Consider the following 72,089-nt stretch of genomic DNA (forward strand, 5'->3'; position numbering starts at 1 on the left):
AGTGAGAAGGAATAGAGTAGAGTAGATAAGAATTAACCTAAAATTAACCTATTTTCAGCCAACTCTACTCTACTCCCCTCCACTCCTCTTTCCTCTCTCCTCAACCTAAATAGGCCCTTAAAGAACTAGAACCCAACTCCAACAAGAGTACACTATACTACAACATTATACTACAAGTCTACAACATTACTTTCATTTAGGGAATACATTACGAGGGCGTTTGGCCTCTGCGTTTTCAGTGTGCGTCCACGTTTGAGTTTTTTTTTTTTTTTTTTTTTTTTTCCTGCCAGTGAACAGTAAAATCACATGATTTTACTGTGCAGGGGACAAAAAACACTGTTCATACACTGTTTAGCACTGTTCACAGTACTGTTCACGCACTAAAAAATATTAAAAAGGGGTAATTACAGTAAACCTACCTGAGGTTAGGCCCGTTTTCACTTTACCTATCCGTGGTTCAAAACTTATCACTTTACCCACCTGAGGTCCCTTCCGTTATCACTTTACCCACCTGAAGTCCCTTCCGTTAGAGATCTGTTACCCACCTCTCCCTTTGCCGTTAAAAGAACACATTTTTAGAGAAAAACAAACATAACATGAATCAAAAAGTTAGGGTTTGATATTAAAAACAAATGTATATGAATGTAAGAAATAAAATTCCAAACAACTACAAATCAAATTGTTTGAAATTAAAACAAGTACTACACCGGTGGTGGCTCTTTTGTACTTCAACATGATCTTCCCCTTCCACAAACTCATCAACAACCCAATCACCCAGGTCTGAGAGAGGAGAAAAACAATTATGAACCACCCATGGATACCGACCAAGGATTGACGACACCACTGTCAGACTCGAAGCCTCAATCTCCGCCATCGTCGAGCTACCCACCATAATACCGGTGGACCCAGAGTCACGATAGCCTCGTCCATGAGTAACCTCTGCATCGGAGACTGAGCCTAACGAGAAACCCACCTTAACAGAGCCGAGAACCACCGTGTTGGAGTTACTACAAGCCGCCAAGGCTTTTCCGGCCACTGGATGTCCAAGAACTCTCAACGGGATGGGTGCGAAAAGCCCCGATCATATTGCTGAGAAGCCCCTGTTCTAGGTTTGAAAATTTTTTGATCATGTGTTCTGGGTTGGGTCGCTGCTGCTGTTTGGTTGTTTGGTCGTTTGGCCGTTGGTCTTTTGGGTTGGGTCGCTGCTGCTGTTTGGTTGTTTGGCCGTTTGGGCGTTGGTGTTCTAGGTTGGGTCGTTGTTTAAAGATCATGTTGATGAGTGAAGAGTGTTCTAGGTTGGATCGTTGAAGGGGAAAAACGATTATGAACCACCCATGTGTTTTGGGTTGGGTCGTTGTTTGAAGAGTGAAGAGTGTTCATACCTCTTTTTTTATTTTGGTTTGGCCATTTATTTCACAACAGAGATTATTACACAGAACCATACCCTTGAACTCAACTCTAAAAACCCTCCAAGCTCTTTCAAAAAAATTCAAACCCTAAATTTTTGATTCGTGTTATGTTTGTTTTTCTCTAAAAATGTGTTCTTCTAACGGCAAGGGAGAGGTGGGTAACAGATCTCTAACGGAAGGGACTTTAGGTGGGTAAAGTGATAACAGAAGGGACCTCAGGTGGGTAAAGTGATAAGTTTTGAACCACGGGTAGGCAAAGTGAAAACGGGTCTAACCTTAGGTGGGTTTACTGTAATTATCCCTATTAAAAATGGGTCCCACGGTACTATTTACACATTTAAAAATTATTTTGCTACAGTGTTTTCAGTTTTCAGTTTTCAGTTTCAGCAACAATAAGTTCAATCCAAACGGACCCTACATGATAAATCCAAATACTTGTAGGAAGTAGTTGTCTAAGATATATTAACTATTAAACAAAAATGTAGTGGTCTAAGATGAACAATCTGGGATGGCTGCCTTCATAATGAAAAATCGTGTAGTCTAATTGATCACAAAGGGATGCTTCTCCTTGTGCGTTCAAAGGAAGGACACTTCACACTACCTCTCTACTGACAAAAAGAGAAATACTATTTAAAATTTGATACATAAATCAAGTTAAATTTTCTAAAATAATTGTTAAATATTTTTGAATTATGTTCTAGAGAACTACAAAAATTTAAAATTTGACACTCCAAAAAGTTATTTTATTTATTTTAATACACCACTAAAAAATTCTCAATACACTTTGATATTTCTCTTAAGACCACGTACAGTTTTGGTTTTTTTTTTTTTTTTTTTTTTTTTTACCTCATCGCATGTGCAAAATGCGTGTGATGAGATTAGTTATACTTGTAACATGTTCCTAATATAAAAAATTTAAATTGACATTGATAAAGTTGCCCAAAAATTCAACCCACCTAGGTGATTAGGTGAGAATCGACCCATTTCAATTAGTTTCACCCATGATTTGGTTAGAAGCAAGTGTCATCTATTAACTTGATATTTTTAGGTTAGATGTTGATTCCTACCCCCTCTCCCTCCAACCCGCCTCACTTGACTGATTGAACCATTCCCTTATCCAACCATAGCTTTCACAGCTCTTGCCATCATCAACAGCTCACATTGTTGGTCATAAAATCATCTTTTTATTGTTGTCGTTGTTCTTTAATTTGGTCAACCTTATTTGTGGAATTTTTACACCTGTCCAAATTGAGTCGAGTAGCGAGTTAATTGAAAATTCAATTGGTGGACACCTCTTAATTAAATTTTTTTTTTAAAAAAAAAAAAAAAAACTTTTGCGGTTTTACCTAAAAATTAGAAAATATTACTTAAAAATAAAAAATAAAAAATAAAGTTGGTCAGCAATCGTGCACAACCAAGAGAATTCAGGAACAACTTGGAGAAAACGTATAGTATAATTTCTTATTCAGCCTAGAATAACAACCCTCACAAGTCCAAACAACTATTCTTCCTCCACCGCTGCTTTCTTGTTCACACGTATCCCATTACGTCATCGGGTCGGTTTCGTCTCCTAAAAAATCACCCCTACACCCATTACTCTCTCATCCAAATATCTCTCGATAATCTCAAAATCTCGCAAATCTCTCTCTCTCAAAAAGATGCAGATCTTCGTGAAAACTCTGACCGGCAAGACCATCACCTTGGAGGTGGAGAGCTCCGACACCATCGACAACGTGAAGGCCAAGATCCAGGACAAGGAAGGCATCCCTCCCGATCAACAGCGATTGATCTTCGCCGGAAAGCAGTTGGAAGACGGCCGTACTCTCGCCGACTACAATATTCAGAAAGAGTCCACTCTTCACCTCGTTCTGCGACTCCGCGGAGGCATGCAGATCTTCGTCAAAACCCTAACCGGAAAGACGATCACGTTGGAGGTGGAGAGCTCCGACACCATCGACAACGTGAAGGCCAAGATTCAGGATAAGGAAGGGATTCCGCCGGACCAGCAGAGGCTCATCTTCGCCGGGAAGCAATTGGAGGAAGGCCGTACCCTCGCCGATTACAATATCCAGAAGGAGTCTACGCTCCACCTTGTGCTCAGGCTCCGTGGTGGCATGCAGATCTTTGTGAAAACCCTAACCGGGAAGACGATCACCTTGGAGGTGGAAAGCTCCGACACGATTGACAACGTGAAGGCCAAGATTCAGGATAAGGAAGGCATTCCACCGGACCAGCAGAGGCTAATCTTCGCCGGGAAACAATTGGAGGACGGTCGTACCCTCGCCGATTACAACATTCAGAAAGAGTCAACGCTCCATCTCGTGCTCAGGCTCCGCGGAGGTATGCAGATATTCGTGAAGACTCTGACGGGGAAGACGATTACTCTGGAGGTGGAGAGCTCCGATACGATCGATAATGTGAAGGCCAAGATTCAAGATAAGGAGGGAATTCCTCCGGATCAGCAGAGGCTGATCTTTGCAGGGAAGCAATTGGAGGATGGGCGTACTCTAGCTGATTACAACATTCAAAAGGAGTCCACTCTTCACCTTGTTCTTCGTCTTCGCGGTGGCCAGTAAATTTCTCTGAAGGTTTAATGTGTTCAAAATGTGGTTTTTTCTGAATAAGTGTAATAGTAGTTGTTTTAGCTATAACAGTTTTCTTCAAATCAAAACTCTGTTGTGGTTAAGTTTAAGTTCATTTTCGTTAATGTACTTTATATCTCTAAATAAATAAATAATAGTGCCTTTAGTTTGTTCTAATTTTGTGTTTTTCTTCTTGTTCTTGTGATATTTGCAGTAGTATTGGATTTGATAAATTAATGATATGATAGCAACCTACCTAGCTTCATATGGTGTGTGTGAGATGACTTTTATTACTTTCAATAGTTAGAGAAAACGTTCTTATATATCCAGTTGTTTGGTTGAATATGAATTGGCTACGTGGTATGACCAAGTTGTCATTAGTGTGAGAAATTGTTGTTGAGGGAAATTATGAGTGCTACTACAATCAAGTTTCAGACCAAATGTTAATCTTTTTCGTCCCTAATCTTATGTTTTAGGGTTAAAACTGAGAATTTATTTTGATTACCAGTAATGTGGTGCTCACTTTGTTCAAAGTCAATTGTTAGAATGGATACAAGTTGTCGTTCTGGTTAGGTTATTTGGATCCTATTATGAAGTGGCTTTGAAGTATGCATATTTTATTTGATGGAATTTGTACTTGGTGCCTTTAATGTCAAGAATACAATTATATGATATATATTTTCTCTATCTAGCATTTTGTCTTCCTTCCCTATTCCCTATTTGACACTTAAAACTTCAATTTCTCTGAGCTATTGCCATCTTGACAGTCATTTTGTGAGACTGCTGGTGAGTTTGATTGGTTGGTTTAGAGTTGTTGATTTGGTATGTACCTATGTATTTGGACTTTGAACTCTTTACTGTTGGGGATGAGTCTCTTATGAAACAAGATGGTAATATAGAACATAATAAAATACGAATAATTTTGTGGATGAAAAGCAAGTACCCATAGTTAAGTTTTGAAATTGAAAATATTTTCCAATCTTCCAAATCCATTAGCTTTAGATATTATATTGTTCTAGAGAATTGTTGAATTAATTTGGTCAATGTACATGTTTGGGTGGTGGCTGTAAAATTAAGAGCATGGTTGGAAACTTAGGACTGGTCAGGGAAAAAATAATTGCTTTGGTGGTAGTAGAGCTGTGCTTTGTGTTTACATTGTTAAACACAAATGACTTCCTAGTGCTAGAGGAGAATGTATGATCTTTTTGAATTATGGTTTTCATTGAAGATCTATTGTTATTGCTATAATGACAAATAATTTCCTCATATTTTTCCCCCCTGAATGATTCCAAAATTTCCTGTGTTATCTTCATTTAGTACCTTGGATTTTTGGCACTTAGGTGTTAGTCATTCCCCTCCCCCGCCCCCCATATTGTCTAAACTCTGAACACCATTGTGAACTTTGATGATACTGATATCTTCAACTATAACTTGGATGGGTGGGTAATCTTGCCAGAAAACATAAAGCTGAGCTTTTGTCATTTTTCAATTCGTGCTGCATAAATGAACAAAGATACAGAGTGTTGCCATACTTACAGAATGGCTGTTAGGCAGGCTGGTGACTCTCTCCTGGTTCCAAAGTCTTTTAAGACCTCTAAATCTCTATCTCTGCAATACCTTTTTCCTCTCTGCAGTAGCTTTTGATATTATATTGTTGTAGAGAATTGTTGAATTAATTTGTTCAATCTACATGTTTGGGTGGCTGGAAACTCACAACTGGTTGGCAAATTAGGAGCATGATTGGAAACTTACTACTGATACGGGAGAGTAATTGCTTTTGTAGTAAAGTTGTGCTTGTTGCTTACATTGTTAAATTAGCGGTTTCCTAGTGCTAGAGGAACTTTCTGATCTGTATGATTCTCAATTACTGTATAATTATTATTCCTATTTCCTACAATGACTTGTATACTCCTCCTTGTTTTTTTTTTTTTTTTGGTATGTAATGAATTTGGCTTGTCTTGATTCCCAAATTTCCTCTGTTTTGGCATTTATTGTTGTTATTGTTATTATTTTTCCACTAGGTACTCCTGTATCTTCAACTAGAACTTCAATGGGTAGGTTATTTTTCCAGAAAACTAAAGCTAAGTTTTTGTCATTTTTCAGTTTATGTCTCTGACTAGTGTTACATAAATGATCAAAAGATATAGAGAATATTGCAACACTCAGAGAAAATCTTAACTATAGAACAATGCACCATGCCCTAGACCATTTAGAAGAACAGAAACAAAATTACATTTGAGGTGATTTTTAAGGTGATTTTTCTCCCGGTACCTTCAGAGAAAGGACAATACCTCTCAAATGATAGATCCATTTTGACAACAAAGCTTCTGGTTGGACTTGGCCTTTTTTGCATTTTGTTACGCTTTTGGTATTTATGTATCAGTGATAGGAATTTGTTTCTTTTACCTTCAAATTCTTAGGATCTCAAGAAGTTTTATGTATGCTAATTAGAGAGCCCTGAGTAGTCACATTCATTACCTTTGAATTCCTTAGCATCTCAAGAAGCTAGAGAATTCTTTGTTTGTTGCTATGAACTGGAATAAACCAGGTTTTTCCATTGGTGTATGTTAACAGATTTTAGGTTTTAGGTGTAAGCTACCAAGGAAGCACTGTCTATCACATTGCCTAAGAGGTAACAATGGGGGTGCTTACTAGTAATGTTTGGTGTGGATCTATATGGTGTTTGTTGTTTTGGTTTGAAGTAGTTTAATTGATTTTAAATATACAGGGCTTCATAATTCTCTGGCTCACCTAGTTTATATACAGAGAAATACATGTCCATTTTCTCAGACATGTTATCTTCTGAGGATTACTATATCAATACATGAGCTTGCCTGGCTGGTTGTAGAAATATAGAAAACAAAAATGATCCCTATCATCGGTCAGTAAAAACCACAAGCGAAACAAAATTCTGTTAAGTGTTGTCAAACTGGATCTTATAAGCTACACAATTGAGATTACAAACTGGATTGCTTTTCCAACCACTTGAAAAGGTCCAAGTGACCAACCAATGGTCTCATAAAATATTGTGGTTTTCATCAATTTGCCCCTCAATTTATACACCCAAATGCTTAATTTTCAGATTCATTCCCCATCTAAATCACTCAATCCTTAGGTGTTAATCTCCGTCTAAATCACTCACTCAATCTGCTAAAACAAGTTCCTCGCTTTCTAAATTTTTTTTTTGTTTTTTGATAGGGCTTTCTAATTTGAAATATATGAAAAGCTGAAATTTGAACATTAAAACATAATTTGTATTTTTGAGACAAAAATGCGGAGCATTTTTTCACAAATACTTGAGCTTTTGCTGTGACTAATATTTTTGCATTCAAAAAACAAAGAAAGAAATAAACTAACACCCAAATTTTCCATGATGAAAATTGGACAAATTGGTTAAACTCAAATTAATCGGAGTGAAAACAATGTTTTTACAATCGATAAGAAAATAGAAATTGATAGTTTTATTAAGAGTTAAAACTTTGAAACACTATAAAGCCCTTGGAGGGAGCCACCTGCCCAATTCTAACTTGGACCAATCTCGCCCCAAGTTCCTTTGCACCGAATTGATGGATCCTTGCATGGATTCTATGGTGTACCGGTTGTTCCTCTTCTTGGCTTTTCCGAATAGATTTTGAATTGATTTTGGTTATTATTTTCTTGGAAAGAGGTTGATCTCTTCTAGTACATACTCGTGTTTTTCTCACTTTATGCCACGCTATAAATAAATATGTTCCAAGACCATGTTCGTTGCCATTGAGGCTCTCTTGCTCACCATAACCAGCAATCTTGTGTTCAATTTTAAGGCTATTTTCCATCCATGCCTTCTCGTCTGAAAACTGAATCAAGATAATGATAAACCAATGTCATTTCACAAAGGTCTTGATATTATAGCTAGATTTTAAAAGGAGAAGAAAACCAATCCAGATATAGATTTAAGAAATTCACAACACTCAAGCTAATCTACTTTACTCAAATTACACTTTTTCCTCCCAAAAGATGAGTTGAGGATCCACTATGTGCATGTATAACTTACTAAGAAAAAATAAAATTACATCATTTAAATATAATAAATGAAATGTTCGAATGTCACATGGATTCATAACCATATAGTGTTTTACAATGCACACACAAAGCAAGAACCAAATCACTTATGAATGAAAGGAGAAAAAGCTCATCAATTTTAGAAACATAAATTGGTGCTATTGCTTTAAAAAATTTGAAGAGAGATGCACACAAGACCCTCCAAGTTCATTGAAATTCCAGTTTGGCGATTGCCGAAAATTATACCAACCCACACTTCAGTTTTCATATATTTGAAAAATCAATCAATCGATCCATATTTTCTAGTGACATGTACATGAAAACCTGAAAACTGACTGACCTCATACTACAAGTGATCCAAACATCTTTTGCTCCAAAAACCCATTAAATCACTAGATACCACCAATCATCACTTTAGTTGCTGCAAGATATATTCCCCATAATGCAGCTCCAAATTAAAGACTTTCAGGATTACCTCCACATAATATTTCTGAAACTCCTGGCAGTTAATTGGGTTATACATAGATTTATGTGCAAAGGATCAACAAGAGATAAATGGCCCATACTAACAGCATTTGAAAAGACAAGCTAGTAAAAATAATATGGAAGATGATGAAAAAATGGGTAATTAAAGAGGTTCAGTTACACCGTCCACATCATCTAAAGAAACATTACAAAAAATTTGAGAGCTATCTAGATGCAATGAATTACACAATAACCTGAAATCCCAATTATAAAGCACGTGTTGCTAACAACTTCTACTGCACAATCAAATGCAAATTCCTAGGGTGTGCTTTTGGTTTTCTTTTAAAGCGATCACAAATGCATATGTACTAAATAGCCTTAAGCACCATATCTCAACTGTAAGTCTGTAAGAACATCTGATTTAAACAATGCCTAGGAATTTACTTGGCAACCCCTCATCTGGGGATTCATTGAGCATTCTAAACAGCCAAAAGCATACTAGAGTGTACAAAGCTTTTCACTGCAGCCCCACCCGCCATCCCCCCTAAATAGTAATTAGAACAGGATTATTCAAGAAAATATATATTTTTCTCAAAACCAGACAAATAGTTTTAAACATATCTTTTAATGAATTGGTTTAGAAGCATACTTACTAAATATTTTTTAAAGAAGACACATATAAGGATCAACTAAGCAAGATATGTAATAGATGTTTCGCTCATCCAATAATATCACTCAATTGATGAAAGACTTTGGATATATTTTAATCCTACAAAAGACCAGGTATACCTTTGTTAATCTTTGGACTAATTTCACAGCCATCTCAAAACTATCATTGTTCCTTGGCAGCTGGACTTGTTCAAGCTTTTCCAAAACCGCGCAATAAATAATCTAAAGACCAAAGTTGCATTAAAAAGAGAAATGTAGAGAGTTGATAATAAAAAGAAGATAATACTAACGCGTGTCAAATATATAAACTTTGACATAGCATGGGGTTTTACTAATTGTACTTCCATTTTTTATTTTCAATTTTCTCTTAGATCTTTCTATCTTTTAGCTCACTTTAACATAATATAAACTTTTTTTAATGAAAAATAATATATAAACAACTACACAGTTCATGACATCACATTGAATGATGGGGGCAAATACAGATCCATTCAACGAATGCACTTTAGATAATCTCAAGAAACTGCCCTCTTTTCCCCTAAATACTAATGCAAGAAACTACCCCCATCACATGAGTTTCCAATTATGAAATATCTAATGGAGCTGAACCATTATCTTTTCATCTTCATACATGCCTCATATAATACATAGAACCGTTTGAAGCATACAACAATTATTTTATAACCAAATTCTCCATAGGTTTTATAGCATCATATAGACATATCATGAAAAGAGAGAGATCCACACCTCTAACATATGATCATGTGCCATACTTCCAAGAAAACAACTGAAAAGTACATCAGGTGGTTTAAATATAGTGTCCACTTCCCATGTGTTTGCTGCACCCCTACAAATAGAAGAAAGGTAAGCACTATGACTTGGGACTTTAGAAGCTAGCATTAACAGTTATTCCTTCATGCACTACTTTGTTTCTATGTATTAAAAAAGCCCAAAGAGTGTTGGCAAAGTTGATAGTGAAGTGATTGCACTGGTCTTGTGACTGATACACTCTTTCCAGTCAAGATGAAACTCAATTTGACTTGACTTTGGCTCTAGGACCTAAGTTTTAATGGTGAGTGGTGATGTGAACAACATCGCACTAGCTAAGTCATACGCAATATCATCTTCCACAAGGCAGCCCACATCTGAGAACTGTATCTCTGAGTTGTGCTCCTTCCATCTAAGTATTCATTATGGAGAAGCCAATAGGCTCTCTTAATCATAAAGAGACATCACTGATCATAGGGCCAAATCAGTTTCCCCGTACTTCCAAATCAGTTATTATTATGTATTCCAATGGCAACATGACTCGGAACTACTTTGACAATTTTTTTTGAGCTTTGGAGAATGGTTTATCAGATGTGAACAAAGGAACCTAAAAGATTGAAAGATCATTTCTAACCAGGAAAATGAACTTAAGGGATGAAAATTTTTTATCAACAAGTACAATTGTGATCCCAACAATGATGAAGTTGTGGCCCTATCCATCCTCATTAATTCAAACATTCCTAACAAACAAAAAAGTAACAAGTACATAAAAACACGTGATTTTATATTATGTTTCTAAAAATAACTCCTCAACCAATCATATATAAATAATATTCTTCCACAAATCCCAACCAAAGGTTTTTGATAGCATATATTAAATGATCAATCATGAAGCTGAGGGTTGAAGGGATACTCTAGTAGTTCCAACACTTGTTGAGATGTCTAGTACTGGGGTTCCAACCCCTCGCCAATTTACCTGGGAAAAAAAACCCTTAAATATTGTGAAGAAACATGTTCCAATACAAATTAAAGCAACTAAACTAAACTAAATAAATGAATATGTAAATCTAAGACTCCTTATCCTAATTAAACACTCCTTATTGGTTTTGCTGCGTGAGTAGTCTTATGAACAGGCTCCGTAATCCCAATTCTTCTCAACTGCAAATACCTTCCTTTGGCAGCCCATTCCAAATTTGCAGGTTTTAGAACCTCTAAAATTATTGTTTAGCTGTTTGTATAGTCTTAGGACAACTTTATGCCAAACTCTTTTCAAGTGCAAATCACTGAGTATGAAACAAAACCAAAATCTCAACACACACCTGCTTGTTTTTTATCGACAAAACTAACCAAAAATCATCATTTTGATTAACAGTCAACTAATTATCTTAATATGTGATCCAAAACTTTTGTTTAATTTTTAGAACATTAAGAGCAAGGTGCACTTTCAAAAATGCCTTTCCAAAAGTATTTAAATCAATTACCTACCTTTTTAACTATAGAGAGTACCTCTTGATTACCTTGACATAGGATCTAGTCCTTTAATGACTGCTCCACATTCGTAGACAAAAAGACCCAAATAAAGATTTGAAACAATTAATTTGTATAAAAACTATTTAAATCACCCTTGTACCATCCTCCCATCCAAGAATATTCACCAAAACATCGATCTCTAAAATAGGAGATCCACAAAATAAAATTTCCTTGGTCTTACCTTAGAGGTTTTGAATTCCTGCAAACACTTCAAACCTAAAAAGTAAAAAGAAACAACAAAGATAAACCATTAGACAAATAGGACCTTTCAACATTTTACCACACTAACCATTACATGATTTAGCTTGGCTGGATAGATCTAAAGCATTTTCATATCTGAGAGTTGAACTTGACAAACCTAAAACTGTTTTACAGTAAATTTAATATCTTAACAATGAGCAAACTCAAAAATATACAAATTAACCCCCAATTAGGGGGGGAAAAAAGGATAGGATTGAATAGCGCATTGCATATTTCTTACGTTTTCCATCCAAATCTAGATGTTCTCAATAGTTAAACCACATTAAAGAAAATAAGCAGTAAATGGAGAAACACAGTAACCATATGAGAAATGCAATCAAGAAAAAAAAAAAAGTTTAGTTAAAACATTAACATTTGGCTGCAACAGAATTCAGGTTTGAATTCACACTTTCTTTGTAGTTTGCTCTTATTTGGCAATTTAGAAAACAAGTAAGTGAAAATGGTCAAGGTCCTCAAGTAATTATTATTATTATTTTTTATGAACAACTGAATTTATTAAAGAAACAAACCATACAAATAGGAAACGCCAGTATCTAAAAGCTGTAGCACCTAACAACAAAAAGAGAGCAAGCTGGAAACTAAAAAAGAAAAGAAAAGAAAGAATCAAACTAAAACCCTCAATAATGGTAAACTCAATCAAGGCCTTGATGGCTTAATACCTCCTCAGTCTTGACATTGTTGCAGAATACATAAACATTTCTTTCAAGCCAAACATAATAAACCACTGCAGACCTAGCAAGCAGGAAACTAGACTAAAAAAAAAAGAAAAGAAAAAAAAAAAGAATCAAACTAAAACCCTCAATTATGTTAAACTCAATCCAGGCCTTGATGGCTTAATACCTCCTTAGTCTTGACATTGCTGTAGAATACATAAACATTTCTTCCAAGTCAAACATAATAAACCACTACAGACCTAGCAATTTTTCTAATTGTGTTTTTAGAACTTTTGGCCTTCCAACTTATTTTTACCCCCAAAGAACTACTTGGTACCAACTATATGCCTAGGATTATATTAGACACTATGACTTAACTTGCAGCCATAGCCTCTTTGAGAAAGGAAGGATACTCAAGGATCCTAAGTCCATAGTTTAGTGCAAAGTTGATTTTTATTTCTCTTGGTAATATGTATGCATTATTGTTCAGTTGTCACTTACCTCTGAATAAAATAATAAAAAATATAAGTAATATTATTCAGTGAATCAATAAAATTAAAGAAACATCTATTACAATTAACAATATCAAAATTTAAAACCCACAAGAAAAGCAAAAGTAATCAAACAAAGTTATTTTTTAGAAATTAACAATTGGCTTGATGAATTGCATGGGTCAGAAACATCTAAGCAAACAGGTTCAATATCCTGAAAAGGCATTTAATCGAACAACTTGTGTGCTTGGCTTAAATATTAATTTCAAACAACCAGCAAGCATACTTGTTAATTAATAAAATTGAAGTTTGGAAAATCTGAAGAAATTATGCCCTAGAAGTAGACAAATCAAATGAATAAAAGAAAAATATTAAAATAAATGAAAATTAAATTGCAAGGTGGAGTTGAATCTTGGACTTACCAAGTACTTTAACATCAACTGCATACCACCGCGCACATTTGTCGTCATGGTCACTTTTTAGGTATAAAATTTTTGTGAGGTGTGGGGTGCAAAAGCCGAGTTAAAGTCTTCAAGAAGGAGCTTCATACGCATATTCATATCTATTTTGTATAATAATAAAAAAAACTGCATTAAAATAAATTAAATTAAATACTTATTTTATAACTAATAAATACAAAGCCTAGCAACTTGATTTTCCTATGAATACTTAGCAATAATCCTATGAATGATACAGGGAGCCAAAGATGTGAATCCAATAATGCAACTACAGCAGGCATACCTTGGCATCGAAGTTGCTTTCAGTTGGAAGCATAATTCTTTGAAGTTTGATCAAGATGTTCTTGCCTTCTTAGATGGTGGAAACAGATTGATGTCAGTATCAATGTTGTCAAAGGCATGGGCCACTGAAGAGGAACCTAGATCAAACCCATCACTAAATCCCAAATCTTGCCAACCCAAGCCCAATTCAGACCCATTTGTGGTATCCACTGGAAGCACATCAGATGGCAAAGAATGGTGCTCAATGTCATCAAGAACTAGGGGAGAGCAACCATCTATAGCAGCATTTGAGTCGAGATATCCAATCCTTGTAAACGGATAGGCAATTGATGATGAATCCAAATTGTGCACATCACCATGAAATGTTGATTCAAATCCTTCAAATCCCAAACATGACCCAGCTAAACCTGAGTTTGGCTCGATCAAAAGCCCTGAAGCCCCTCCACTGTTTAAAACCCCATGATCTAAATCTGAACCATAAGAAGTGGAGAAAACAGCCGGCGAAGGTTCAGTGTCATCACAAATCCAGGCCCTTGAAGATGAACCCAGATCATCCAACACGTCACTAGATCCCAAACCTGGGTGAACCATGAGTAAGTTGGTGTCCCTTTGAAGCTCCACATCAGATGGAAATGACTGGTGATCGATGTCATCAGAGACAGAGGAAGACCCACAACCACAGCAGATGCAGTCTACATGGACTCCCAACCATGTCATTTTGGGGTCAACAGATGAAGGGATTATGGGCTTACTAGAATCAGTAGAAAATTCTATGTAGTCATCATACCCGATTTCAACTGTAATCGTAACGTCATTCTGTTCAGATGGATTTGATTCATCTCATTTCCTTTTCGAAATGTCAACGATATACAGATGGAGATGCTCAGAGAATATATATGAAAGGCCTATGTATTCTGAAAAACCGTTGGAGGAAACAACAGAGCAAGTTCCACCCACATTTTTCGCCTCCACCGATCGAAAAGCAAAACAGACAAATAATTTTTGAAATTCACGACCAACCCGGAATGATACAGAATTTCCAACACTCTGATGGTTCAATTTGAACCACTTCGGAATCTCAATTATTGGTAGTGTAAGTCCATAATGATCGTCATAAAATATTGAGCGATTCATTAATAGTTCTTGAAACTGCTTGCATTTAGCAAATACAAGAAATTGAAGTTTAGAGATTCTCGTAATATATATATCACTTAAACTTACACGTATAGAGAGAGGGGGGAGAGAGCTCACCTGATCCAACGACGTGCAGTTCCCTGCATCCACCCTTCTTATAGACTGTGGAAGCCTTGGAATTTCTCGAAGGTTCTGGAAACAAATCAGGTAGAGTGTTTGGAAATTTAATAATCCTTCTCGGGATTGTAACAATATCAGAGTCTCTCAATGAGGGGAAGAAATCAGGCTTCATCAAAATATGTGATTCAATTATATTTTCATCAACCCTCGTAATTTCTAGCTTCCGCAAGTTCGTAGACTTACTTCTCAAAATGCTAACGAGAAAATCCCCAAGGTTTTGACAATTATCTAGGGTCAATTGAGTAAGCCCACTAAAAGGATACCCCAGTGACAAAGGCCATTCTTGAATATTTCTATAACTAATATATAAAAAATCACATTTGGTTTCCGGGTGAATATTGGGAAACTTTAAAAGGCTTAGACACTCAGATATTACAAGAGAATTAAGAGATTTCAACCTAAGGGTGTTGGGAAGAATTTGAAGTTTTTTGCAACTAAAGAGACTCAAAGAAGAAAGCTTATCAAGAGATCCAAAGGCCTCATGAACCTCAATTAAATTTTCACAACCTTGAATGAGCAACATCCTTAAGTTTGGGGCGCCTAAGTTAGGTAATTTTTCAAGACTTACACAGCCACCTATATCAATTGTTTCAAGAGATTTCAACCTAAAGCTGCTAGGAAGAATTTGAAGTTTTTTGCATTCCCTGAGCACCCAACGTTTAAGCTTATCAAGAGATCCAATGGCCTCATGAACCTCAACTAAATTTTCACAACACCCAACGTCCAATTCCTCTAAGTTTGGGGTGTAGAACTCAGGCAATATTCTAATGGATGAACAGTAGTGCAAATTGATACTTTTCAAATTTTTGAAAAGGAGCCCCTGCAAGGTGGAAAAAAAAAAACAAACGAAAATTGTTCTTCAACAAAATTTTAGAAATAACATTTAAAGAAATCAAAATTCATCAATACTAATACTCATACCTGCTTGAACAGCTTCTCCAATCTAGTGCAACTATGCGAAATCTTGAGTACAACAAGTTCTTGAGGACAAAAATTGGATGGCAAGGAAAAAGGATATTGCTCCCATTCAAGTAACTTTAAACCATTGGGGAGATATTTAATTTCTTCAGAAATGTGTACATTACTAACCATAAGAAATTTGAGATTTTTCATCTTTTTGAAAGCTTCAGTATGTAGTTGCACTGTTATTGGACAAGGTGAATGCAACATTATACCTCGAATTTTGTTTGACCCCTGATTAGATAAAGAAATAAGTGAAACATATAATACAATAGAATTTTCCAAAACTATAGTAATCTTGAAATTTTAAGCAAAAATGATATTGTTAAACTTATATTTTCTATAATGTTACAAAGAAAAAATATCAAAGGAAAAAAAAAACTTATTACTTCTACCTGACGAAAAAAGATGTTAGAATATAAAGAAAAGAAGTTATACCTTACTTCCAGTTAGTACTTCAAGTGCATCCTTGTAATCGCACAACCTGCTACGCGTTTTGAGGACGTTTGTTGATTCTTGCCGAACAATTTCCCTACCCATTTGTTGTACCAAGTCATGCATCCACAATATGCCATGACTAATAGTTATGAGACATTTATTAACAAGGTTTGGAATACCAGATTTTGGATATAAATTGCAAGCATCTAATATATTTACAACATCATCATTGTTCCTTCCCTTAAAGAAACATGCAATATCAAGGAAAATATCCTGTTCCGTTGGTCTCAATCCATCATAACTTACTTTAAGTAATTCATGAATATCTCCTTCAAGAATTTTTCCATATCGCTGTATTGCACTTTCCCATTCAGATCTTGGTTTTCCACACAAATCAGAACCTATTATTGTTAGAGCTAATGGTAGGCCATTGGCATATTGTATGACTTGGTTTGCAAGTTCAAAATAATCTTCCTCAAGTTTATTTCCTCGGGAGGCATGTTGACTAAAGAGTTGAAAAGCTTCAAATTCGTCCAATTTCTTCACCTCGTAAGTTGCATAAACTTTAAGAGTAGCTAGCAAGTGTGCGTCTCTTGTTGTTATAAGGACTCTACTTCCTGGAGAAAACCAATCAAAATTTCCAAGCAAATTTACAAATTGTTTTGATACATCCACGTCATCAAGAATTAAAAGAACCCTTTTACTTTGAAGCCTTTCCCTTATCATATTGGTTCCATGGGGTACACTATCCACCTTCAAATGTTTGTGCCCTAAGATATTAAAAAGGAGATTCTCTTGTAGTTGCATTTTGCCATTAGTTGTTCCAGAATTTTCTCTAACATTCTCTAAAAAGCAACTTCCTTCAAAATGCCAAGCAATTCTATTATAAACATCTTTTGCAATAGTTGTCTTACCTATTCCCCCAAGACCAAGAATCCCTACCATCCGAACATCATTTTCCTCAATATCTAAAAGCGATTTTACGTCCATGGCACGGGAATATACTCCAACAGGGTATCTAGCAACAAATAACTGTCTGCCACTTAATTTGGTATGCATATGTTCAATAATTTGTTCCAGGAATTTATCTTCACGGTTGCTGCCAATCACAAAACATATGAGACATTAAATGAGTTGGACTAGTTGAAATTATGAATAAGAAAATATAAGAATCAAGACATCTAGTTTTATGCATTAAAACCTACACTTGACACTTTATCAATTAAATTAAAGGATATAATTCAAGGATTTGAGAAGCATCGTTAATATTAGTTATTTTGGAGGGAAAAGATTGTGGAATACCATACTTGACCAAAATAATCAAAAGAATTTGGAATTATAAAAATAAAAAAAATAAAAAAAATTAGCAGGAGAAACTATAACACTAATAAGTCTCTGAAACGTACATATATTGTGTGTTTCTTTGCCAAACTAAAACGACATTCTTTATTTTATTCAAAACTATGATTTTGTTTCATTCTTTTTTTTTTTCTAGTAAGAAATTGTTTTAGGCTTTTGGCAAGCAGCTACATGGAAATTTCACCTAAGGTGAGGTAACAATCCTATTTAAAACTCATTTATAATATTTTGAACGAAATGATTAAGAAAATTAGAGAACTTTTTTTGAAAGGATTATGTTGATGAGCCTTGATTCAAACAACACTTCATCTTCCCACAAGTGGGGGTGAAAGATGAGGTCACGATATTAAAGCTCATCCAATGCATTTGCAACTTACCAAGAGGGGGAGAAAAACTCACAAATATGTTAGCCTAACTGCCTTAGTAATTGAAGAGATAATCATAATAGATTTTTTCTTTTCATATTTGGCATTTGTAGTTGTTTAAGAAAACCAAAGCACGTAACATTAGTTATTAGATACATACCCATCCTCATAATGCCATCCCGATAAATTAGCCGCTTCATTTAGAGCTGCCCTCCACTTCTGCACCTTCTCTTTGTTATTCTTGAATTTGTTTTCTTGTTGAGCTAGGGCTGCTTCAAAATTACCTTTTTGATGACGGACTTCAGATGGATCCACTTTGTAAAAAACAGGAAGAACCAATTGTCCATTTTGCTTGCAGTTTAGAATCTCGTCAAGTTCATCCAAGCACCAAGCCGAAGATGCGTAGTCTTGAGAGAATATAATAATTGAAATCCTTGACGATTTAATAGTTTTGAGAAGTCCCTCTGAAATTTGTTCTCCTCTTTGGAGGTCATCATCAATGAAGGTCTTGAAACCGTTGTCACACAAGGCACGATATAAATGGCCAGTAAAACCATTGCGAGTATCTTCACCTCTAAAGCTCAAGAAGACATCGTAGTCCCATCGGTGAGTGGAAGAAGAAAAGGAGCCACCTTGATGGATTGAGAGAGCCATTAGAGTCGACAAGTAGAAGATTGCGAAGATGAAAGATGTGATGAAATTAGAATTTCAAAAGATGAGGAGTAAACAGCTCCAAGTTTTTTGGACAGAGCAATATTTGATTGGAAATGAAGATAAAAGAAACAAACAACAAACCCAGTAAACCAGATCAAAGAAACAAATAACAAACCCGAAATATAAACCCAAACAGACTAGATCCAAGCCAAGAGATTGGTAGCACTGGAGAGTGAACTAGGTAAGGGATGAGTGAAGAGAGAAAGGGGACAGAGTGGCTGAGAAGAGAAGAGAGTATCTGCAAAGAGGAGAGAGGAAAAACGTTTGTGAGGATAGCGGCTGAACGAGAAAATAAATAAATAAATAAATAAATTGATCACTTTTTTTACAACGCGCATTTGACTAGTCTTCACTCGTAAACTCATTTGTCTTTACTAACACATGCATTCGCTCCAACCAACAAATTAGAAAGGAAAAGTAAAAAACAGTAGAAATGAAACTTGTTGGAAGGTGCTTTACTTACAAATACCATCCCATGCATATTTATTTACAAAAGTGCCATTTACTTTTTCCTTGTATCACCAATCGGTGTAATGTGGACCGTAGAGTACAATATGTAAGGACAAATGCATGATGTGTGCAATTAACCTTAACCAATTCCTCTTTTAAAAAAAAATTAACCCCAACCACCAATCAATTCACTTCATCAGATTTTTTGTTTATTCTATTATCAATTTAAATTTTAGCTCAATAGTAATAAGTAATACTTTTTTTATTATATATATATATATATATTGTGTTTCTTTGCCAAACTTTTTTTTTTTTTTTTGAGAATTTGGTTCTTTGCCAAACTGAAATGCATTCTATATTTCATTCACAACTTTAATTTTGATTCATTCTCTTTTTTTTCTTTTTTTTTCCAAGTAAGAAATTGTTTTAGGCTTTTGGCAAGTAGTTGCATGGAAACTTCACCTTAGGTGGGGTAACAAGCCAATTGAAAACCCATTTATAATACGTTAACAAGCCTATTGAAAACCCATTTATAATACTTTGAACAAAATGATTATAAAAATAAAATAAAATAAAAATTTAAAAAAAAACTGTTTTTGAAAGGATCATGTCGATGAGCCTTGATTTAAACAACACTTCATCTTCTCACAAGTGTGGGTGAAAGGTGAGATCATGGGATTAAAGCTCATCGGATGTGTTTGCAACTTACTAATAGAGAGAGAAAAACTAAAAAAATATATATTAGACAAACCCTTAGTTGGTGTGATTAAATTCTTCTATTTCTACTAACCTATTTGCCTTAGTAATTGAAGAGATGATCATAATAAATTTTTTATATTTTCATATTTGGCATGTTATTATGATCATAATAACAAAACCATTAGAAGTCTAAAAGTAATAAAAACGCATAACATTAGTTATTAGATACATACTCATCTTTGCGACGCCATCTAGACAAAAGAGTCACTATCAGTATAATTAGTGGCAGAGCCAGGATTTCAGTTTAGGGGGGCCAAGATTAAAAAAAAAAGCTTAAAATAATTAATCGATATTAATAATAAAATTATAAACAACAATAATTGTCATACAAAATTTTTAAAATTTAAATAAATGTAAAATAAATAAACATTTGTAAAATATTCTTGACGGTCAATCATGAAAGTAAGAGATTAATCTATAGACATCAAGTTTAGGCATTTAATTTGGTTCCTCAAAATATATGAGAAAATAAATTTCAACTTTTCTTTCTGTATTCTTCTAATTATTTAAAATTTGGATTTTTGATAAAACTCTATGAAAATGCAAGAAATGAAGGATAAATAAATAATGGATGTTTTACTGCTTTAGTACCATACAAGATATTATTATTATTATTATTATTATTATTATTATTATTTTGTGTAAAGTTTGAGTTCCATGTGATTAAACTGAAATGAAAGAAAAGAAATTTGGACAAGTAAAAAGAAAAAAAGAAAAAGGAAGAGTTTGGTGGCATTTATATTGTGCCGGTTTGGATAACACTTCATTGCACTGAATGTGGCGTTGCGTTTTCATTTTTTTTTTTTTTTTTTTAGCCGGAGTTATTGACTTTTGAGGGAAAAAAAAATACTTTGCATGAACAGTGCGTATACTGTTCATGCACTGTTCACGCATTAAAAATATTAAAAATGGGTCTCACGATACTATTCATACATTTAAAAATTATTTTGCTACAGTGTTTTCAGTAACAATAAGTTGTATCTAAACGGACCCATTGTGTCAGGCTCATTGTTTGATGGCATTTGTATTGCGTAAATAAGTTTGGTGGCATTTATATTGTGTGGAGCTCATTGTTTGGTGGCATTTATGTTGTACAAACAAGTTTAGTGGTATTTATATTGTGTCAAGGCTTAAATTATTGAATACTTTGAGAATATCATAAATTCGTACTCTCTCTCACATGAATTGTGAGTCCTACCATAAATTTAGAAAGAGTCAAGGTTCTGAGCTTAAGTCTGTTTATCAGAATAGAAAAGGTTAAGGGTCTTTGAAACTGAAACATTTTGCAGAATGGAAATCTCACTCTGTTCAGGACTTCTGAGAAACTCAAACTTAACAGGTTGACCAAAAGGATGGGTAGTGATACCTTCATTATCTGTGGTGAAAGGATACAACAGACACATAAAGGGATTTCCTAGTATCACTCTATTTGTCATGTTTTTTACTAGGACAAATGAGGTTTTGAAGCATGTGTTGTTACATTCCTAGTATCACTCTAGCCATCTTGTATTGTAATAACTAGACTGAGATCGGTCTTCACCACACCCTTTGGCCATTATGAGTGGAATGTAATGCCCTTTGGTCTCAAAAATGCACATTCTGAATTCCAAAACATCATGAATGAGATATTCAATCCATTCTCAAGTCACACCATTGTCTACATCGATGATGTACTCATCTTCTCAGAATCCCTGGACCAACATAAAAAACACCTAAGAGCATTCCTTCATACAATAAAGCTCAATGGTCTTGTTGTTTCAGCTCCAAAAATCAAATTGTTCCAAACTAAAGTAAGGTTCTTAGGCTTTGATATCCACCAAGGTGTCATCAAACCCATTGATAGAGCCATTCAGTTTGCAGACAAGTTTCCTGATGAAATCCTAGAGAAAACCCAACTCCAAAGGTTTCTAGGATCTCTCAATTACATAGCAGATTTCTATCAAAATCTCAGACAACAATGCAAGCCTCTTTTTGATAGACTTCGTGCTAATCCACCTCCTTGGACCCCAAACCATACTGCCATTGTCCAGGCAACCAAAAAATATGTCAAGTCTCTCCCTTGCTTAGGAATTCCATCAGATAATTCCTTCAAGATTGTTCAGACCGATGCCTCTAACGTTGGTTATGGTGGCATCCTCCTTCAGCGTGCTAGTCCCACTTCCCCTGAACAGATTGTTCGTTTCCATTCAGGAATTTGGACTCCCACACAGATTAATTATAGTACTATTAAGAAAGAGATTTTATCTATAGTACTATGCATTTCAAAATTTCAAAGTGATCTTTTGAATCAAAGGTTTTTATTGCGAATTGATTGTAAATCTGCAAAACATGTTTTAGAAAAAGATGTTCTAAACATTGCATCAAAACAAATTTTTGCTCGATGGCAAGCCATCCTTTCAGTTTTCGATTTTGATATTGAATTCATAAAAGGAACTCAAAACAGTATCCCTGACTTCCTAACCCGTGAATTTTTGCAGAAACCAATCCAAGATGTCCGGGAAAAAGCCCGTACAACCCCAGCCCCCAAAACCTCTTAAACAGCAAACTACCTCGAGTACCAGTCAGGTCAAGCACCCTCCTGGTCAACAGTTAGTTCCACTCCCTGCCTCCACTATAGCCAACAGATATGTTGTCTCCACCATTCCCCGACCCAACTACCAGAGACCATCCCGAGGCCAACCTAGTTATTGCTCGGCCTTAGCTTCCCCCCTTTGGCCTAGTTAACCTAGTTAACCCCCCTCCCACACTTGAGTGGGGACAACCTAGTTATTGCTTGCAAATTGCCAAAGAGTTGACTAGTTATGATAGGACCCACAATTCATGTGAGAGGAAGAGTACACATTTATGGTACTCTAAGAGTACTCAATAATTACCTCATTGTTTAAAGTGGAAAGAGTTATTTGAGTAATACCACAAAATCTCATAATATTTTTACAATAAATTAAAGTATTAGTACATCATTGGTCAAAATAAAAATAAAATATATCTATTCTGAGATCTATCCCAACTAAAAATATAAGTGCTGTAAAAATTTGTTGTGTTTTTAAACTTTTTCAAATAGAATTGTTTATTTTATTTATTTCATGTTAGGGGTATGGTTTGCTTAGTAGAAAAATATGAATGACTTTTTTTGAGAGGAGTCATGGGCAGGTGCCCCCCTCGCCCTACCACCTTGTGAATCAAATGTGAACCATTGAATTGATTTCAATGTGGTCAATGAAAAATTGCGTGTTATTGGTGATCCAACACTTTGAATGGAACAAACCTAACAAACACAACTTAATAGAACAAACCCAACAGCCACATATCATTCTACATATTGACATGAGAGTTCAGTGAGGTTGGCCTTGGCCTGTCATGGAACAATCATAGTGCCCAGATTATAGTGCAATATTACTTAAAATACTTTTTAACCTTTTAAATTATTGTGTTGATCATCATTAGAATTATTGGACGCTAAATCAAATATGCAACTGTAGTTTAGTTCTAGTGTACTCATATTTTGCTTCAGGATTCATTTCAACCCGTGGAGACCTAGAATTTCAAGTTAAAGGGCCAAAGTATAAGAACAAAAAATTAAGACCAAATAGGTCCCATATAATATTAACAAACTATCCACCAAAATAAATACCCAAAATTATTGTTTCTTAATATATTAGGATGTAATTATCTACTAACAATGACAAAGAAATACAAAATAATATTGTTCATTAGCTATTGCAAAAAATATATATATATATATATATATATATTTTTTCACAAACCAAAAATTATATTTGCTACTTTAATGTAACATTTGAAGTGTCTCATTCAGTAGTATTTTTGGTACTTTGTATTATAAATACTAAATATTTAACATTTAAAAGGCTAATGCGATGCTAATACTTTAATACTAGGAGCCCCCCGATCTCAACGGAAAAATACACCCGGATATATGTTACTTGTGTCTCACAACTAGTGAATCTCATTCTTTAGGAAAACCCACCAATAGTGGGACAAAGGTAACATATACCCGTTACAGGATTTAACTTCTCCATCTCAACATGGGAAAAGAAGGCCTTGAAAGTAGGAAAGTCCCACATTAAGATTTCATGGTGCAAACTTTCGAACAGACGAGCGCGAATAGACAGGCTCTCTCATTTTTCAAAAAGTGAATGACAAAGCAATGAATAATCTGACTTTTCTGACAACGCGCAATTGACTAAATCTTTAGTCTTCACTTGTAAACTCATTGTCTTTTCTCACATACATTCGCAACAATCAACAAAAATTAACCTAAAAAAAAAACCGTACATTCTGGGAAAGGAAAAGTAAAAAGTAGAAATGAAACTTGTTGAAATGAGCTTTACTTTCAAGGATTTTACTAATGTGTGTTTTAAAGGCACATATTAACCAGATCCTACTTTTAAATACCATTCCATGCATATTTATTTACAAAAGTGTCATTTAATTTTTCTTTGTATCATCAATGATCAATCGGTGTAGACTGCAAGAAATTATAGTCTTTTTGTAGATGTAGGGACTCAGTTTGGATTGACCCTGAGTATGAATGGGTTTTCAGCCCAACAAGCCCAAACAATAAATTTCTAGAGCATGGGTCCAAGAACTAGTACTGTATGACAGGAAAAGTTATACTCATCAGGAAACAAGGGATACTTTAGGTTTATTCTTTTAGAAAAACTCTCCTCGGCCTTCTATCAGTCCCTCTCTCTTTGTTTTTTTCTTCCTTTTTCTAAAAAGACCTCCCCTTCCAATTTCATTCGTTTCTTTATTATATACTCCGTTCTCCCTTCCGTTTCCATTGTACACGTGTAGTTCTTATCGTGGGAGCTCCTTTCTGTCCCATCTAGCACCTACCAGAACGTTCTGCTCAGTGGCCATAAAGCTGCTTAGTCACTGTTCTGGTATCACCTCCACATTAATGCGGCCAGAGGGTTAGCTGGAAAGTATTTAATGTGGAGGTGATGGCCTTGGAAGATATTTGATACCTTCCCCGACTCCCCCTTAGGTCTATACCAAATTTCCAGTTCAGATACAACTTTGCGGAGTCTCCTCAATAAAACGAAAGTTACATTCACCTCGGACTTTGGCGTCATCGGACGTACGTTATGCCGTTGTATACAATATCCACTCCTTTCTCCTATATTATCCATTTAATAATAATAAAACTTTTCTAGGCTATCCTCGGATAACTACGCGTCCTCGGATTGGGCCGTTGGGCCCCGAGCCCACATCTGAGGATTACTATATCTTTTTAACCAACAGGCCCCACATTAGCCCCTCAAAATCTCGCTTTTTGCTACCTCGGGAAAAATGGAGATTTTGATATCCAGCCTTCATTTATTTCGTAGGTTTCCCCCGCTTTCAGAATGTCTTTTTGTTTGCCCAAGGCATGCTCCTGACGTTTCGGCGTCATGAGCACGCCATTATTAAATGGTAACTGCTCTGTTGTCCCACACGTTCAACGACCTGATGCAAATCTAACGGTGGGGGATCCTTTGCATTTATGGGCGGGGTTTTTCCCGCTCCCACTTTCTGTGCCCTTATAAAGTGCCTTTCAAATCAAATCTTTCTTCAGTTACAAATTAACACTCAAAGCAATTGAATCAAAACTCTTTCCTTAAAAAAAAAAAAAAAAAAAAAAAGCTTCCCTGTACATGTACACTTCCTATTCCAGATTGTGGTCCACTTCATCAAGACAAAAGCTTAAAACTCTCAGCATCAAGAGAAGTTGGCAGCCCGACCAAAACCCATGTGAAGGATCTTGAAGATTTTCTCTCTTGATTTAAACCACGGGTAAGTTTTTGATAATTAGGGTTCTTGTTTTCAAAAATTGCTTGTAGATTTTTTTTTATAAAATTGCTGGCAAATTTCTACTGTAATCTTGATTTATTTTGAAGTATTTTTGAAGATTTGCAGCTTATTGCTTGCTGATTACGTTTTTGAAGATTTTTTTGAGAAATTGGGTCTGTGCTATACATGATTTTTTGCTCTGTGCTATATATTTTCGTTGACTTCTCATTGGAGTTTTGATTCAATATTTGTGCTCCACCCACCACATATTGTCGTGCTCCACCATCTAATTATATATCTAAGGTGCTTTCTCATATTTACAACCTTTGCTGACTTTTCATACACGTACAGAAATGGAGCAGATCAATGACTGCTGTTATCTCAATGTGTAGCCTGTTAATGATTTTTCTTTTTTCTTTTTTTTTTCTTTTTTTCTTTGAGAAATTGGGTCTGTGCTATACATTTTCTGCCAAGAACGAAAAAAGAACTTTTGCTGTTATCTGTGTTATACATTTTCTTGGGTCAGCGTTTGTGTGTGTGTGAAGGTTGGTTTGGAAACTGCAAGATATGCTCTTTTATGAAATCGCGAGTCATGCTCTGTTATGGTTTCTCAAAGGAAAGAGTTTTGATTCAATTGCTTCTTTTATTTTATTATTATTATTATTATTATTTGAGTGAATTGGTGTTAGAGTAACGGCACGGTTAGAAGTGGATAACATTTTGTTAACAAATCAAACTCCAGTGGACAAGGTCCCATTTTTTAAACTACATGTAGGTAAAATGTATTTTGGACAAATCACATGTAGGTACAGTGTAATTTCTTCTTTTATTTATTATAGGAACAATCATAAATGTAATATAAGAACAATCCAAAACACCCAAAAAAATGTAAACTAAAAAAAATTAAAAAACTTAACAATAATTAATTGAACCAATATTAGGATAAAATTTTGTTTTTGATAATCTATTAAGGTTATTTTCTTTGTGAAAACTATAATTTCGGCCACCCAAAACATATTATCAAAAAAACAATTATTAGCAAAATCTAAGAATTAAATTTCTATACACGCATTGTTATAAAATAATAATAATTAAAATAAAATTGCAAAAGTTAAAATTTTTAATATATTCGATTATTTTCGTTTGGATAACCTTTGCTTTTCTTTAAATGAATGGCATTGTTAAGTACTTCTACTACAACTATTAAGAGTACTTTGTCAACCACAAGGGATTAGAAAATAAACAAAAATTAGTAAAGTCTCATAGTTTAATATCTTAATTGAGCATTATAAAAAATCATGTTATGTAATAGAATAAATACTAAATTATCCAAATCATGTTATGTAATAGAATAATATTATATTTTTATATGCTATATTTAATTCTTTAGAACACAATAAGATAACATTTAACAATCAAAGAGAATAATAAATAAATAAATATAAAATAAAAAAAACAACAAAAACAATTTAAAAAACAAAACTAAATCGCATTAACCTAAAATAGAGTTATAAAGAATATAAAAAATTATCAACCTAAACTAGAGATGCAAGAAAAATAAAAATAAAAATCCACCAAAAAATTTAGAGAGAGAGAGAGAGTGAACCATTTTTTTTGTAAGGGAAAACTATGCATAGAATAGAAGAGATGGTGGCAAATTTATAATAAGAGAGTATGAATAAGAAGAGACAAAAATAAAGGAATATGAAGAGAAAGAGGAAGAATGATATTAATGTAAAGGATAGTGGGGAGATGAAAAAGTAAGGGAGGGAAAAAGATTGAAAAAATAGTGGGGAGATGAAATGGTAAGAGAGAGAGAAAGGTTAGAGAAGTGTAAACATTAAAAAAAAAAAGTTAAAAAAAAAAAGTTTTTTTTTTCTTTTTAAGCTGAAAAAGCTCACACAAAATCCTAAAGCTAAACTGAAAAGGTTTTGGGTTGGGCTTGAAATTGGAACTAAATAAATCATAGGTGGACTGAATTAATTATACAGATTTATTATAAAGTGATAGTGGAAGTAAATAAATAAGTAATGAACTGGATTTATTATAGGGTGATGGTGGAAGTAAATAAATAAGTAGTAGGCTGTATTTATAGGGTTGAAAATTGTAAAAACCATTTTAAAATTGTAGGACAAATTATATTTAAAAAATAAACAAAAAAAAAAAATGATGTGGCAGCTAATGTAGTGCAACATGAGAGTAACAACATTAAATGCTACGCTTCAACTTTTAGTAATATATAGATATAGATTGGTCGTTTGTGTTAACAAATGGAAAGAATGGATGATTGTGTGTTTTGGGTTTTAGTTTTTAAAGTGTGTAGTTTTTGATCTCTCGATCTCTCTCTCCTTCTCTGTTCTCTACCTCTTTATTTCTCTTTTCTCTCAGTCTCTCTTTCTCCCTTTTTTCTCGTGTAGCAATCTTTTTTTTTTTTTTTTCTTAAGCGGTTAATTTCCTTGTATATCAAGAGGGCTCTAGCCAATTATCTTATTTGTCAGTACCTCCTTAATTGTAGGAATTCACTTTCTCTTAACTTCTGCTATTATATATAGATATATAGATATATAGATTACACAAAACTAGGAAAAAATAATCAAAATAAGGTATTGATTTCGATTGGGTATCATGGGGTGCCTAACACCTTTGCCACACATAACAAAACTCTTGAACTAATGTTCTTGTAATGAGACATAATTTAACTCAGTCTAAGATAGATATTCTAAGAAAACTCAAGTTAAATTTAGGTGACCAATCACACCTTAAGAAATTCTAATGATCAGTGCAACACTTTTCACTCTAACATACAATCACAAACCTATAAGCATGAGTAAATATAAGCAAATCAGGGTAAAACGCTCTAACACAAAGAGGCCAATTCTGCAGTATCCATTCTAGTAAATTTTGTTACATTTCTATGTAAGGTCCATCTTTCTTGTGCTCAATGCTCCACCATTTTGTTAAATCCGGGGCAGGATGGACTACAATGCTGCACAACTGCATCCTAGACGACTCTAATGATTCAATCAATCCAATAATGTCTTATGTCCGACTCAGCCATGACTTTTATTTTATTTTTATTTTTCGATTTCCGATTCAGCTCGATACAAATCGATTCAGTTCGAAACGGGCTGAAACAGCCCCGAATCAGTCTGACTCAGGCCGAAATAAGAGTTAAAAAAAAATAAATAAATAAATATGACAAATTGCATCGTTGGACTTTAGTGTTTTCTTTCCCTTTTTGTTCCCTTTCCACGTCTTATTTGTTTATTTGTTTATTTTTTTAAAAAGTTCCCAAATAATTTGGTAATCGTATCTTTTTAAATAATTACTTATCATTAAAAAATAATATTATTTTGCAAAATTTACCCCCCTAAATATCGGCTATAAATATTAAACTGTTTCCAAAGATTCATTATCTACTATTTCTCTTAAATTGGGATATATTTATCGTTATATGAAAAAATATGCTTAGCAATATATAGGAAATATAAATAAAAATATATTTAATATTTATTAATAAATGTATCGCTGGCACTACTTTTTCAAAAATTACCGAGCCGCTGCTCTGCACTTGCACCCGAACCCGAATCCAAATCCGCACCCATGTTTCCTAGTTCTTTATCTTTTCTAGTTTTGACCAAACCATGTGAATATTTCTGTTATTTACAAAAAGGAATCAACTGACGAACGAATATCCATTTGCAAAAAATGAATAGAATCTTTATTAATGCACTAATAGCTTGAGTTTTACATTAAAATTTTATTGGAAGGAAGAATGACCTATTTGTAGAAGTCGGAGTTTGTTATGGCAAGCTTATAATGATTCTATTCCAATTAGGCTCTAACTTCTTGGGAGTGCAAAACAATTGGACTTCTCACACTGTTTAAGCCATCAAACCACTCCAGTGATGCGGATAGCCTTGAGTTAACTGGCACACTACCACTGACAGATACAACAAAAGATTTCTTCTCATGTACGGCCGTGAATGAGAGTTCTTCGGGCTCCACATTTACATTAAGTTTTGAATTTGTGACTATTTTTGCCTTGTAAATGGTAGTTTGTGAGCCAACATTTGTAACTGTTCTGTTGAATATAACATTTAAAGGCCTTTCTGGAGTGACCGCAGCTGTCATTGAAGGGTAATTCAAATCCTTTGGTGATGCAGTGACTGTAGGACAAGCAGAGTTAGGATCTCCTGTTATGATTTTAAGTTTATTTGCATCATAGCCAATGCTACAAAGCATTATTATGTAGTCTTCTTCTAGAGCTTCATAAACAAGTCCTGGACTAACAGCATACCCTGGAAATACAATCCCAGATCCGTAGGCAAATTCACCACCCACACTTTCGGCATCACTCATGGGGTAAGCTGCAGATAAAATTTAACATTTCAGAAATATTAACTTAAAAGATGTAAGAGCTATTATGGAGAGTTTTGTTAGGATTGAAAGATTACCGGTAGTCATAAGAGCAGATTTGATGGCTGAAGGAGACCATTCAGGGTGAAATGCCTTGACATAGGCAGCTGTACCAGAAACATGGGGGCAAGCCATAGAGGTTCCAGATAAAATAGTATAGTGAACACGCCTTGGATCATTACCGCTAAACGAAGGTGAAGCGAGTGGGGAGTATGCAGCTAAGATATCCACCCCTGGGGCACTTATATCAGGCTGCAATACACTTAGCCAAATGAGCAAAATGTCATAAATAGACTTGTAGGAAAGACTAAGAGATGTAGGTTACAATCATATACCTTTAAAATTTCTGGTGCAATAGAATTTGGTCCTCGTGAAGAGAATGAAGCAATGGTAGGAGGATCCGTAACAGTTATAGTTTCACTTTTCAAAATGCTTGCTTTAGGGGATCTATAAAATAAAACATAAGGACTAGTCAGAAAAAGGAAGCGACTCCAACGAACGTATAACAAAAATGGGTAATTATAAGAAATAGTACGCATTGGAGTTCACGTAGGACAAGACTAAATCATGCTCTGCAGCGTTTAATAGCAATGAAGGTAATGCAGCAACATCAGCAACATCTGCATATGGTTCATTTCTCACGACTGCCCCTAGTGCACCAGCACTGAAAGCCTCATAATCTCCAACAATCGAGTTACAAAGCACATACGATCCCTCCACCAGTGTCTTGTCTAGACACCCTTGTTTGCAGTACCTGAAATGCAAAGAGAATTTATAATTATCCTTTATATATTTGTTATGAAAATTTTGAAATTGGAAAGACTTTGGCATCAAAATCTACATTGAATCATTTACAGAGCACTGATGTGAAACTTCTGTTCCGTGTAGTAGAGGAACCGTGGTTTTGGGCGATTCGAAAGCATTGATTGATTTTCCCTGATTGTGGAAAGGCCATTAGGATACATAACAATAAAATTATTGCTCAATTCAAGAAGATTTAGGAGTGTTGATACATACAACTAGTGTTCTTCCATCACCAAGGACAACCTTGTCTATGAACAGACGGTCTGTGGTACTTGCTGCTACGGAAATCAACCACGGTGCTACACTTGTGGTTGATCCATAGGAAGGACCACTATTGCCTGCAGACTGAGAAGTTAATATCCCCTTCTGCATTGCATGAAAAGCACCAATTGCAATGGAATCATTAAAGAAATCAGAAGCTTCAGCTCCTCTTCCTGCTCCTACTGAAATTGAAATGATGTCAACTCCATCAGCAATTGCATCATCAAAAGCGGCCAAGATATCTTCATCATCACACCCGTCCGGTTGGCAGACTTTATATGCTGCAATCCTCGCTCTGGGAATCCCTCCTTTTGCGGTACCTTGTGCCAGTCCAAAAAAGTTAACATTGTTTACTATGTTCCCTGCTGCTGTAGAGGCAGTGTGAGATCCATGACCATTATAGTCCCTTGCAGTGTGAGACGAAAGCGGCCGTGAGAAACCGTAATATCGAGCTCCAATTATCTTGCTGTAGCATGACAATTATATTATCAATGATGATTTTCACCTGTTCTAGTCGTTTGCATATCCATGTCAAGTGTGATACTACTGCGATTCATAAAAGTATTCATAGATCTAACATTAATTTTCTAAGGAAATTACATTTTAAACCCTATAATTTAAGCGTATAACTGACTTTATAATTATTTTTTTGAGAAGGAACTAACCTTATAATTATAAAAGTAATATGTTTTTTTTTTTTTTTGAAAAGTATAAAAGTAATATGTTAAACTATAATGTTTTTAAAGTTAACATATTAAATCTCAAACTATTTTGGTGGAATTTATTATGTTTAGGTTCCGTATGAGTTAGAGGGATTAATTTGTTCTTTTTTTTTTTAAGATTGGAATTAATTTGCTACACCCCTTTAACATATATAAGATACAATAGACGCAGTGAAAAGCTTTATGTTGGCAATTAGGCTTTTTAGAATGCATCTAGTAGAACAAGAACAAAGTTTGCCTAAAAACTAGTTTGTAGGCAATGACTACAAACTTCTTCTATATTTTTTAATTGGATGTGAATTTTTATATATCTACTATTAGATTATATGTATTATTATATCCTTTATACTTACAAAATTTCACAAATATTATGTCATTAATCAAATATTTAAATTTTAAGTTTTCGTAGTTTTAAATTATGTATAAAAAACAAGTTTATGGGTTGAATAATAAATAACTTTTGATTTGTACAAAATTTGATATGTATGTTAAAAAAAAAAAAAAAAACATATAGTCTAATGATTAAATTTTCAAGATACCGTAGTTGTGTTAATTTTTTCATGAGAGTTTGTAAACAAAATGTGTTAGCAAAACAATAGTCAAACTAAAAAACATTACTTGTTGCATGTGAAATTTGGGCCGCCTTCACAAACACCCTTCCACTTGCTGGGAGGAGGACCAAAACCTTTATCATTAAAGCTTTCTGATTCAGGCCAAATTCCAGTATCTAGAGAGCCGATTATGATATCACTCTCAGCTTGGTCATCCCGTACGGGAGTTAATGTTTTGAAATTTAAGAAGTCCCATGATCTTGTTGTGTGAAGTTGAAGAGTTTTGCTTGGAAAAACGGAGATGACACCTTCCATATCTGCATATCATAGTTATTATCTTGACAATAATGTAATATAATGTGTGTAACTATTTTGACAATGATGAAGTCTAAATCTTGCAGCACTCACTAGAAAGCCTTTGCTTTTCGATATCCGTGAGCTTTGCGACAAATCCATTGAAACTCCTAGTGTAACTTCTGATGTATGATGTTTCTACAGAACTACACATAGACACACAAAGAGAAATGATGAATAAAATTGCTTATCGATAATTTAGGTAAGCTTGAAAAATAAGAAATATTACCTGTCCAGCTGAACGGTTTGCCGTAGCATACTTTGGTGGTGAGACAATGGTGAGTATTGCCCCTTTGGAAGTGAACCCATGTACACAATGTGAGCCTGCATTATCATCAAAAGGAGTAACTAACCAGACATCTCAAATAAAAGAGAAGACTGAATTTCCAGAAATGTGAATGATCAGTCACCTTTTTCTCTTCAGTGCTGGCCCCGCACAGCATGCTCATGGTGATTATGAATATGGTGAAAACGTAATAAAACATTTGAGAAGCTTGGTTTGCCATTGTTCCGATTCTGAAAATTGAAGATTGGTGACTAGCGTTTTTTTACCAGGATTGAGTTTTTAAAGCCCCTCTCTATTAAACATTCAGGTCTATGTTGCTTGATATGAAATGCATAGTTAGAAATACATCTAGCAATCATTATTTAATTATACTATTCATTTAGGTTTTATTTTTAGTATTCAATGTGCATGCTCCTATATATAGGTGGGCAACGCTGGCTGCAGGTCACAAACAATAAGAAAATGCTTTTTATAGATTTGACGAAGAACATTGGCATGGTTGCATTACAAAAATTTCTATTTATTTTAGTATAATATCCTTATAATTTTTAGTATATACAACCACTTTTTTAAAACATCTACATCACTCACACACACACCAATTAAAAAGGTGAATTAAGAATGAATAAAATACATGTGTACACTTGAAAGTGGTTGTGTAAATTAACAGGGACACTGTATTTGCAGACAAAATATGCTTAATTTTAGACAAATTGACGTGGATGATTTTTTTTTTTTGGTAGACTAAAATTTTGCATTTATGTCACTCTACGTTGTACGACCATTCTCTAAGACATATATATTTTTCTTTAAAACCATTAAGGCTTCTACAATCACAACAATGTATGGGCCATGATGACAGTTTACAGAATTATATTATAGATTATGGTGTAGTTAGATTTGTGTTTTTCTCTCATATTGAAAGTTTCCCAACAATTTTGAGGGTTTATAAAGTAACACAAATACTAAAAAATAACTAAATTCTCACACTCTCAACTCATGATGTATCCCCAAAAAAAAAAAAAAAAATGATCAAATGGTGGTTACCTTTTAGTTTAATAAGATTATGGAAGTTATTTTCTGATATGAAAATAACTAATTGTATAAAATAATTTTTTTTGAAAGGTAATAAATTATTCTTAAAATTCATATAAGTTTAGAAAAGGTGTCAATTTAATTAAAAAATCATAAATATTTCATTGTTTAAAAATTAAGAGTCTAAATCACAGTTAAATATACAATTTTTGTTGGGAATATCATATTATATATATGTAGGGACTCAATTTGGATTGACCCTGAGTATGAATGAGTTTTCAGCCCAACAAGCCCAAACAATAAATTTTTAGAGCATGGGTCCAAGAACTAGTGTTGTATGATGGGAAAAGTTCTACTCATCAGGTAACAAGGGATATTTTAGGTTTATTCTTTTAGAAAAACTCTCATCGGCCTTCAATCAGTCCCTCTCTCTTTGCTTTTTTCTTCCTCTTTCTAAAAAGATCTCTCCCTCCAATTTCATTCGTTTCTCCATTATATACTTCGTTCTCCCTTCCGTTTCCATTGTACACATGTAGTTCTTATCGTAGGAACGCCTTTCTGTCCCATCCAGCACCTACCGAAACGTTCTGCTCAGTGGCCATAAAGCTGCTTAGTTACTGTTCTGGTATCACCTCCACATTAATGCGGCCAGAGGGTTAGCTGGAAAGCATTTACTGTGGAGGTGATGGCCTTGGAAGATATTTGATACCTTCCCCAACTCCCCCTTAGGTCTATACCCAATTTCCAGTTCAGATACAACTTCGCGGAGTCTCCTCAATAAAACGAAAGTTACATTCACCTCGGACTTTGTCGTCCTCGGACGTACGTTATGCCGCTGTATACAATATCCACTCCTTTCTCCTATATTATTCATTTAATAATAATAAAACTTTTCTAGGCTATCCTCGGATAACTACGCATCCTCGGATTGGGCTGTTGGGCCCCGAGCCCACATCTGAGGATTACTATATCTTTTTAACTAACAAACCCCACACTAGCCCCTCAAAATCTCGCTTTTTGCTACCTCGGGAAAAAGGGAGATTTTGATATCCAGCCTTCATTTATTTCGTAGGTTTCCCCCGCTTTCAGAATGTCTTTTTGTTTGCCCAAGGCACGCTCCTGACGTTTCGGCGTCATGAGCACGCCATTATTAAATGGTAACTGCTCTGTTGTCCCACACGTTCAACGACCTGATGCAAATCTAACGGTGGGGGATCCTTTGCATTTATGGGCGGGGTTTTTCCCGCTCCCACTTTTTGTGCCCTTATAAAGTGCCTTTCAAATCAAATCTTTCTTCAGTTACAAATTACTCCCTCTCAGTACGTATTCATTGAATCTGTCTTTCTCTCATTACTCCACGCTCTCATAAATACTAAGAGCCCGTCTGAGGAGCTTATTTTCCAAACCTGTAAGTTTCCCTAACCCTCCCTAGTTTTCCATCTTCTGTATCAGTTTTTCTCTGCTACTGTTAGAAAATGGGTAGATTTAAGTATCTAGTTGATTCCGAGGAACAAATAGAATCATTTAGGGCTAAGTATAGGATTCCCTCAGCAGTGGGTATGAGATTCGCTTCCCCCCAAACTTGGTTGCGCGCTAGAAAAACGGGGGAGGTAGTCATCCCCATGATAGCTTTTGTCGAGGGAGGGATGACTATCCCAATGGGTAGTCTGACGAGAAATTACCTTAGGTTCTTTAGATTATCTCCCACACAGTGCGCCTCGAATATGTTCAGGGTGCTTGGGAGCATAGAGGCTTTAAACGCCTTATACAATTTAGGTTTGACCCATCACGATGTGAACTAGGTATATAATCTCAATCATTTGAAGGATCAGGGATATTACCTTAAGTCTAGGTACCCTGCCGTAAGATTGATCCAGTGCCTCCCTACCTCAAACAAGGGTTTTAAAGACGATTTCTTTATTTTCTCCGGGGAGTGGCATGATGGTTTGCCTTGCCCGACTGAAGAGGGACAACCAGGTGGGGTTTCTAAGATGTATGTCCCTGATAAGTCAAATTAATTTTTTAATTGAAACATTTTTTATTTTTAATGGAAATTTCCTTTTATGTTTTAATTACTTTGCAGACAAGCGCGCCACTAGACGCAATATTGGGCTGATCAACAGGGAGAGCCTAGATAGAATTCTGCGGTCCGAGGTGTATGTGAATCCCTCTGACGGCCAATTACAAGCAGCACACTTAATACTCAAGTACAAACCTGCGTCCACAGCCTTTCAGGTTCCCAAGTGCGTGATAAAGGCAAAAGATCCTCGGCTCCACCGTATCAGTGTAGCCTTTGAGGGATCCCTCGTTCCTGAGGGTACCCCTATTCCTGAAGGTAAGCCCTTTACTGAACCATCGCCTGAGGCCACTCTTTCTATAGGAGCTTCATCATCATGCTCCGTTCCCCAAAAAGTGAGAAAAGAAGAAGAAAAAGAAAAAGAGGCCGAAGGAGAGGAAGAAGAAGAAGAAGAAGAAGACATCCCAGGAGGATTTGTAGAGTTGCCTGATTCTGCCGACGAATTTGAAGTTTTTGATCAACCCCAATCTCCTGAGGTGATCTCTAAGAAAATGGTTATCCAAAGGAGAAGTCAGAGGAGTTTGAAAGAGGTAATTAAGGGCCAGCCTGGCAGGGTGGTGGAAAAGCAAGTTCAGGTCCAACCTCAATCTCTCCCCCCTCTGCCTCCTCAGTCATCCCAACCAACTGTGACTGAGCCCAGTGATCCGAAGAGGAGGAGAGAGCCGAAGGGCAAAGAAGTGATGGACGCAGGGAGGATTCACACTACCAGTGAGGGTGAGGACCAAAGAGCTGCTAAGCAGCAGAAAACAAGTCATGAGACACAGCGAGGGGTGGATAAAACAACCACCCAGTCCTTGGATCCTGAGGCTTGGCTCCCAACTCCTATGCTCGATAAAAGGCCTCTAAGGAAGGATGCTTCAATTAGGGACTTTAGTGGCGGACTTGGGTGCCGAGTAGCCTCAGCATTAGAGGAAACACTTCTTCTTCCCAGGGACATGGCTGAGCTGAGAGCGATCAAGAGGGACGAGGTCTTTCAAAATACCAAAAGATATTTGGGCATGGTACGACGCTTTAACTGTTACATTATTGTTTTTATTTTATTATATATATATATATTTATTTATTTATATTTTTTGTTGCGTATTGCTAACTCCCTTTTTCTCTAGGCCGTTCAAGCCACCTTCAGGCTGGAGGAGATAGCCGAATCCTACTACAAACAAATAGACGAAGAGAAGAAGAAAAGGATAACAACTGTTCGCACACTAAATGCTTCCGAGCAAAACATTGCGCAGCTGAAGAAGAAGTTAGCAGCCGAGGAAAACGCTCGAAAAAGTGCTGATTCGGCTCTGGCAGGGTTCCAAAGACAGGCCGAGGACCAAGGGCGGCTTCTGCATGATGCCAACGCCCAGTTGACAACCTCTAAGGAACAGGTGCTGACCCTGCAAAAACAACTGGAAGAAGTCCAGAAGCTCAGAGATCAGGCTGAGAAAGCCAAAGCCGAGGCTGAAAAAGGAAAAGACGCCGCTGAGCAGCAGGGTTACAATATGGGCGATGCCGAGACAGAGGACACTTTCCGAGCTGAGGTGCCCGTCGTATGCCGGGAATACTGTGCCCTGACCTGGCAAGAGGCTCTCGACCGAGCTGGAGTTGAATCTTCCTCAGAGTTGAGGAGACCTGAAAATATCTACTTCCCCCCAGCTATTTGGGCCTTCACTCTCTCTATCCCACAAGGGGAGGTATCTGCTATTGTTGTTGAGCCACCCAAGGAAGTTCAGACCCAGGCTCCTCCCACACTCAGTCAGTAGGAGCAATTACTAGTGCCTAAAAAAGCAAAGGATCTTTCCTCGGCCAAAGAAATAGCAGGGCTCAAAGACGGAGCGGCCTCTCACACTTTTGAACAGGCCTTAGCCTCAACTACCCTGCCTGCTGGAGACGCTCCCACAGCGCAGGAAAAGGATGTTCCTCATGAGGTAGCTGGCAAAGCCCCTCCCAAGCTCCAAATAAAGTTAACCAAATAGTTGCTTGTAGTTAAATTCCTTGTAGTGTCCTTTTTATCTCTTTTCTTTTTGGCAAGTTATAAGAGACATCCGGGGTTTCGTTTATTACCTATATAATTTCATGTATGATTGTTCTTTATTACTTACGTTTGTTTATCTACTTTTCTTATGATCTCGGACTGTAAAAAGGATAAGAGTTGACATGATAGGGAAGAATCATAACTTTATACTCGATTATTGAGAACTCAAAGCAGGCTATAGCAGTGACCTTCGCGGCTTTATAAAGGCTCCCTGTAACATTCATTAGAAAATTACACTTACCTAGGATAGCATTTTTACATTTCATCCACAGGGGTACTAATCCCCTTGAAATGCTTTAAGTGATGCTCATAGCATTTACTTCAATATGTATCTCTAGTCACACGAACCCCCTTTTAGAAGACCTTGATTCCAAGTAAGTTTAATGTCTAAATAGTTTGTTATAGCTTAGTTTCAGTTTAATACTTACATTCATAGCGTAATGATTTTCACTAAGTTGTGGTCCGAGGACCTGACATACTTAGCTTCTCTTTAATACTTCCATTCATAGTGTACTAATTTTCACTAAGTTGTGATCCGAGGACCTGACATAACTTAGTTTCTGTTTAATACTTCCATTCATAGTGCACTAATTTCCACTAAGTTGTGGTCCGAGGACTTGACATGACTTAGTTTCTGTTTAATACTTCCATTCATAGTGCACTAATTTCCACTAAGTTGTGGTCTGAGGACCTGACATGACTTAGTTTCTGTTTAATACCTCCATTCATAGTGCACTAATTTCCACTAAGTTGTGGTCCGAGGACCTGACATGACTTAGTTTCTGTTTAATACTTCCATTCATAGTGCACTAATTTCCACTAAGTTGTGGTCCGAGGACCTGACATGACTTAGTTTCTGTTTAATACTTTCATTCATAGTGTACTAATTTCCACTAAGTTGTGGTCCGAGGATCTGACATGACTTAGTTTCTGTTTAATACTTCCATTCATAGTGTAGTAATTTCCACTAAGTTGTGGTCTGAGGACCTGACATGACTTAGTTTCTGTTTAATACTTCCATTCATAGTGTACTAATTTCCACTAAGTTGTGGTCCGAGGACCTGACATGACTTAGTTTCTGTTTAATACTTTCATTCATAGTGTACTAATTTCCACTAAGTTGTGGTCCGAGGACCTGACATGACTTAGTTTCTGTTTAATACTTCCATTTATTTTAGAAGCACATATTGCGGAAGCAAGATAAATTATAAAGGAAAATAAAGCACGACTTGTTAATAATAATACCTTCTCAGGTTGCTTACATTACAGGGATGGAGTATGGTTTTTTCATCTAAATCTTCTAAATAATAAGCCCCTATCCCCGCAACAAATGTAATACGATACGACCCTTCCCAATTGGGCCCCAACTTTCCCCAGGCTGGGTTTTTGGTATTTCCCAAGACCTTCCTCAACACCAAGTCTCCCGGAGCTAACGGCCTTAGTCTGACGTTTGCATCATAACCCTACTTTAGCTTGTGCTGGTAGTATGCTAATTGAACCATACCTTTTTCTCGTCGCTCATCTATTAAGTCTAGATTTTTTCTTAACAGCTCATCATTCCCATCCGGAGTGAAATTACTGGTTTTTAGTGTCGGAAAGCCAGTTTCAATAGGGATCACGGCCTCAGCTCCGTACGTCATTGAGAATGGGGTTTCCCCTGTTGATCGGGGCGTCGTCCTATACGCCCAGAGAACATGCGGAAGTTCTTCCACCCATCTTCCCTTTGCATCATCTAACCTTTTCTTAAGTCCACCCACTATGACTTTATTGACAGCCTCGGCCTGTCCATTTCCCTGTGGATAGGCTGGGGTGGAATACCTATTTTTTATCCCCAAGTCGGAGCAATACCTTCTAAAAGCCTTGCTATCAAATTGCAGACCGTTGTCCGAGATGAGAGTTTGAGGAACCCCAAATCGAGTAATGATATTCCTTAATAGGAATCTTTTGACGTCCACATCCCCGATGTTAGCCAGAGGCTCAGCTTCAACCCACTTCGTGAAATAATCCGTGCCAACCAGCAGGTACTTCTTATTTCCTACTGCTCTAGGGAAAGGGCCAACGATATCCAAGCCCCACTGAGCGAAAGGCCAAGGACTAGAAAGAGGATTGAGAACTCCTCCAGGCTGATGAATATTTGGTGCGAACCTTTGGCATTGATCGCATTTCCTCACATATTCCTGTGCTTCCTTTTGCATGCCTGGCCACCAGTACCCTTGGGTGATCGCCCTGTGAGACAAAGACCTTCCTCCAGTATGACTGCCACAAATTCCTTCATGTAGTTCTTCTAGCAGATCCTCCGACGCTTCAGGGCGTACACAGAGCAGATAAGGCCCAGAGTAAGAGCGTTTGTATAACTTCTTATCCTCGGATAGCCAAAATCGGGGAGCCTTCCTCCGTATCTTTTCTGCCTCTGACTTGTCCTCGGGCAGTGTATCCTTTTCAAGGAATAGTATTATAGGATCCATCCAACTACGCGCTGAATTGACTTGATTGACTTGTAGCGTTTCTGTTGTTCCTCGGGTAGGGGTGCCCAAGTCCTCGACCACGATCATCCGAGGTAAGTTTTGAGCCGAGGAGGTGGCAAGAGTAGCCAGAGAGTCTACATGGGCATTTCCGCTCCTAGGGACATGGGTTATTTTAAAAAATTCAAATTTAGCTTGTATACGCCTAACCTGGCTCAAGTATTCCTGCATTCTTGTATCTCGAGCCTCTAGTTCCCCTCTGACCTGGCCTACCACAAGCCCCGAGTCGGAGAAGATTTCCACAGCCTTTCCACCCAGCTTATCGACCATTGCCATTCCTGTTAGTAAGGCTTCATACTCCGCTTCATTATTAGTAGCTGAGAATTCCAGCCTAAGAGACTTCTCAATGATGACTTCCTCAGGAGATATCAATACAAGTCCTACTCCAGACCCCCGCTGATTTGCTGCCCCATCCACATACACCGTCCAAGGTAAGATAGGCTGCGCGGAAATGAGGCCAACCGATTTTTTATCCATGCCACCTGGGCTTGTCTCTGTCTCTTCAGGACTTTCAGCAAACTCGGCCACTAGATCGGCAAGCACCTGACCCTTCACGGAAGTACGGGGCATATACTTGACATCAAAAGCCCCTAAAATTGTACCCCACTTGGCAACCCTACCAGTATAGTCTGCACTTCGAAGTACTGCTTTGATCGGATATTGAGTCAGGACAACCACTGTATGCGCCTGAAAGTAATGGGGAAGTTTTCTGGTGGCGTGCACCACTGCTAAAATGGCCTTTTACAATGGCAGGTAGCGTATTTCAGCCTCGTGAAGAGACTTACTCACATAATAGACCGGTCGCTGTACTCCATTGTCCACTCGTATCAGAACAAAACTAATCGCATGAGTGGTGATCGCTAGGTAGGAAAAAAGAACTTCGTCTACCTTGGGGCTAGACATGATGGGTGGCCGAGATAGATACTCCTTCAGCTGCTGAAATGCTAAGTCACACTCTTCAGTCCATTCATATCCTTTCCACTTGTGGAGCAGTAAGAAAAAAGGTCTGCACCTATCCGCCGATCTGGATATGAATCTATTCAATGCGGCGGTCATCCCGGTCAGTCTCTGGACCTCCTTGGGATTCCGAGGTGGTTGCAAGTTAGCGATGGCTCTAATCTGGTCAGGGTTAACTTCAATTCCCCTATGGGTTACCATGTAACCCAGGAACTTACCTGAACTTACCCCAAATGAGCATTTGGATGCGTTCAGCCGCAATTTATGCCTCCTTAAAATCCCAAAAGTGTGGTTAAGGTCCGTCACGTGCTTGGCCACTACCTTACTCTTTACGACCATATCATCAATATAAATCTCAATGTTTCTGCCCAACTACTGCTCAAACATTTTCGTCATCATTCTCTGGTAGGTAGACCCCGCGTTCTTCAAACCAAAGGGCATTACCTTATAGTGGTAATTTCCAGTGGGAGTGAGAAATGCGGTCTTCTCCTGGTCGTCCAATGCGAGTGGGATCTGATGGTAGCCCTGAAAGGCGTCCAAAAAACTCATCCGAGGATGGCCCACTGTAGCATCCACCAACTGATCTATATGGGGCATAGGAAAAGGGTCCTTTGGGCACGCTCTGTTAAGGTCCGTAAAATCAACATACACACGCCACTTCCCATTTTTCTTTTTCACTACGACTGTATTCGCCAACCACTGAGGATAAAATACTTCCTTAATTGCCCCAGCCTGCTTTAACTTGGTCACCTCGTCTTTAATAGCCTCGACGTGTACCCCGGACGGATGCCGAGGTGGTTGTTTCTTTGGGATGCACGAGGGGTTGACATTCAAATGATGACAGATGAACTCTGGATCCACTCCCGGGGCTTCATAGGCACTCCATGCAAACATATCAACGTTTATTCTAAGAACCTCGACCAACTGTTCTTTCTCTAACAAAGGCAACTGAGCCCCGACTTGAAAATACTTCTCTAGATCATCACCAACGTTCACCCTTTCCAAATCTTCACACCTCATTTCCTCTGGGGACGCGCCGAATTGGGCTCCCTGAACCCTTGATTGCTATAAATCACCCTCGGTTGCAGCCGAAGTGCTTATCTCTGGCCGATGTTGAATGGCCATTATCATACACTGCCTAGCCATGTTCTGGTTTCCCAAAATCTCTGAAACCTCGCCCCTTGAGGGATACTTCACTTTCTGATGAAGAGTGGAAGAAATAGCCCCCAAAGCATGCAACCATGGTCTTCCCAAAATAGCCGTATACGGAGAAAAGGCATCCACCACAATAAAATCCACCTCCACCATATCTGAACCAGTCTGCACGGGTAATCTAACCATTCCCAATGGGGTGACCGATTTGCCTTCGAAGCCCACCAGCGGGGAACTATATGTTGTCAGGTCTTCAGGTTTCAGATTCAGCCCCCTGAATAAATTAGGGTACATTACCTCGGCGGCACTTCCATCATCAACCATCACTTTCTTAACGTCATACCCTCCGATTCTAATCGTAACCACCAAAGTATCATCATGCGGTTGTATGGTTCCTCTCTTGTCCTCTTTTGAGAAGCCTAACACCAACGAGGTGCCCGGTTTGGCTCTCTTTGGCCTCGAACTGGAACCCTCCTCCGAGCACTGAGACACAGACATTACCCTGGAAGGGCAAGATCCGGTTCTCCCCGGGGCAGCGAATATAACGTTTATCGTGCCCAAAGGAGGTCCTCTTGAAGCATCTCCCTGAAACGCCGAGCCTACATGGCCTCCTCGGCTGCCGAAATGATGCAAAAATTGGGTCAACTTTCCTTCTTGTACCAACTGCTTTAGGTGATCCCACAGATTGTTACAATCTTTGGTGATATGTCCGTGGTCTTGATGGTACTGGCAGTAAAGATTTCGATTACGCTTCGCAGGATCCCCCGCCATCTTATTGGGCCACCTAAAGAACGGCTCATCCTTTATCTTCTCCAGAACCCGCTGCACTGGTTCTTAGAACACTGCGCTAACCACCTGGGAGTTGGCAAGCCCCGACTGCCCCCCAAAGTCCCTCCGAGGTCGGTTGTTGTTATACCCGTCCGGCCTGAAATCCCTCCTCTCTTGAGTTACTGCTTTAGACTTTCCTCTGCCTTGCATCTGATCTTCCTCTACTCTTCTATATTTGTCTATCCGATCCATAAGCTGACGTACACTAGTAACAGGCTTGCCAGTCAGAGACTTCCTCAGACCGTGCTCAGTTGGAAGACCTTCCTTAAAAGTGTTCATGGCCACGTCATCGTGAGCCCCATCCACCTCGTTGAACATTTCCCAGTATCTGTCTGAATAGGCTTTTAGGGTTTCCCCTTCTTGCATAGATATGGATAGTAGCGATCCCAAGGGTTGAACAACCCTTCTACATGTAATAAAACGAGCACCAAAGGCCTGAGTGAGCTTCTTAAAAGAGTCAATAGTATTAGTTCTCAAGCCATTAAACCATCTCATTGCCACTGGGCCCAAGCTAGACGGGAAACCCTTGCACATTAAGGCTTCATCCTTGGCATGAATAGCCATTCTCTGGCTGTAGTAGCTAACATGTTACACTGGGTCTGTTCGACCATTATAAATGGTGAACACAGGCTGGTGGAATCACCGAGGAAGACTAGCGTCTTCAATATGTCGCGTGAAAGGTGACTTAGAGACCTGATTCAAAACCTTGTTCAAGGCATCATTCCCCTGACCCTGGCGAGTCGGGCTCTTATTTCTTCGCCTACGGTGGTACTCTTCCTCACACGAAAAGATTCGCTGGGTGGAGTTCTCGACCTCTGCCTGTAACTGGTGTCATCCGACTCCTCAGAGGAGTGCTTAGAGTTATGAGCCTTACGCCTTCGTCGTTCATATCTCAATTCCCTCTTCAACTTGTTAATCTCACGCTGCAAATTTCCTCCGCTCTTTACAGGGGAAGCATGGCCTTTCCCCTGAGAGCGGCTTCTATCTGCATGGGTCGTTCGGGTACTCCCCTCATGATCCCCCTCGTGTTCGTGGTCTACCAACGGATTACTGTGCTGAGAGCCCCTAGACTCTGCCTGGTGCTGATTAGCATCTGCCTGTTGCGGGCCCGTCAACGGTTGTTGCGGTACTCCCTCTTCCGTCGTGAGTATCACACCTGCTCCTCCTTCTCAACAGATCAAGTTCTTCCCACAGACGGCGCCAATTGTAGGGACTCAGTTTGGATTGACCCTGAGTATGAATGGGTTTTCAGCCCAACAAGCCCAAACAATAAATTTCTAGAGCATGGGTCCAAGAACTAGTGCTGTATGACAGTAAAAGTTATACTCATCAGGTAACAAGGGATACTTTAGGTTTATTCTTTTAGAAAAACTCTCCTCGGCCTTCTATCAGTCCCTCTCTCTTTGCTTTTTTCTTCCTTTTTCTAAAAAGACCTCCCCCTCCAATTTCATTCGTTTCTCTATTATATACTCCGTTCTCCCTTACGTTTCCATTGTACACGTGTAGTTCTTATCGTGGGAGCTCCTTTCTGTCCCATCCAGCACCTACCGGAACGTTTTGCTCAGTGGCCATAAAGCTGCTTAGTCACTGTTCTGGTATCACCTCCACATTAATGCGGCCAGAGGGTTAGCTGGAAAGCATTTAATGTGGAGGTGATGGCCTTGGAAGATATTTGATACCTTCCCCGACTCTCCCTTAGGTCTATACCCAATTTCCAGTTCAGATACAACTTTGCGGAGTCTCCTCAATAAAACGAAAGTTACATTCACCTCGGACTTTGGTGTCCTCGGACGTACGTTATGCCGCTGTATACAATATCCACTCCTTTCTCCTATATTATCCATTTAATAATAATAAAACTTTTCTAGGCTATCCTCGGATAACTACGCGTCCTCGGATTGGGCCGTTGGGCCCCGAGCCCATATCTGAGTTTTACTATATCTTTTTAACCAACAGGCCCCACAGTAGACTATATCATTTGTTTATCATTCCACTAAAACTTTTTTTATTTATTTAAAATTACTGAGTCAGTAGTTAATTTCTGTTTAGAAAAATTTTCTAACTAACAATTTTAAATAAGTGACAATTTTTTAATAGAATGGTAGACCACATTATTTGTCCATAATGTGAATCTTATAATTTCTCGTAGACTGCAGCTGTGAATTGTGGCGTGAAATATGTAAGGACAAATGCATGATGTGTGCAATTAACCTTAACTAATTCTTCTTAAACAAAAATAAAATAACCATAACCACCAATCAATTCACTTCATTAGATTCTCATAAAAAAAATTTCACTTCATTAGATTTTTTGTTTATTCTATTATCAATTTAAATCTTAGCTCAAGAGTAATAAGCAATACTATTTTTATTATATATATTTATATAAATATATATTGTGATAACCCTGAAATGATAAACCAGTATCTACTGGTACAGAAATATTCTATTTCTGTGACTAAAACTAATAACAACAAGCAACAAACACACTTTTTGTCACAATATCATGGCACAAATAGATTTTTTTTTATAAAAAAATTAATTAAATGAGAATTTCCTACCTTGTAATTTAATTTGGATTTGAATGAGTCTGCTCAATCACAAATTCTATCACACAAGACAAAACTTATGTAACTAACATTTTGAATGAATCATCACAATTTCTAGTTTTGTCACACATGTATGATTTCAAAAATGTAAGTTCTAGAAGAAAAGAAAATAAAAAATGTAATCCAACCCAAAAATAACTAATCTACAAAGCAAGCATCATAGATTCTACGTTTATCATCATCATCATCATCATGAGAAATCATAGCAATCCAAAAGATTATACAAGAAATCATTTGCATATTGAGTGCTACTTCACAAAGATTGTTTGGTAGAAGGTGTTCAAAAAAGTATGTTGGCTTAGTAGAGATGTTTGAAGCTATGATGATAAGCGTAATTGAAAAATTAACAAACTATAGGTAAGGATTTTAAAACTACATTGTTGAGATTGTTTGGGTAGCTACCAACCCACCACATTTAGTTACATAAAATTCCAAAACTTCACAATGGGAGATTTAATAGTGAAATTGATTTTTCATAGGCAGTGATGATATACACACACACACTTTCATAGCTGGGAGAGAGATAATTGAATATCAAGAAGTGTTAATTGAACTAAAACATATGTGGGTGCTACAAGTATTGATCTCACATACTGTGAATTGTGAAAGGAAGGTCTCATGAGATTGTATCAGCAAATACCCTCCCCTAGGTAAATGAGTCTATATATTAATTGTTGTATATGCGTTTAATGTATTTAGTCATCAATGATACATCTATACGACCTAATTTTTTTTGTATTCTTATAAATTCATTAAGGTTTTTTTTTTTTTATATATAAATCAAGCTAAAATAAGGAATATCTTTGAATAAGCTTATATTCATGCGGCAGTTGGTTTGGAAAATATTTGTAGTTTTTGACAATGCTCATATATATTTCAATATTGTCATATTTGGTTATTGAATATATGATTGCTTCCTACCTTATGTCTACGCTTGATGTCCATTTGCAAATGTGTCAGTTATAAAATAATTACTTTGATATCTGTTGGTGTGTATAGATATCATTAGTTATACTTTCTGTTCAATTTTCACTTTACTGATTGTATTAATATTATCAAAATATGTACAAGACATGTGCTAAATGTTGCCATGTTTCCAAGATGCTAGTAATTTGTGATAGTAAGGAATGTAATTGAACTTGAATTTGACTTATCAGGTCTATCCTGTGGTCAAATCTTTGCATTCTCGTATGTCCAGGCATCTATTGAAGTCACTTGTAGTGACATTAGTTACTAAGCACTAGAATCCAAAGATGGATGCCTTTGTAAGATTGTATATATATAATGCAAAGATTTTATACTATATATAGCCTGGAGACGAAGGCTACAGAGAAGCCGTGTATTGGTAGAATCTGAGCATCTAGCAGCCACACTAAATTCAATTAATCAAGCACAGCACAAAGGATCATGCAACTACCCGGGAAGACATAACGACCAGATGGCCATGGTCCACCACGTATACTTTAGAGTGGCTCCTCGACCAACAATCAAGGAAGTCCAAAGCTGGCGAGAGAGGAGACTCAAATCTAAACTCGCATCATATGGCCCTAATTCTATCTCTACAGAAAAGGAAAAAAAAAAAAAATATATATATATATATCACATTATTCCTCACATTTATGTCCTTCTTACAAATAATTAAAGATAAATAATTTGATAAATAAATCAAGTTAAATTTTCTAAAATAACTGTTAAATATTTTTGAATGATGTTCGAGAATTCACATCCAGTGAACTAAAAAATTTAACATTTAACACTCCAAAATGTTACTTTATCTATTTTAATACATCACTTAATTAACAATACACCTTACATCTCATCCTCTATCTTAGCATACTACACCACCATCGAGACCATAGAAATAATCTAATGGGCTTTTCTTACATCTGTGTGTTACTCATGGGCCTCTTGTATATCATCCATGGGAACCACATGTCAATCGTGCACACACATCTATGTCCATGGATACCTTGCGCCACACTATTTTGATACCACTTGTTGGGGGAGATAAATATTTTATCGAGCTTCCTTGAATAATTAATATAATATATATAGACAAATTTTGACCCCAAAAGGTCTAAGTTCAATGGATATGTGCTCAATTATGTTATATTGATCATTTATTTTTCTCTTTATTATTTAATATGAAACTTCATTTATACGTTATACACGCGTACACCCAACGCACTTTATTCACAACTTTGGTTTTGATTAATTCGCTGTTTTTTTTTTTTTTTTCTCTCTCTAATAAGAAATTGTTTTAGGCTTTTGGCAAGTAGTTGCATGGAAACTTCCCCTTAGATGAGGTAACAAGCTTATTGAAAACCCATTTATAATACTTTGAACGAAATAATTAAGAAAATTAGAGAAATGTTTTTGAAAGGTGAAATGTGAAGTCATGGGATTAAAGCTCATAGGATGTGTTATTGTGTTTGCAACTTAAAAGGAGGGAAGTGAAGTCCCACTTCCACGAAGATTCCATGGTACAAACCTTCGAACAGACCGGCTCTTTTTCTTTTTTTCTTTTCTTTTTTAAATGAAGTGGGAATGACAAAACAATGAATATTCGGACTTTTTTGACAACGCGCAATTGACTACTTCAGTCTTCGCTCCAAATTTCCAATCAACATGAAGATAAAGATGAAGTTTCAAAAGAATTCGGAAAGGAAAGGTTAGTGGAAACAAAGACAAGGAGTCAAGTCGGAGGGTAGGCTTTTCAATTTTTATGCTGAAATGAAACTTCTTGGAAGGTGTCTTACTTAAAAATACCATTGCATGCATATTTATTTACAGAAGTGCCATTTTTTTATTATTATTGAATACAATATATGAGGACAAATGCATGATGTGTGTAATTAACCATAACCAATTCTTCTAAAAAAATTAATTTCATTAGAATTTTTGTTTATTCCATTATCAATTTAAATTTTAACTCAATAGTAATATGTAATAATATATTTTTATTATATATATATATATTTATTTTATATAAATGTATATTTTAATAATTCTAAAATGGTATACCGGTATTGAAATATTTCGTTGCAGTGACCAAAACTAACATCAACAAGCAGTGTACAAACTTTTTGCCACACTATCATGGTAGGAATATAATTTTTTTTTAAATAATAATTTGGATTTGAATGAGTCTGCACAATCATAAGTTTTGTCACACACGACAAAACTTATGTTATTAATGGTTTGAATGAGTCAACACAATCACTAATTTTGTCATACACGTACGATTTCAAAAATTCATGTTTTAGAAAAAAAACAATTATGAAATCCAACCCAAAAATGACCTAGAGCATGACGAAGGATATTGGATTTTGATTGCCGAAAGCCTTAAATTTCAGTTAGGGCATGTGTAGTATACAAAATAAACTGATGACTTTTTTTACAACGCGCGTTTGACTAGTCTTCACTCGTAAACTCATTTGTCTTTACTAGCACATGCATTCGCTCCAACCAACAAATTAGAAAGGAAAAGTAAAAAACAGTAGAAATGAAACTTGTTGGAAGGTGCTTTACTTACAAATACCATCCCATGCATATTTATTTACAAAAGTGCCATTTACTTTTTCCTTGTGTCACCAATCAGTGTAATGTGGACCGTAGAGTACAATATGTAAGGACAAATGCATGATGTGTGCAATTAACCTTAACCAATTCTTCTTTTAAAAAAAAATTAACCCTAACCACCAATCAATTCACTTCATCAGATTTTTTGTTTATTCTATTATCAATTTAAATTTTAGCTCAATAGTAATAAGTAATACTTTTTTTATTATATATATATATATATATATTGTGTTTCTTTGCCAAACTGAAATGCATTCTATATTTCATTCACAACTTTAATTTTGATTCATTCCCTTTTTTTTTTTTTTCCAAGTAAGAAATTGTTTTAGGCATTTTAGGCTTTTGGCAAGTAGTTGCATGGAAACTTCACCTTAGGTGGGGTAACAAGCCAATTGAAAACCCATTTATAATACGTTAACAAGCCTATTGAAAACTCATTTATAATACTTTGAACAAAATGATTATAACAAAAAAAAATTTAAAAAAAAAAAAATTGTTTTTGAAAGGATCATGTCGACGAGCCTTGACTTAAACAACACTTCCTCTTCTCACAAGTGTGGGTGAAAGGTGAGATCATGGGATTAAAGCTCATCGGATGTGTTTGCAACTTACTAATAGAGAGAGAAAAACTAAAAAAAATATATTAGACAAACCCTTAGTTGGTGTGATTAAATTCTTCTATTTCTACTAACCTATTTGCCTTAGTAATTGAAGAGATGATCATAATAAATTTTTTATATTTTCATATTTGGCATGTTATTATGATCATAATAACAAAACCATTAGAAGTCTAAAAGTAATAAAAACGCATAACATTAGTTATTAGATACATACTCGTCTTTGCAATGCCATCTAGACAAAAGAGTCACTGCCAGTATAATTAGTGGCAGAGCCAGGATTTCAGTTTAGGGGGCCAAGATTAAAAAAAAAAGCCTAAATAATTAATCGATATTAATAATAAAATTATAAACAACAATAATTGTCATACAAAATCTTTTAAAATTTAAATAATTGTAAAATAAATAAACAATTGTAAAATATTATTGACGATCAATCATCAAAGTAAGAGATTAATCTATAGACATCAAGTTTAGGCATTTAATTTGATTCCTCAAAATATATGAGAAAATCAATTTCAACTTTTCTTTCTGTATTCTTCTAATTATTTAAAATTTGGATTTTTGATAAAACTCTATAAAAATGCAAGAAATGAAGGATAAATAAATAATGGATGTTTTACTGCTTTAGTACCATACAAGATATTATTATTATTATTATTATTTTGTGTAAAGTTTGAGTTCCATGTGATTAAACTGAAATGAAAGAAAAGAAATTTGGATAAGTAAAAAGAAAAAAAGAAAAAGGAAGAGTTTGGTGGCATTTATATTGTGCCGGTTTGGATAGCACTTCATCTCACTGACTGTGGCGTTGCGTTTTCATTTTTTTTTTTTTTTTTTTAGCCGGAGTTATTGACTTTTGAGGGACAAAAAGCACTATGCACAAATAGTGTGTGTACTGTTCACGCACTGTTCATGTACTATTCACGCATTAAAAATATTAAAAATTGGTCTCACGATACTATTCATACATTTAAAAATTATTTTACTACAATGTTTTTAGCAACAATAAGTTGTATCCAAACGGACTCATTGTGTCAGGCTCATTGTTTGATGGCATTTGTATTGCGTAAACAAGTTTGGTGGCATTTATATCGTGTCAAGCTCATTGTTTGGTGGCATTTATGTTGTACAAACAAGTTTAGTGGCATTTATATCGTGTCAAGGCTCAAATTATTGAATACTTTGAGAATACCATAAATTCGTACCCTCTCTCACATGAATTGTGGGTCTTATCATAATTAAATTTATGATGGGACTCACAATTCATGTGTGAGAGAGAGAGTACGCATTTATGGTACTCTAAGAGTACTCAATAATTATCCCATTGTTTAAAGTGGAAAGAGCTGTTTGAGTAATACCACAAAATCTCATAATATTTTTACAATAAATTAAAGTATCAGTACATCATTGGTCAAAATAAAAATAAAATATATCTATTCTGAGATCTATCCCAACTAAAAATACAAGTGCTGTAAAAATATTGTGAAAATTTGTTGTGTTTTTAAACTTTTTCAAATAGAATTGTTTATTTTATTTATTTCATGTTAAGGGTATTGTTTGCTTAGTAGAAAAATATGAATGACTTTTTATGAGAGGAGTCAGGGGCAGGTGCCCCCCTCGCCCTACCACCTTGTGAATCAAATGTGAACCATTGAATTGATTTCAATGTGGTCAATGAAAAATTGCGTGTTATTGGGGATCCAACACTTTGAATGGAGCAAACCTAACAAACACAACTTAATAGAACAAACCCAACAGCCACATATCATTCTACATATTGACATGAGAGTTCAGTGAGATTGGCCTTGGCCTGTCATGGAACAATCATAGTGCCCAGATTATAGTGCAATATTACTTAAAATACTTTTTAACCTTTTAAATTATTGTGTTGATCATCATTAGAATTATTGGACGCTAAATCAAATATGCAACTGTAGTTTAGTTCTAGTGTACTCATATTTTGCTTCAGGGTTCATTTCAACCCGCGGAGACCTAGAATTTCAAGTTAAGGGGCCAAAGTATAAGAAAAAAAAATTAAGACCAAATAGGTCCCATATAATATTAACAAACTATCCACCAAAATAAATACTCAAAATTATTGTTTCTTAATATATTAAGATGTAATTATCTACTAACAATGACAAAGAAATACAAAATAATATTGTTCATTAGCTATTGCAAAAAAAATATATATATATATTTTTTTCACAAACCAAAAATTATATTTGCTACTTTAATGTAACATTTGAAGTGTCTTATTCAGAAGTATTTTTGGTACTTTGTATTATAAATACTAAATATTTAACATTTAAGACGCTAATGCGATGCTAATACTTTAATACTGGGAGCCCCCCGATCTCAACGGAAAAATACACCCGGATATATGTTACTTGTGTCTCACAACTAGTGAATCTCATTCTTTAGGAAAACCCACCAATAGTGGGACAAAGGTAACATATACCCGTTACAGGATTTAACTTCTCGATCTCAACACGGGAAAAGAAGGCCTTGAAAGTAGGAAAGTCCCACATCCACTAAGATTTCATGGTGCAAACTTTCGAACAGACGAGCGCGAATAGACAGGCTCTCTCATTTTTCAAAAAGTGAATGACAAAGCAATGAATAATCTGACTTTTCTGACAACGCGCAATTGACTAAATCTTTAGTCTTCACTTGTAAACTCATTGTCTTTTCTCACATATGCATTCGCACCAATCAACGAATTAACCTAAAAAAAAAACCATACATTCTGGGAAAGGAAAAGTAAAAAGTAGAAATGAAACTTGTTGGAAGAAGCTTTACTTTCAAATACCATCCCATGCATATTTATTTACAAAAGTGCCATTTAATTTTTCTTTGTATCATCAATGATCAATCGGTGTAGACCGGGAGAAATTATAGAGTAATCTTGAAAACCATGTCAGTTGTCCACAATTCCACTAAAAAATTTTTATTTGTTTAAAATTTCTGAGTCAGTAGTTAATTTATGTTTAAATTTTTTTTTTAACTAACAATTTTAAATAAGTGACAGTTTTTAGTGGAATGATGGATCACATTATTTATCTACCATGTGGATCTTATAATTTCTTGTAGACTGTAGCTGTGAATCGTGGCGTGAAATATGTAAGGACAAATGTATGATGTGTGCAATTAACCTTAACTAATTCTTCTTAAACAAAAAAAAACAAAAAAAAAAAAAAAAAAAAAAATTATTTTGGATTGCTAGGATTTTTTATCATGATGATGATAAACTTAGAATTTAATGCTTGCTTTGTAGATTAGTTACATAAATGATTTGTTTCTTTTAGATATCTAGAATAAAAATAGACTACAAAGTTGTTTTCATCTCTAAAGTTTAGTAAAAAGTTCAATTTTAGTAAACTTTAAAATGTTTATTTTTTCCCCCCATAACTTTTGTAAGCAATTTTACTTCATGTCACTTCGTCTATCTTCATTATTTTATATACTACATGCCCTAACTGAAATTTAAGGCTTTCGGCAATCAAAATCCAATATCCTTCATCATGCTCTAAGTCATTTTTGGGTTGGATTTCATAATTGTTTTTTTTTCTAAAACATGAATTTTTGAAATCGTACGTGTATGACAAAATTAGTGATTGTGTTGACTCATTCAAACCATTAATAACATAAGTTTTGTCGTGTGTGACAAAACTTAAGATTGTGCAGACTCATTCAAATCCAAATTATTATTTTAAAAAAAAATTATATTCCTACCATGATAGTGTGGCAAAAAGTTTGTACACTACTTGTTGATGTTAGTTTTGGTCACTACAACGAAATATTTCAATACCAGTATACTATTTTAGGATTATTAAAATATACATTTATATAAATATATATATATATATATAATAAAAATATATTATTACATATTATTATTGAGTTAAAATTTAAATTGATAATGGAATAAACAAAAATTCTAATGAAATTAATTTTTTTAGAAGAATTGGTTATGGTTAATTACACACATCATGCATTTGTCCTCATATATTGTATTCAATAATAAAAAAAATGGCACTTCTGTAAATAAATATGCATGCAATGGTATTTTTAAGTAAGACACCTTCCAAGAAGTTTCATTTCAGCATAAAAATTGAAAAGCCCACCCTCCGACTTGACTCCTTGTCTTTGTTTCCACTAACCTCTCCTTTCCGAATTCTTTTGAAACTTCATCTTTATCTTCATGTTGATTGGAAATTTGGAGCGAAGACTGAAGTAGTCAATTGCGCGTTGTCAAAAAAGTCCGAATATTCATTGTTTTGTCATTTCCACTTCATTTAAAAAAAAAAAAAAAAAAAGAAAAGAAAAAGAGCCGGTCTGTTCGAAGGTTTGTACCACGGAATCTTCGTGGAAGCGGGACTTCACTTCCCTCCTTTTAAGTTGCAAACACAATAACACATCCTATGAGCTTTAATCCCATGACTTCACATTTCACCTTTCAAAAACATTTCTCTAATTTTCTTAATTATTTCGTTCAAAGTATTATAAATGGGTTTTCAATAAGCTTGTTACCTCATCTAAGGGAAGTTTTCATGCAACTACTTGCCAAAAGCCTAAAACAATTTCTTATTGGAGAGAAAAAAAAAAAAAAAAAAAACGAATTAATCAAAACCAAAGTTGTGAATAAAGTGTGTTGGGTGTACGCACGTATAACGTATGAATGAAGTCTCATATTAAATAATAAAGAGAAAAATAAATGATCAATATAACATAATTGAGCACATACCCATTGAACTTAGACCTTTTGGGGTCAAAATTTGTCTATATATATTATATTAATTATTCAAGGAAGCTCGATAAAGTGTTTATCTCCCCAACAAGTGGTATCAAAATGGTGTGGCACAAGGTATCCATGAACATAGATGTGCGTACACGATTGACATGTGATTCTCATGGATGGCATACAAGAAGCCCATGAATGACACACAGATGTAAGAAAAGCCCATTAGATTATTTCTATGGTCTTGATGGTGGTGTGGTATGTTAAGATAGAGGATGAGATGTAAGGTATATTGTTAATTAAGTGGTGTATTAAAGTAGATAAAGTAACATTTTGGAGTGTTAAATGTTAAATTTTTTAGTTCACTGGATGTGAATTCTCGAACATCATTCAAAAATATTTAACAGTTATTTTAGAAAATTTAACTTGATTTATTTATCAAATTATTTATCTTTAATTATCTGTAAGAAAGACATAAATGTGAGGAATAATGTGATATATATATATAGTTTTTTTTTCCCCTTTTTGGTAGAGATAGAATTAGGGCCATATGATGCGAGTTTAGATTTGAGTCTCCTCTCCCGCTAGCTTTGGACTTCCTTGATTGTTGGTCGAGGAGCCACTCTAAAGTATACGTGGTGGACCGTGGCCATCTGGATCCTTATGTCTTCCCGGGTAGTTGCATGATCCTTTGTGCTGTGCTTGATTGAATTTAGTGTGGCTGCTAGATGCTCAGATTCTACCAATACACGGCTTCTCTGTAGCCTTCGTCTCCAGGCTATATATAGTATAAAATCTTCGCATTATATATATACAATCTTACAAAGGCATCCATCTTTGGATTCTAATGCTTAGTAACTAATGTCACTACAAGTGACTTCAATAGATGCCTGGACATACGAGAATGCAAAGATTTGACCACAGGATAGACCTGATAAGTCAAATTCAAGTTCAATTACATTCCTTACTATCGCAAATTACTAGCATCTTGGAAACATGGCAACATTTAGCACATGTCTTGTACATATTTTGATAATATTAATACAATCAGTAAAGTGAAAATTGAACAGAAAGTATAACTAATGATATCTATACACACCAACATATATCAAAGTAATTATTTTATAACTGACACATTTGCAAATGGACATCAAGCATAGACATAAGGTAGGAAGCAATCATATATTCAATAACCAAATATGACAATATTGAAATATATGTGAGCATTGTCAAAAACTACAAATATTTTCCAAACCAACTGCCGCATGAATATAAGCTTATACAAAGATATTCCTTATTTTAGCTTGATTTATAAAAAAAAAAAAAAAAACCTTAATGAATTTATAAGAATGCAAAAAAAATTAGGTTGTATAGATGTATCATTGATGACTAAATACATTAAACGCATATACGACAATTAATATATAGACTCATTTACCTAGGGGAGGGTATTTGTTGATACAATCTCATGAGACCTTCCTTTCACAATTCAAACAGATATGTTGAAACACTTGATCAACTCACGTGTGGCTATGCAACACACTACCATAATGTTTGTAGTTTAAAATCCCTACCTGTAGTTTGTTAATTTTTCAATTACGCTTATCATCATAGCTTCAAACATCTCTACTAAGCCAACATACTTTTTTGAACACCTTCTTCCAAACAATCTTTGTGAAGTAGCACTCAATATGCAAATGATTTCTTGTATAATCTTTTGGATTGCTATGATTTCTCATGATGATGATGATGGTGATAAACGTAGAATCTATGATGCTTGCTTTGTAGATTAGTTATTTTTGGGTTGGATTACATTTTTTTTTTCTTTTCTTCTAGAACTTACATTTTTGAAATCATACATGTGTGACAAAACTAGAAATTGTGATGATTCATTCAAAATGTTAGTTACATAAGTTTTGTCTTGTGTGATAGAATTTGTGATTGAGCAGACTCATTCAAATCCAAATTAAATTACAAGGTAGGAAATTCTCATTTAATTAATTTTTTTTTTAAAAATATCTATTTGTGCCATGATATTGTGACAAAAAGTGTGTTCGTTGCCTGTTGTTATTAGTTTTGGTCACAAAAATAGAATATTTCTGTACCAATAGATACCAGTTTATCATTTCAGGGTTATCGCAATATATATTTATATAAATATATATAATAAAAATAGTATTGCTTATTACTCTTGGGCTAAGATTTAAATTGATAATAGAATAAACAAAAAATCTAATGAAGTGAAATTTTTTTATTGGAATCTAATGAAGTGAATTGATTGGTGGTTATGGNTTTACTCCTCTAAAAGACACTGAAGAGAAATTTTAGTGTGTATAAAATATTGAAAAGAGAAGAAGAAGAAGTTGTTCGAAATGAAATTTTTTTTTTTTTAAAAAAAAAATCTGTTTTTGTATGGTCTGGGATTGGGATGGGAGTCTAAGTAATAGGAGAATATGAAAAAAAAAAATTAAGCGAGTTTAGATTTGTTTATTTATTTATATAATTTAAATCTGTTTGGTCGCCATGTGTTGATTTGTGTGATTAATTTTGTAAGAATTTGTGTGATTATTGGATCTGCAGAAACATGCAAAATTTAGATTTGTTGGGTTAGTAAGAAAGGGCAGGAAAATAGAAAAGAAAATAAGATTTAGAATATTTTTTATAAAAAATTTTAATGCTGAGGTGGTATTTTTAACATGAATTAATTATTATTTTTTAGCCACTTTAACTTCAAGTGTGCCACTTGTGCATGCTGTTTGTCACGAAAGCATTTTTTATTAATAAGTTAACGGTATGAACTACTGTAAATTAAAAATAATAAGGATCAAATTGACTGTGACCTTCTCAAAAAAAAATTGACTATGACTTTAAAATGTAAGAATCAAAATAGTATTTTCGCCTATTTTTTATAAGATGTGTATCTTGACAAATTTGATAGATAATATTTTCTCTTTGTACTTTTTATACTTGCAAAATTTTAAGATAATAAGAAATTAATCTCTTTCCTTCGTTAATCATGCTAATGATTGAGCTAAAAAAATAAATTATCGTATTGTCTGACATGGACTGAAATAGAAGTCTTTATATCTTCTCCCACTCCACTCACTTGAGAAAATTAGCTGGCATGGGCCCGCCACTAATTAATTATTGCTGATTGGAGATGAGTTAAGTGATTTCCATTAGTTTAATGTTTATTGTCACCTTCAAATTTAGCTTATTTTTGTCGCTTCAAAATAATAAGACACTATTTTTTTTGCAATTATCGTTAAAGACAGCTCTCATAATTATTGCCTTTGAACTTTACAGTGATGCAAAACAGTCAGCTTTCTGAACCCACGCTTGCCTAACTAATTTTGACTTTGAAGGTTGAATTAATAGCTGCAAAAGATTATTAAAATGTTGATGAATTTGAACTCCTGGATCCAAAAATGAAAGGCCTGAACATTTTCTTGATGCATACAGATCTTGACAGGAGACAATGTCCTATCATTTCTGCTTTCTGAAAGAACACGATGCTCAAAAATCAAAATTATTTTATTATGTGAAAGTAATGTGAACTTGGACCATATGCCATTCTGGATGTTTCCTTCTCAATTTTCAGTTGGTATCTTATCAGTTCCAAGTGTCAACTTCAAAGTCACCCTGTCCATCAATAAAACACGTAATATGAAAAAGAAAAAAAAATAAAAAATAAAAAACTTAAAGGCAAAAAAACAGTGAGAAAATGAAAGAAAGTTGATTGGTTGTTGCCTTACTGTTAGAATTATTGATGATTTTCTATCAATAGAGTTTAGTGATGGAATCTGGACTATGATTGGTTCTGGAATCTGGTTGTCTGCCATTTTTCTTTGTAATTTGATTAATTTCTGGGCAAAGAGTAAATAGCCTTAATTTTAAAGCTATATAGCAAAAAATATTTATTTTCAAAGCATTTAGCAAAATGGCTCCTAAATTGAGTTTTATGTGTATTTTAAAGTAGAACTTGATATTAAATATGCTAATGTTGAGTTCCACTTATAACTCGATTTTGTTAAAATTAAGTTCAAAAAAAGTAGCATTTTGCTAAATATTTTGGAAAGATTTGTATTTTGCTACATAATTTTAAAATACGTGTGGATGAAAAAGTGTATTGAAATGCGTAAAATGTTATTTGAAAATACAAACCAAACGAGCCCTTACCCATTTTTTCCTAATTTCCAATACTATACGACAAACCTGTTCGGTTTTGTCTAGTTTATAAGTCACTTTATTTTTAATACTATTGTAAGTAGAATTTTTTTAAGTTTTATTTTAGTCAGGTATAACTCAACTTATTTTTTAAGTAAAATACACAAATGAAAATAAATTACCCCAAACTCACAGCTTAATCACAACTTGCATTTAAAAACATTCTAGCTGATTATTCTTACGAAATTTTCCAAAAAAATATTAAAATGCTTTTGTTTACTATTTTATTGTATAAAGTAAAAATAAATAAAAGCAAAAAGCTTACTTTTAGAAACTTTTTCCATAATGACATGTGCCTTTTCCCGTTACTACTTCTTCTTTAATAAAGGCAAAGCAAAGAAAAAAGTCATTTATTTTTATTTTTTATTAAAAAGAAAAAGTTTCTCTATTGATACTTTCTAATATAATTTGAAAAAGAGATCATAACTCATAACTCATTAAAGTCGTTTTTATCTAATTTCTAGATCAAAATGTCTATTGCCATAACAAAATAAGTGACATAGTTTTTGTCACAATTCGTCTATGCGGCGAGTAGTGAGTAGTAAAGTTTTAGACCCACCATTTCTTCCCCACCATTTAAAACTTGTCATATATAAGCGGGTTTTGATAAAAGTTGTGTCAATAGACTTTTGTTTTTACATTAATTATCAATGACCTATATTGAGTGAAATTGACAGTAAAGATTAAGATTTAGACTAATGAGTTCTATTTAACTCAATTAGTAAGATCTTTTGTCGTTAAATAAAAAATTTAAAGTTCAATTTCCATCAATACTAAAGACCAATTAATGTCTTAGTTTAATAATAAAAATTAAAAACCTTAGATTCTCATTGACACCAAAAACCAATTAGTTTCTTAATCTAATAATAAAGAGTAATAATCAGAGCATCAAACATGCACCATAAATTAAAATTCTTTATAAAAAAATAAAAAATAAAAAAGGATCTAGACTTCCGTATGTCCTCATTCAAAGCAAATAGGACACGGCTGGAATGTTGGACACGTCTAAAAACTAGAGAGCACACACTATGGCCACTTTAAAATATATGTATGCGTGTGTATGTATATATTATGGTCTATGGAATGAAAATTATCATTAAGAAAGAAACAATTACAACTGTAGGAAAGTAAGAATCTCTTCAGCTGTCAAGAGCATTGTAGCTCAATTGACAATCAAGATTAAGATCTAGACTAATGAGTTACAGTTAACTCAACTAATAAAGTCTTTTGTTGTCGAATAAAAAATCTAAAATTTGATTCTTATCGACAGAGACTAATTGATGTTTTGGTCTAATGATAAAAACTTTAGATTCCTATTGACACAAAAAACTAATTGGTTTCTTAATCTAATGATAAAGAGCAATAATCAAAAACATCAAGCATACACCATAAATTAAAATTCTTTATATACATACATACATACATATATATATATATACTCCCTCCATCTCATTTTTTTTATCCTCTATTCCATTTTAAGATGTCTCAAAATATTGTCCTGTTTCTAAAAATAAAAGTCATTAATTTACTAATGTTCCTATCATACCCCTATTAATTTACTAATTCAATTTTTTGATAAATTTTTTTAAGAGTAGTTTTGGAAACTTATAGATTTTTAAAAGGTAGACAAAATAATAAATGATGTTTCCTTAAAAAGTTTGACTTTTTAAATAGGACAAAAAAAGTGAGATGGTGGGAGTATATAATTAGAAGCTATTTTTAGAAGCATTTTATTGAGAGAATAATAAAACAATAAATGTTGTTGACAGTTTTTTTATATTTCCCATAAACTATTTTACAAACTACAGATGTAATGAATGATTATTAATAAATGAAAAAGTGATATTAATGGTAGGCCTAGATGAAAATTAATAAAAAGTTGGTCACGCCAATATTTTGTAAAAATATTATAAAATAGTTTGTGACAGTAACATTATTCTTTCTATTATGGTTTATTAATAATTACCTTAAGAGAATCCGTTAACATGACCCAAGAAAGAAACATATTACAACAATAGCATCAAAAGCGTTGTAGCTTGATTGGTTAACACATTTTAGTAGTTTCAACGGAAACATTTAGGTTCAAATTTTCATTCCAACTACTGAATTATAATAAGAATTTAGATTATTTATAATTTTTAGGGTACTCATAGCGTTTTTTAAATCTTAATCATTCCCTTTATAATAAATTGTTCAAATAATGCCACATCATTAATTCATTAAAAAAAGTCCTTCAAATATGAATGAGTACAACACATTAGCTATCAGGAAAAACAAATTGACACATCTTTTTTTTTTAAGGCGATATCGGCATATCATATTTTTAATCATTAGGGGCCATTTAATATATGAGTTTAAACCTATGTTTATAGTTTTTAAACAGCATTATAAGTATTTTCACCCACATGTATCTCTAAAAAATTAAAACAACATTACTTTTTAATAATGTTACCCAACAACCCCTAGTTAATTTTATTTATTTATTTTTTTATTTTTTTAAAACATATTTAGAAAGCCAGATTTAGTAGTATCTCTCTCCACTCTGTTCTCACTACCATGCTGGAATAAAGAACCCATATTTCTTATGGTCTCTGCGTCATCAACTAGCTTCCATATTTCTAATGGCGGAAGCTCTAGAAACTCCCTCATACAAAGTGAAATTGGGCATTTTGCAAACCTTTTCTCTTCTAAGGTTTTCAATGCTAGATTTGTTAACAAAGTTTGGTGCCCCACCCCCCACAGCGTCCTTGGTTGCTCTGTGGTTGATAATGTTAAAGTTGTCCTTTTTGCAGGCTCTACTTTGAACTTCATGTTTTCCATGACCAAGTACTTTTCCCACTGTAAAAAACCAAAAAATAAAAAATAAATAACAAACAAAAAGTACTTTTCCCATTGAAACCAAAATGGCGTTTTCCTTGGCGGCACCCTTAACCATAAGAAATTAGTTTTGTTTTGCAATCTTTATTTGGGTTTGCAAATTTTGCTTTGCAATCTTTATTCATTCTAATGCCGGAACAGAAAACCCAGATGTGGTTTATTCCCTTATATGGGATCATGAAATACCATGGTGCCGACGGTGGAACATAGACGAAGAGATGTCGGTAGAGATTTGGGTTTTCTTTTTTTCTTTTTTCTTTTTTTTTTTGAAAAACTAAAATTAATTAAAAAATTAAAATATGATGTGTCGATTTCTTTTTCTTAATAACTGATTTATCATCATATTTTAAGAAATTTTTAATGAATTTATGATATGGCATCATTCGAACTATTAATTATAAATATATATAAAAAATAAAAATAAAATAAAAAGGTCAAGACCAAAAGCATTTTACGTAACAAATTACTCTCCAGAAAGTCCTATTCTTATAGTAAAATAAAAGAAAAAAAATTAAGGATATATATATTTCTCACTCTTTAGGCAAAATTATCCATTTGATTATATTTTGGGCAACTAATTAAATTACCTTCGCGTTCACAAAAGGACCTCTTTCACACGAAAAAGTATACCATGCATCGCTACATGCATCCACACACATTGAATACATGGTATATTTTCCCCTTTCACACGGTTCACTTAATTTACACATGTGCTGTCATTCAAATGCGTTCTGCTCATCCCAAAAGTTCGTAGGCATAAAAAGATAAAACTTCCCCTCTATTATTAGAGCAATTTTCTTTCTTTCTTTTTTGAATGGGAGTTGAATTATTAGAGCACTTGGACCTGATTAAAGCAGTGAACTGTGAAAGGTAGCATTTACACTAATAAATAAATATGAACACGTACAAAGTTCATCACTATCAAGCAGTAGCCAACATTCAGAAAAGAATTGAAGTATGCCCAACTTATTGCTATTTTTTGGAATTGCACCAGACATTTACGGCTGTGTTCATATCGGTGGGCCACGACCGACAGGTCAACCTAAGGTAGTCCCATCAGCTTGCTGGAGCAAGCTTCTTTAATTTTTAAATTGAATCATTAGCTGAAAAAAAAAATAAATGATAAATGAGAGTGGCTAATGTAAGGCCTTCCTAAGCTTTTTTTCTTAAATCCAAAAGTGCTAGGAACACAATAAAAATTATAATTTTTACAACAAATTATCTTATAATCAAGTTGTGAGTGATGAAATAAAAATAATGGAGTAAAAGTAGTGGATTCATACGGATTTACAACTTCACCACTTACAACTCACCATATAGACAAATTGTGACAAAATTGTAATTTTAGCACTACTGATTTACATCAACTTCAAGGTGGTTTTAGTCAAGTTTAGTAATATATATATATATATATATCATTTTTGCTATTTTATCAAGCATATACCAACATCAAAATTAAAATTTTAATATTTATTTCTCTGCTTTATGTAATTTTTTTTTTTTTCTCTCCCATCTTTACTTTATTTCTCTACTCATTTTAGCCCAGAGAGACAAAGCCATCGCAACTCGCATTGCAAATTGATACAACCGAAGGATTTTAGAACACAAAGCCATTAGGCAAAAAGACAAAGCCATCGTCACTCATAATAGCCAAATCCATAAATTACAAACCAATGTCGTCGCATAAAATAGACAACCCATATCAAACCATGAACATAAACCAAATCCATAAACCAACACAAATCCATATCAAACACAACCCAACCACCCGACTCAAATCTGGAAATGGAGCCATCGCACAACCACCTGATTGATTTGAAGAAAGAGGTTTATTATTACTTAGAATACTTTAATTTATTAGTTTTTTTTTTACTCTTTTACAAATTTTTTTATTGAATTCACTAGACATTTTTATAAATTCTTTTATATTTTCTTTCAACTCTTTAATTTAATTTGTTAGTTTTTTTTTTTTTTTTGAAATACAAGATAGAATTCTACTCCAGCCTAATCTAAGTGTATATGTGTGTGAAGCTCCCTCCTAAACCTAAAGATTTAAACCTTGGCCCTTACCCTCCACACCCACAAGTACTTATACTTGTGGAGTGACTATTGCACCAAGGATGTGTGATGGTTAATTTGTTAGTTTCTATCCCACCAATTATGTGTTTACAATATTTTTTTATTAGTTTGCAATTCTTTAATTTATAAGTTTACAATTCTTTAAATAAATGTTTCATATTTTTATTGTCTTTTATTTTTAAGGTGCTAACCCACCCACATTGCAACGGATCCAGATCCTCTCCTTTTCAATTACCAATTATGTGTTTACAATATTTGTTTATTAGTTTGCAATTCTTTAATTTATAAGTTTAAAATTCTTTAAATAAATGTTTCATATTTTTATTGTCTTTTATTTTTAAGGTGCTAACCCACCCACATTACAACGAATCCGAATCCTCTCCATTTCTATTTGAAATGGAGAGATTCGGATCCCATTGCAACAACCACCCTCACTCACTTTAGTCAAAGTCTCAAAAGTGAAAAAGACAAAATTCATAACTCAATACCATATATCAAAAACTACAAAAACTTAACGGTACAGACAAGTAGAAGGAGACGGTCAACTAGTTAAAGACTCAATACTCAAAAATAAAATATTAATATACTATAACCCCACACACACCATGATTCAGTGAAAGAACTCAAAAAGTCTATCAAAATACTAAAAGCACACAAAGAGTCTATGAAAACACTTAAAACACACACTCTCACAGTGAAAGAAAGAGAGAAAGAGAGATGACAATACCAGATCAAGTGGCGGTGGCGGCAAATCAAGGATAGTCCAAGCGTCAGCGATGCAGCGGTAGATCTAGGTTAGATGGTGGCAGTTTGTGGGTGAAATGACTACCTTTTTCCTTTGGGTTTGGAGAGTGAAGAGGGATAGTGAGAGAGGACTAAGTTTCTCTCTTACGCTCTGTTTGTTTCAGTATTAACATTTTCTGAAAAATTGTTCATTTTCCAAAAAGCATTTTCTAGAAAACTATCTTATTTTTCGGTGTTTAGTAACGACCTTGAAAATTAGCTTGAGAATGTTTTCTAGTATTTGGTATACAATTTTTTTTTTATTGTATAATTTAAAACATGTGTATTATGTAAACCAACTAATGTAATCAACATAAATAAATAAATACCAAGAATGAATTTGGTTTTCATACTAAAATTTTGACAATAGATACAATCAAAATTAGTTGTCAAATTCTCATAATCTCTACCACTCATCTTGCTCATATATATAGACAATAACATACGTATGTATGTACATACATACGTACATATATATATATATATATAATTGATAGGGAAATACATCTTCAGTAAGTACAAATAACAATAACTTTTAATTGTCTACTCTTTTTGCTGGTACACTAATTGTCTACTATGGTCAACCACAAGTCTTCAATATTACTCTAAATTATGTATTTACATAATGTATCTACATAATATATCATCACCCTATAGTATCTGCATAATGTATCTACCAACAAATGCAATTTTCCTAAACAATTATCATTCATTAGATAAAAATATTATTAATTTACCGTAAAGATCGTCCTATGTAAAAGCAATTTAGAACCATATAGGCACCATGTTTTTCGTATTTTACTTCATTCATTCTTTCTTCTTCTTCTTCTTCTTTTTTAATTTTTCTTTTGCACTTTTATGTGCGAAAAAGAAGTAACTTCTACCTGAAATCCATCAAACCGAAAATTTCTTAGAGAAAAAAGAAAATCAAGCTTAAAATTCAAAGCAAAGAATTGGGATTTTAGTAGAGAGGAATGAAATAATTACCACTGCAAATCTGTTCTCCTTTGCAAGTTGGTGCTATTGACAGATCAGTGAGGGGGAAAAAATATAATCAGAAAACTGTGTTATAAAGGGGAAGAGAGAGAGAGAGAAAGAGAGAGAGATCTATGGAAAAGGAGAGACCAGAATTAATGACAGTGAAGGTGTGAGGAGAGAAAAAGTAAAGGGAAGAGAGAAAAAGTGAGAGAGCTTACTGTGAGAGAGAGATTGTTTTCCAAAAAAAATATTTGGGAAACAATCTATAAAAAATAAGCCTTATTTTTATTAGAATTTTCTACTGACTAAAGATAGTTTTCTATTAACCAATTTTTTTTTTTGCTACCAAACATTGGAAAATGTGGAAAATTATCTATACAAAATGTTTTCTAGCGAAACAAACCAAGCGTTAAGTTTGGTTTGGCCCTTTTTTTTATTTATGATTTTTTAAATTTTGATTTATGGACTTTTTTTTCAAAGATTAAAGATCAAAAATTTTCTGTTGGACTTTTTTTTTTTTTTTTGGGAGTTTGAAGCTGAATTCAATTGGGCTTTCAGGGTATGCAAATCTTTATTGTAGGGGGTTCAAAACAAAATTTTTTTACAAAAATATTATATATGTAATTTTCTTTGGGGGTCAAGGGATTCATTTGAACCCCCTGACTTCAACGTAGCGCTGCCCCTAGGTTCAATCAACACATGAGATTTTAACTTTTTTAAAGGGATGTTGAGCAAAAGAAAGGTTCGAACTCTTGAACACCTACTCTGATAAGATGATAAATTATCAATTATTTTAAGAACCTAAATTATTGAGAAATGAAATTTGTATCATTTAATCATTATTCTAACAGGTACCTTATTGAGGAAGTTTGGTCTTGCTGCAGATAATGTGCTAGATGCTTACTTAATAAATGTTAATGGAGAAATTGTGGACAGAGAAGCAATGGGAGAGGATTTGTTTTGGGCTATTAGAGGGGGTGGTGGAGCAAGCTTTGGAATCATACTTTCATGGAAAATCAAGCTGGTTCGAGTTCCACCAACGGTGACAGCTTTCACTATTCGCAAAAAACTTGAGCAAGGTGCCACCAAGCTTGTCAGCAAGTGGCAGTACATTGCAGATAAGCTACATGAAGATCTCTTTATTAGAGTCATCATTCAAGATGTGGGAAATGGGACTCAAAAAAGAGTCCAAGCTTCCTTCCAATCATTATTTCTTGCAGGAGATGACAGACTAATTCCATTGATGAATGAAAGCTTCCCAGAGTTAGGACTTGAGGCCCAAGACTGCATTGAAATGAATTGGATACAATCTCTTCTCTATTTTAATGGATACCAAAAGGGTGATCGTTAGAAGTCTTACTGGACAGAACAACCCTCTATAAGAGCTTCTTCAAGGCAAAATCCGACTTTGTTAAGGAACCTATATCATATATTGGACTAGAAGGCATATGGGATAGGTTTTTGAAAGAAGACATGGTGTTTATGATAATGGATCCTTATGGGGGACGAATGAACAAGATTTCAGAATCTGAGACACCTTTTCCACATAGAAAAGGTAATTTGTACAATTTACAGTACTTAGTTAAATGGGAAGTGAATAGCATTAGGGAATCTAACAAGCATGTACATTGGATAAGAATGCTTTACAAGTACATGAAGCCTTATGTATCCAAGTATCCTAGGGCTGCCTATCTTAACCATAGAGATCTTGATTTAGGTACCAACAAAGAGGGTAGCATGAGCTACTCAGAAGCAAGAGTTTGGGGTGTAAAGTACTTCAAGGGTAACTTCAAGAGACTAGCACATGTGAAGAGAAACGTTGATCCAAACAATTTCTTCAGAAACGAACAGAGTATACCACTTCTTCCAGAATACTGATTTTCCTGATCTAGACCAAGAAATATACATACATGTCAGCGGTGCATGCAGATAAAGCAACTAAATCCAAATTTCAAACAAAAAAATAGAAATAGTTGATGCTGTCAATTATCTGTTTTCAACTCAGTTCACCTAAGTCTTATCCCAATTAATTCCGTGCAACTCTATAAATGCCTTATCAGCCATTTGAAATTGCTAAATCTTCCTCTCTTTTAGGTTCCTTTTAACATTTTCAATCCTATTTGAATCGGTTTGAGAAAGAAAATAAATGGCATAAAAAAGCATGAAAGTTTTCATCATTCTTGCTTTCAACCTTGGAGGAAAAAGGACATTTTATTAACCCTCCAATCATCATGGTGGATGTTTCATCATGAAATGAGATAAAATTCAGAAGTCTCTGAGGTTAAAACCTATGAATAACTAATCACGTTTTAAATCATAACAAATTATAGCCACTTTTATAAACACCAAATAGAATACTCGGCCAGGTCATGCATCTCTATTTCTATGTGACATACTCGGCCATGTAAACCATCGTCACGTAGAATTGTCACTTTGAAATGCCCTACTACATCACAACAAACTAAAAGGTGAAAAACAAAACACATAAGGGCTTTCCTCAATGAAAGACTTCCATGTCTAACAAAATTTATAAGGGCCCGTTTGGTAATATTGTTCTAGTAACGTTGTTTAAGTGTTGTAGAAATATGTATTGTGTTGTTTAAACAACGAAAACTGTTATTTAAACAATATAACCAAACAGGCCCTAAATAACTTGAACAAATTTAGTTGTTTTGATTACAATCATCCTCTTCAGCAAGAAAAGAATGAATAAAGAAGGAATAAGAAAAGGCAACAATAACAATTAACAAATGACAAAGTGCAACTCGGTAATGAATGCCGCTTGACCACAAACATAACAGTTAACAGGAAATCCCACCTAAACAATACAAGCGAACCACAAATTTACCGAGAAAAATGGAACCTTCATTGTAACTCATTGAGCATTATAACAGTGTCATGAAATTGAAACCCTTAAATCATCAAGATCGCAGCCACATTAAAAAAAATAAATAAAAAATAAAAAGGAGCTTGAAATTAAAGATCTCAGAATAAAATCCTTGAATGCTAAAATTCTGGTATTTCAATTAATTAATCGGAGGAACCATGAAAGGATTATATGGCTAATTTTTGGAGGAATTTTTGGCAGCTAAGGCCTCCAAGAAAAAAAAAAGTCTTAAGGGAAATCGTATTCCCATTTCATGAATAACAATTACAAGTACAATTCTTTTCAGTATTTATACCTGAGCTCATCAAGCTCTTACAAGGGAATGGCCAAGATTTGCTAACTGCAGGCTCATCTAACTAACTCATCCAACTCATTCAACTACTAACTAGTACTCAATTCCCACACATGCTTGAATTACAAGTTAAACTAAGGCTTTCATCCAAACTCTCAGAATAGACTAAGGCTAAAGGAAATGAATGGCAAGTTAAACATCATACTTGATCATCTCGATCTATTTCCTCCAGCACTTGGTCATCCTGAAGTACGGCCTCCATGGCCTCCTGCACTTGGTCTAGCACATAATCGTCTCGAACTACAGCCTCCACGGCCTCTAGGACGTAGTCGTCTCGAACTACCGCCTCCACGGCCTCTAGGATGTAGTCGTCCCGAACTACAGCCTCCACAGCCTCTAGTACGTAGTCGTCTCGAACTACCGCCTCCACAACCTCCAACACAATCGCCTCCACAGCCTCTAGGATGTAGTCGTCCTAAACTATAGACTCCACAGCCTCTAGTACGTAGTCGTCTCGAACTACCGCCTCCACAACCTCTAGGATGTAGTCATCCCGAACTACAGCCTCCAACACGTAGTCATCTCAAACTACAGCCTCCAACACTATGGCCTCCATGAGCTACACAAAGAGAGAGAGTGTGTGTGTGTTAAAGTATTCTCATCAACTTGTGCAAAAAATTTTGTCTATTTTAGCACAAGAATATACTTTTTATTTTATATACTCGCTTTTCAAAACACCACAAATCAAATTATCTATTTTACACTACATTTAATTAAAATATCAATTTTTCTTCATTATTTTAATTGTTTTTCTTTCTTTACACACAACAACCACCAGCTACTCTCTTCTTTCATCCTCAAGATATATAAAAAAAGAATAATCAACTAAATGCAAAATGTATAGTTTTAGTGTAAATTTACAAAGTTACTGTAATAAACTTGTAAATTTACACAAATATACACAGACTAATATTGTGAGTCATTTTTAGGCAAAACGGTTATTCTATTATACACGGAAAAGTTGTATAAATTAAAGATATCTATCTTGTAAGCTGAAGTAGCTTAGTCCTGTTATTGTTATTATCTCCCCTGACTCTACTAGCACAGAGAAGCTAAAAGCAAATACGAATAAAAGGCAATGACTAAATAATTCAAAACAAATGAATATTCAATAGAGTGTGAACCCAGTAGCTCTAGCCACTTCCTTGGGACATAACAGTATTTGAACAATATATATATAGATGGGAGTTGTAAAATGGAGTATGTAACATCCCAATAGAAAAAACAATGAACAAAAATGACAAGAAAATAAGGATCGAATATACCTTGTTCTGTGGAAAAAAGAGCGTGCTGGATCTGAGTGAAGAGAGCTTGTTTTTTGAAAAAAAAAAAAAAAGAAAAAAAAAACTTTAGAACATGGGAAAGCTAGATGAGTGGCCTTTTTGGCTCGTTCGTGTTTGTAAAGACTAAGAGTGAAGAGTTTTTTTTTTTTTTTTGAGAACTTTCTGGAAAATTTGACTATTATGTCTTTTATCCTAGAACCAGAAAGTAGAAACCTCAACTTCCTCCATGTAAAGAAACCAAGCCTAAACAAGATACTAACCATGAGCCTAAACCTCCATTGATCCCATACTACCAGAATATCCTCTCTCAAATACATAAATATCATCCTGCTCCTTCCACTCAAACCCAAACATAAAAATCTTTACACATTTGACAAAACCTCACCCTCTTATGCCCAAGATTTTCCTCCACTAAAATACTTTGAACACCCCCAAGCCAACACAAACATGTTTGGAAATCAAAACTTCTGTTATAACCAATCTAGATGGAACTCGAAAACAAGTTTCGTCAGCAGAAACCTCGAAAATTTGACTATTATGTCTTTTATCCCAAAACCGGAAAGCAGAAACCTCAACTTCCTCCATGTGAAGAAACCAAGCCTAAACAAGATACTAACCATAAGCCTAAACCTCTATTGATCCCATACTACTAGAATATCATCTCTCAAATACATAAATATCATCCTGCTCCTTCCATACAAACCCAAACATAAAAATCTTTACCCTCTTAGAGCATTCTCATCAGCTCTCTCATAAAAAATGTCATTTTGACACACCAAAAACCTACTTTATCATTTTAGCACATCATTTTACAACATACCATTTATCAGATGTTCTATTTTTTTGCAACTTCATTTAAATATTATTTCTTAACTCTTTTTATTCTTTTTTTATTATTTGTTCCTAACAGCCATGCTCTTGTTCTAACTGTAATTCTTGTTCAAATATTCTTGTTCTAATCAACGGTAACATTTTCAAATACTCCTATTCAACTGTCATTTTTTTTTAAATCCATATTTCCCATTTAACATTTTAAAAAAAATAAAAATAAAAACTTAGAACCTGTCACCTTAAAAAAAAAAAAAAAAAAAAAAAAAAAAAAAAAAAAAAAACTCAAAACCTGATCCGTTCAAATAAAAAATAAAAATAAAAATAAAAAACTCAACCTGTTACGTTCAAAAAAAAAAAAAAAAAACATATCCAATAACAAAAAAAAACCTGTCAAGACTCATATTAAAAGGCAAAAACATATTTATATAACTGCAATCCAAAAGCCAACCTGAATTAACACATATCCAATAACATCAACTCAAATTTACACGCATA

The 72,089-nt window shown here is 34.7% G+C and overlaps 5 protein-coding genes, 1 long non-coding RNA gene and 1 pseudogene across 18 annotated transcripts in view; 2 read left to right on the plus strand and 5 right to left on the minus strand.

Moving 5' to 3' along the window:
* The first annotated feature begins 2,948 nt into the window (after positions 1-2,948).
* Positions 2,949-4,168, plus strand: LOC112005482 (polyubiquitin). The gene has a single exon (XM_024037734.2). It carries the CDS (start codon positions 3,068-3,070, stop codon positions 3,983-3,985), a length of 918 nt encoding a protein of 305 aa, XP_023893502.1. The 5' UTR covers positions 2,949-3,067; the 3' UTR covers positions 3,986-4,168.
* Positions 4,169-7,371: 3,203 nt separating this feature from the next.
* On the minus strand, positions 7,372-19,048 carry LOC112030861 (disease resistance protein RUN1). 13 transcript variants are annotated; one of them, XM_065772071.1, is made up of 13 exons: positions 18,206-19,048; positions 16,322-17,420; positions 15,845-16,117; positions 14,861-15,743; positions 13,611-14,758; positions 13,292-13,431; positions 11,646-11,680; positions 11,420-11,479; positions 10,848-10,910; positions 9,914-10,013; positions 9,287-9,388; positions 8,373-8,531; positions 7,372-7,827 (listed from the first exon to the last, which is right to left on the minus strand). In XM_065772071.1, exons 1-5 carry the CDS (start codon positions 18,697-18,699, stop codon positions 14,721-14,723), a joined length of 2,787 nt encoding a protein of 928 aa, XP_065628143.1. In that variant the 5' UTR covers positions 18,700-19,048; the 3' UTR covers positions 7,372-7,827; positions 8,373-8,531; positions 9,287-9,388; positions 9,914-10,013; positions 10,848-10,910; positions 11,420-11,479; positions 11,646-11,680; positions 13,292-13,431; positions 13,611-14,720. The 13 variants fall into 13 exon arrangements, with proteins under 13 accessions (XP_065628143.1, XP_065628146.1, XP_065628138.1 ...); XM_065772074.1 differs by lacking the exon at positions 11,420-11,479 and having other exon boundaries at positions 8,373-8,522; XM_065772066.1 differs by lacking the exon at positions 11,420-11,479.
* A 10,487-nt stretch (positions 19,049-29,535) lies between these two features.
* LOC112005011 (subtilisin-like protease SBT4.3) lies at positions 29,536-33,452 on the minus strand. Its single transcript, XM_024037259.2, has 10 exons — positions 33,283-33,452; positions 33,102-33,196; positions 32,927-33,018; positions 32,586-32,835; positions 31,198-31,711; positions 31,022-31,116; positions 30,716-30,934; positions 30,516-30,627; positions 30,219-30,432; positions 29,536-30,131 (listed from the first exon to the last, which is right to left on the minus strand). Exons 1-10 carry the CDS (start codon positions 33,376-33,378, stop codon positions 29,596-29,598), a joined length of 2,223 nt encoding a protein of 740 aa, XP_023893027.1. The 5' UTR covers positions 33,379-33,452; the 3' UTR covers positions 29,536-29,595.
* Positions 33,453-42,831: 9,379 nt separating this feature from the next.
* LOC136066975 (uncharacterized) lies at positions 42,832-43,689 on the minus strand. The gene has a single exon (XM_065772109.1). The coding sequence runs from the start codon at positions 43,687-43,689 to the stop codon at positions 42,832-42,834; it is 858 nt and encodes a 285-aa protein (XP_065628181.1).
* Positions 43,690-43,752: 63 nt separating this feature from the next.
* On the minus strand, positions 43,753-44,310 carry LOC136066976 (uncharacterized). Its single transcript, XM_065772111.1, has one exon. It carries the CDS (start codon positions 44,308-44,310, stop codon positions 43,753-43,755), a length of 558 nt encoding a protein of 185 aa, XP_065628183.1.
* Positions 44,311-63,125: 18,815 nt separating this feature from the next.
* Positions 63,126-68,119, plus strand: LOC111984234 (berberine bridge enzyme-like 22; annotated as a pseudogene).
* A 3,877-nt stretch (positions 68,120-71,996) lies between these two features.
* Positions 71,997-72,089, minus strand: part of LOC111993628 (uncharacterized) — a 16,719-nt gene continuing 16,626 nt past the window's right edge. Inside the window, exon 2 of the long non-coding RNA XR_002880987.2 lies at positions 71,997-72,089. This exon is cut by the window's right edge and continues 300 nt beyond it. This is a non-coding gene — a long non-coding RNA (uncharacterized LOC111993628).

This window comes from Quercus suber, unplaced genomic scaffold, assembly GCF_002906115.3.
Source record: "Quercus suber isolate HL8 unplaced genomic scaffold, Cork oak 2.0 scaffold_53, whole genome shotgun sequence".
NCBI lineage: Eukaryota > Viridiplantae > Streptophyta > Magnoliopsida > Fagales > Fagaceae > Quercus > Quercus suber.

Bases quoted from the DNA above. Each gene is read 5' to 3' on its own strand.
- LOC136066976 (XM_065772111.1), bottom strand. From the start codon at position 44,310: ATGGCTATTCATGCCAAGGATGAAGCCTTAATGTGCAAGGGTTTCCCG.
- LOC136066975 (XM_065772109.1), bottom strand. From the start codon at position 43,689: ATGGCGGGGGATCCTGCGAAGCGTAATCGAAATCTTTACTGCCAGTAC.
- LOC112030861 (XM_065772079.1), bottom strand. From the start codon at position 18,699: ATGGCTCTCTCAATCCATCAAGGTGGCTCCTTTTCTTCTTCCACTCAC. The intron at 16,118-16,321 runs GTATAACTTCTT...TTATCTAATCAG, and splicing joins AAGTACTAACTGGAAGTAAG to GGGTCAAACAAAATTCGAGG. The intron at 14,759-14,860 runs GTGAGCTCTCTC...AAATGCAAGCAG, and splicing joins ACTGCACGTCGTTGGATCAG to TTTCAAGAACTATTAATGAA.
- LOC112005011 (XM_024037259.2), bottom strand. From the start codon at position 33,378: ATGGCAAACCAAGCTTCTCAAATGTTTTATTACGTTTTCACCATATTC. The intron at 30,433-30,515 runs GTATATGATTGT...AGTGTATTGCAG, and splicing joins TTGCACCAGAAATTTTAAAG to CCTGATATAAGTGCCCCAGG. The intron at 30,132-30,218 runs GTAATCTTTCAA...TTTTATCTGCAG, and splicing joins ATCTGCTCTTATGACTACCG to CTTACCCCATGAGTGATGCC.
- LOC112005482 (XM_024037734.2), top strand. From the start codon at position 3,068: ATGCAGATCTTCGTGAAAACTCTGACCGGCAAGACCATCACCTTGGAG.